Raw genomic sequence first — 72,089 nt, forward strand, 5'->3', positions numbered from 1 at the left:
ATAGTTCCTCCCCAAAGAACCGAGGGACCACATGGTGAGGGCCCCTCAATCGTTCAAGGTCAAATAAGAATCTCCTTTGTGGTTCATCAGTCAGAGAAGTAGGGACAACCTCATTCTACCGACTTCATGGGGCTGTTACATGGCCATCAAGGTCGCCTCGAACAGCTAGAACAAGAACTGGAACGACAGCGCGAAGCGGAGAGAAACCCAAGGAAAGAAGTCGAGAGACGAAATGAGTTTGAAGAAAAGCTCTTAAGGATAGAATCCAATCTCCGAAATAAGGGTTCTCGTACCGATCGAGAGGATACCCCATTAGGGGGAGAAGATCCGTTCATTGAAGATATTATGAGGGCTAGGGCTCCCAGAAACTTTAAAAGCCCTGATATGGATCTGTATGACAGAACGACTGACTCGAAGCACCACCTCAACAATTTCAAAAGTCGGATGTACTTGGCCGACGCCTTGGATGCTACCCGCTGCAAAGCCTTCCCAACGACCTTGACAAAGGTAGCGATGAAGTGGTTCGATAGCCTCCCCCCCAGATCGGTCACCAGCTTTGACGACCTCTCACGCAAGTTCCTCACACGTTTTTCAATCCAGAAGGACAAAGTCAAGCATGCGCCCAGTCTACTCGGAGTAAAACAGGAAGTAGGCGAATCCCTGAGAGACTATATGGCAAGATTCAACAAGACGTGCTTGGAAATTCAAGACTTGCCTACTGAAGCTGTGATAATGGGTTTCGTTAATGGACTTCGAGAAGGACCCTTCTCCCAGTCCATTTCAAAGAGACACCCGACTTTCTTGAGTGACGTACAAGAGCGAGCTGAGAAGTACATCAATATGGAAGAAAATGCCAGGTTACGAGAACCCAGTTGGCGGCTAGGGCACCCCCACCAGTCAAAAGAAAAGGAAAGGGAGCCCAAGAAAAAGGAAGAAGTCGGGTCCGAGCGGCCCAGAAGATACCACTCCTACACTCCTCTATGAGTTTCTCTAGTCGACGTCTACAGGAAAATTTGTCATACTGAAAAGCTTCCTCCCCCACGACCTATTAAGAACAAAAAGGAGGGAAGCCATAATGAATACTGTGAATATCACAAATTGTATAGACACTCCACTAATAATTGCTACGACTTGAAAAATGTGATAGAAAAGCTGGCCAAGAAAGGTCGGCTAGATAGATATCTCATGGAAAGGTCGGACAATCATGGGAAAAGAAAAAGAGATGAAAGTCACGGACGAAGAAGTTTGATAAATTGGGATTGGACGAGAAGGAACTAAGGTAGCGTTTGGTAGAGAGACAAAGACTGAAAGATTGAGACTGAGAGACAGAGACTAAGAGACAGAGACTGAAATAAATTTCAGTATTCTATTTAGTACAAAGTGAGAGACAGAAATTGAAACAAAAATAAAACTCTAATTTAATTTGCACAAAGGATAGAATTGGAATTAATTAATTGAAATGAGGGTATTTTAGGTATAAAATATTATTAAAATTTCAGTCTCCGTTTCTAAAAATTTCAGTTCCCTGTGTCCCTACTTTTTGGAGGTACTGAAAACTGAAATTTTAGAGACAGAGACAGAAATTTTAGTACCAGTCTCTGAGCCAACAAACATGATACTGTGTCTCAGTCTCCTAGTCTCTATCTCAGTACCTCAAAACAAACGCTACCTAAGGGCTTACCCTAATACTCTCTTCGGACTAGGGGACACTCCCATTAAGCCACTAGGCTTCATTCCCCTGCACACAACTTTTGGAAAGGGCATGAAATCTAAGACTTTAAGAATCGACTTCATTGTCGTCGATGTAGCCTCTGCCTACATTGCCCTGATAGGCAGAACAACCCTAAATCGGCTTGGAGTAATGGTTTCTACCCCTCATCTTTTCATGAAGTTCCCAACACCAGAAGGGATTGCTACCATCAGAGGAGACCAGAAGCTGGTGAAAAAGTGTTACAATGAAAGCCTGAACCTAAGAGGTAAAGGCAAAGAAGTCAATACCATAGAGCTTGGAGGAATACGAGTTAAGGAAGAACTACGACCACAACCCGGAAGAAAGACCAAAGAAATACAGATCAGGCAAGAGATCGGGAAAAAGACCAACATAGGAGCTAATTTAGAAGAGGATCTGAAGTAGAAACTGGTACAACTCCTACAAGAAAATTCCGATCTCTTCGCCTAGAAAGCTACTGACATGCCTGGGATAGATCCCGAACTCATGTTACATAGGTTGGCTGTTCACCCGGGATCCTGACCTGTTCAACAAAGAAGACGAAAGCTAGGACCTGAACGGGCTCAAGTGGTCGAAGAGCAAGTACAAGCCCTGTTAGAGGCAGGCTTTATTAGAGAAGTCAAGTATCCGGCCTAGCTGGCAAACGTGGTGTTGGTTAAGAAACAAAATGGCAAATGGAGGATATCTGTTGACTACACCGACCTTAATAAGGCGTGTCCAAAAAACCCATATCCTCTACCCAATATTGATACCCTAGTAGATTCCAGCTCAGGATATCAATGCTTATCATTCATGGATGCCTACAGGGGATATAACCAAATCCTGATGTACAAGTTGGACCAAGAGAAGACATCATTGATCACGCCCATAGCGAATTATTGCTACATGGTCATGCCATTTGGATTTAAAAATGCAGGGGCCACATATCAAAGGCTAATGAATAAGGTGTTCGCACCTCACCTGGGAGAATTAATGGGGGTATATGTAGATGACATGTTGTTGAAGACCAAGGATGGCGCCAACCTCCTGAACGATCTCTTGCAAGTCTTCAACACCATAAGATTGCATGGGATGAGATTAAATCCTGATAAGTGCACCTTTGCAGTGGAGGCTGAAAAATTTCTAGGATTCATGCTAACACAAAGGGGGATTGAAGATAACCCCGATAAGTGTAGGTCGATCCTGGAGATGAAAATCTCAACCTGTTTAAAGGCAGTCCAGCAGTTGAACGGCTGACTTGCAGCTCTATTCAGGTTTTTGGCAGGATCAGCGTTAAGATCCCTACCATTTTTTTCTCTACTAAGAAAAAGATGTCAGTTCAAATGGACTTCTGAATGTGAAGAAGCTTTTCAAGAGTTCAAAAGGTATCTGAGCCAACCTCCCATTCTTACCCGGCCAAAAGCAGGGGAAGAACTCGTGTTATACTTAGCTGTCGCCGAGAAAGCTGTAGCGTCAGTACTAATACGGGAAGATGAGGTCGGTGATAAACCACTATTTTATGGTTTATCTTGTGCTCAATTGAGTGGTTTCATCAAGTCTTTGCACACTTATTCATACGAATTGCATGGTTTAACAATTCCTTCCTAGTTTTGTTTTATGGTTGAAAACTTGCTTCTTAAGCCTTTAATTTGGGTATTTTAATCCTTCTTTATACCATTCGATGTCGTGATCTGTGTGTTCAGTGTTTTCAGGCCTTATAGGGCAGGAATGGCTTAGAGAATGGAGAGGAAGCTTGCAAAAATGGAAGGAGCACAAGAAATAAAGGAGATAACTAGCGAGCATCGACGTGCACGCATAGATCACGCGTGCGCGTGATTTGAAGATCTACACAGCGACGCGCGCGCGTACCTGATGCCTGCGCGTGGATTGGAGTTTTGCACGACGACGCGTGCACATGCCTTACGCGCATGCGTGAAATGTGAAGATGACCAGCAACGCGTACGCGTGACATGCGCGATCTGCAGAAATTACAGAAAACGCTGGGGGCGATTTTGGGCCGAGTTTGGACCCAGTTTCCAGCCCAGAAATACAGACTAGAGCCAGGGAACATGCAGAGACTCAACAGACATTCTCATTAGCATAGTTTTTAGGTTTTTAGATTGGAATCTTAGAGAGAAATTACTCTTTCTCTAGGTTTTCTACACATTCATAATTTTTAGTTTTATGCTTTTGCTTGGGATATTGAGAAGAGTCATTACCTCCGTTGAAGTTATTATTCTAGTTTGTTTTCTTATTCCCTTACTCTTCCAGATCCTTAATCTTTGTTCAGAGTTACAATTGGATTGTTTTTAGAATTTATTAATGCAAAGGATTACTTTTACTTTTAATTAAATTTTAGTTATTGTCTATCATGTCTTCCTTTTATTCCCTTTTTAATTATGTGCAAGTAATTTTCATGTCAATGGAGTAGACTTCCAACTTGACTGGAGGGTTGATTAAATGGAGACCCTAGAGTTGAAATGCTCAAGTGATTAGTTAAATTGGAAGTTGTTGGCTAATTCTCTATTTACTAATGCTAGACCTTCCCAAGGGAGAGGACTAGGATTTGCGAATAAGAGTTAGCTCAATCACTTGACTTTCCTTTATTTAGTAAGGGTTAACTAAGTAAAAATAACAACCTCTTTATACTACACTTGAGAGAATTCTAACAAGGAAAGAACTTCCAATTAATCATTCTCTCAGTCAAGGCTTTTTATTTCGAATACATAAATATCTTTTAATTTTTACTGTGTTAATTTCCAATTATTTATTTCCTGTTATTCAACTCTCAAAAATTCTCAGAAAACTCGTGATTAATAAGATAGCACCCTTTTGTCAACTCGTTGGGAGACGACCTGGGATTCATACTCCCAGTATTTTTATTCTAATTTTGTGACAACCTTTCTAAATTGATAAGCGAATTTTGCTGGTTAAGAACTATACTTACAACGCTGTTCTATTATTATAAATTCTTAATCGGCCAATTTCCGCCCACATCAGTCGGACAGCGTCCCGTCTATTTTAAAGTATCAAAAACTTGAAAAGTTCACATATTCCTTAATATTCGCATCTAGAAGGCTTCAGCCTTATTTTCAATCTCACACTATAAGAGTTTGGACGAACCAACCCATGGAGCAAATCCTTCAAAAAATGGATGTTGCGGGCAGAATGGTTCAATGGGCTATAGAGTATCCGAGTTCGACTTGAGATACGAAACTCGGACAGCCATCAAAGCCCAATGCCTCACCGATTTCGTGGCCGAGTACGTAGGAGATCAAGAGGAGACCTCCACAACCTGGGAGTTGTATGTGGATGGCTCCTCCAATAAAGTCAGAAGTGGTGCAGGCATAATATTGATTAATCAGGAAGGAACTCAAATAGAGGTTTCCTTGAAATTTGAATTTATAGCCTCCAACAATCAGGCAGAATATGAAGCTCTGATTGCCAGACTAAAGCTAGCCAAAGAAGTTGGAGCAACCAAAGTAGTAGTCTTTAGTGACTCTCAAGTTGTGACTTCTCAAATTAATGGAGAATAACAGGCCAAAGACCCAAATATGAAAAGGTACTTAGAAAAAACTATGGAGTATCTTAGGTGATTCCCCGAAACCGAGGTCAGACATATAACTTGGGAACTTAACAACAAAGCAGACGCCCTCTCCAAGTTAGCAAGTACCAAACCCGAAGGAAACAATAGAAGCCTGATTCAAGAAACTCTCTAAGAACCATCAGTTATGAAGATAGATACTAAGTTAGACGTCTTAGAAGTTTCCGGATCAAACCTCGGATGGATGACTCCTCTGGTTGAATACCTAAAATTTGACACCTTACTCGAGGAACAAAAAGAGGCCAAGAAGATCCGGAGGGAAGCACAGAACTACACGCTGGTAAGAAATGTCCTTTACAGAAGGGGGATATTTACACCATTGTTGAAGTACGTCCCGACCTCTAAGACGGAAGAAGTCCTAGATGAAGTACATAGCGGCATCTATGGAAACCATCTCAGAGCAAGATCTTTAGCTAGAAAGGTTATCCGGGCTGGATTCTTCTGGCCGACCTTGCAAAAAGACACTGCCGACTTCATGAGGAAGTGTCAACCATGCCAGATGCATGCAAATTTCCATGTTGCTCTCCCCGAAGAACTCATCAGTATAACTTCTCCATGGCCTTTTGCAAAATGGGGACTGGACCTACTCGGACTTTTTCCTCAAGCGCCTGGACAAGTAAAATACCGTATAGTGGGGATAGATTATTTCATAAAATGGATTGAAGCAGAGCCTTTAGCAACCATTACAGCACAGAGAAGTTGGAAGTTTCTTTACAAAAATATCATTACTAGGTTTGGAGTTCCCAACTCTATTACCACGGATAATGGTACTCAATTTACCGACTCTACATTCAGGAACTTAGTAGCCAGTACGAAAATAAAATACCAATTCACTTTGGTAGAGCATCCCCAAGCAAATGGGCAAGCCGAGGCAGCTAACAAAGTTATACTGGAAAGGTTTAAAAAAAGACTTCAAGAAGCAAAGGGAGGTTGGGCCGAAGAGCTTCCTCAAGTATTGTGGGCCTACCAAACTACACCTCATTCCACTACCGGCGAGACACCCTTCCGACTTGCTTATGGCATAGAAGCCATGATCCCTGTGGAAGTCATCGAGCAAAGTTCTAGGGTGAGATTTTACGATGAAGTCGGTAACGTTCAAGCCCACAAAGAAGAACTCGAGTTGCTCCTAGAAGTTCGAGAACAAGCCCAGATAAGAGAAGCAACGTTGAAGCAAAGGATGACGAATAGATACAACAAAAGGGTCATTCGAAGAAGCTTTGCCTTAGACGACTTAGTCCTCATTCGAAATGACATCGGAGTAAATAAGTCAGGCAAAGGAAAGCTCGCTACAAAATGCAAAGGACCTTACAAGATAGTTGAGGTCTTGAGGAAAGGCTATTATAAAGTGTCAGATCTAGGAGGATCCGAACTTTCAAGGTCATAGCACGCCTGCAATATGAAGAGATATTACAGCTAGAAGCAAACCTCGCTCCCTGATGTACTCTTTTTCCCAACTTCATGGTTTTTTCCCAAAGAGAGTTTTCCTGGAGGGAGTTTTAATGAGGCATCAAAGCGAGGGCTAGGGGCAGAAAATCCATTCCCTTAGTAGCAAAGGCACCCTTACAAAGCCACATTTCATTAGTAATAATATCTCTCTTTATATTATTTTCTTATCTTTCTCTTTAAGAATTTTCATTTACCATTACTACGACACGCACCAACTTAAGCTAAAAAAAACGTAAAAATCTGTTGACCAACCTATATGGTCGGCAAGATAAAGCGATGAGGTACAAGTCAGTGTAAAGAGGTTATAAAAGATGGTCATGAGAGCCCAGAAATAAGAGCTAACGACTTATAGTCCAAGCAGATCAAAATGCATCGCAAGAATAACCTAAGTTACGGTAACGATTCAATAAGTAAAGCAAAATTGAACATATAAGATTAAGCTAATGGAAAACAAAGAGATACGAAAGTCCCTTAAAGGAACCAATGGTAAGGGTTTTTCATAGAGACTTTGCCAAGACAAAAGATTACTTAACAAAAAGTTTTCTTCTAGTTTCACCATACAGTAACAAAATTATCTAACTTAGATAATAAAAAGTCCATTCGATGAAAAGCTCTCTCAGAAAGCTTTAGGAAACCAAAATCCAAAACAGCCAGGGTTTTCAACAAAAAGTTTGTAAACTAATAAGCTTTGAAAACAAAAGTTTCATAAAGTAAGTGAGAAAGAAACAAACATCACATGCATAATAAAATGACTACTTTGTTAAAGGTCCAATCCAAAAAGGACCAAAAACAAAAATTGTTGTTTATAATCCTATTAAAAGGATCAAATGTCATAATCCATCCACAAAATAAATATAAGAGTACATAAAAAGTGTTCACAAAAGGACCCACAAGTCGGGCCACATAAACATCAAATCACTTAGGACCAAGAAGTGGATTCAGGTCAGCAGCAGGAACAGAGGTCGGCTCAGCTGCAAAAGTCAGAGGGGTCAGAGGGATCTCTTCGGCATCAGGAGCTGGAATCACCTTGGGAGCAGCAGAAGAAAACGACATATCAACCTCACGAGGAGGGGAGTCAATTATATGCTGCCCCTCCGTCTTCAACTCGGAGTTTGTCGCAGGACGAGGAGGAGAAACTATCTCTCCATTAACAGCAACCTTGTCAGGGTGAAGAGGTGACATGTTCAAGTTAGGAGCAAGGACCCCGACTTGTTCCTTCAGAACCCTGAACACCTCCTCAGTACCCTCAACAATGGAGTCCTCCAAATCCTGATAACCCGCCCGAAGTTGTTCCACCTCTGTTTTCAAGTCAAGGTTCACCGAAAAAACCCTAACATAGTTCTACTCAGCCTTCTCCCTCAAGCCCTCAAACATTGCACAAGAAGCCAATAAGCACTTCTCTTTTTCCTGGGCATGGGAGAGTTCTTCCTTCAGCTGAGCATTCTCCTCCTGTAACCTCTTCTCCTCTTCTTGATATAAAGTAATTCGCTCTTCAAGCTGCTCCACTGAAGACTGGGTAGCACTCAGAGGGATTTTTTCCAATATATCAAGAAGGGAGGTACAGACCCCAGCAGTCCGAATTCCTCCTTAGATTAAAATTTGTAAATGATTGTGGATAGCAGCATCATCCATAGCAATTTGGCTATAGGGAAGAATGTGCTTCCTAGTAAATTTCACTCCGTCAAAACCGATGTCCCCGACATTGGAGGTACCGGCTTCCGAGATCTTGCGCTTCTTCTTCTCAGGCTCTGAGGAGGAAAGGACTGGGGGGATGGGGGCAGGAGGAGGAGGAGTATAAATAGGGTTTACCAAAATGGGCTGAGAAGAAGTCTCCAAAACTGAGCTTTGACAATGAGGGGGAGTGGTGGAAGCTCTGACTTCTTGCGCAGTAGCTCGGGCACGAGCATTTCTCTGAGCTTCCTACACCCTCTGGTTGGCTACTTTCGACCCGCTTTTCATTTTTTTTTTCTGAAAAAAAAGAAGAAATAAAAGTGATTAGTACATAAGTCAGGAGCAAGAAAATTTGCCTACAAAATCAAACACAAAAACTACCTAGTTCGGTCCTGACGAAGCTCGAAGATCCAAGAAGAAATTTTTTTGTGTCTAGGTTTGGAGCCTGCCCCCAAGCCTCTCGAAAAAACTCAACCACAGCCTCCTCAACCTCTTCCAAATTTACTAGGCCATACTTCTCTATAGGAGCTGTTTCTACCCAGTACAAAGGAAATCGGGGCTCATTGTTTTCACTCAAAAAGAAAGAATGATGGCCTTCAACGACTTGAACTTTGAAAAAGAAATTTTTGAAATCATGAAAAGACTCGTCAAAAATAGAAAAGACTTTTCGGCCTTGTATAGCTCGGAAGGAAACCCATTGTTGTTTATTATTCAAAGCACTAAAGGGCTTTGTCAAATGAAAAAGATAGAAGAAGATCTTTAAAGAAATCGGGAAATCCAGCTCTCGGCTGACAAGTTGGTAGATCTTGATGAAACCTGTAAAACCTGGTTAATTAATGAGTAATTAACCCACAAATTAAAATTTATTCTAGAAAATAAAAAATGTGATTTTTATGGTTTAATATGATAGAAAAAATTAAAACGAGAATTTCAACACTAATTTTAAAGAATTTGGCCTAAGATTGAGTCGAACGGGCCAAACCGGACAAACCGGACCCGTATTGGGCCCAAGGCCCAGCCCAATAACACATAAGTGAAGGCAACAACCTTCCTTGCTGCCAAATGAAACATAGAACACGCTGAAAAGGGGAGGGAGCTTGAAAACCCTTGCCCTCATTCAATTCAAACTTCAATCTTTGATAACTTTTGATCCGGAGCTCCGATCGTCGCACCATTTGCGACCATGCGACCGCGGCGTCGAGCTCTACAAAGCCACAAGGTGGTGTAAGAGGTAAGCCATATTTTCCTTCCCATTTTTTCAGCCCTTAATTTCGAAAATTTTGGGTAAAAAGTATTGAGATTTTGAGTTTTTGATGTTATAAGATCCAATTAGTTTTAGAGGATCTTGCCTCTTTGATCCTTGGGTAAGGTAAGAGATCTCAACCCTAGTGAAATTTTGAATTAAGGCATTTGGGTATTGAGTTGTTATATTTGGATGTGATAATTGTAGTTTAGGTAGTGTGTATTTGTATGTTAAAGCTTAATTGAGGTCTTGGAAAGCTTGGAATGGGCTTTTGGTATTGAAAATCTGTTCTTGGAAGTGTCGAAGCCTTGAGAGCTTGTGAAAAGGTGAAATTTGAAGTATTCCGGGTTGAGCAGGGGAATCGGCCAAGGTATGGTTTCAGTTTCCTGTATCTAAAATGTAATGTAATGTGAAAACTTAGGCTAGGGACCCTGTTTCCAGCAAGTATGATTTTTGTGTTTTTAAAACCCAATTTCAAGCTTTTAAGCCCCATTTTCATCCTTTAAGTCCTAAATCATTATAAATTGCCTAATAATTAGAAGAAGCTAGGGAAGGGGGTAACTTGTGAATAAAGAAAAGGGTAAATTATGAGGAATTATGATTAATGATGATTGTATGAGTTGTTGAGGATGATGGTGAAAGTGTTGTGAATGATATGAGCCGAATGCTGTATGTGATAATAAGTTATGGCTGGTTATGAATTATGATTATAAGCCGGATGGCTGAGATAAATATTGATTTATGGTTGAGTATGAATGCATATATGCTGGTTGATTGATATTGTGATTGTTGCACTTCCACCTATCTGAGATACGAGTTTCCCTGGGTGAAAGTAGTGGCTAGCCACCACGTACTCTAGGTTGAGACTCGATACTCTGCTGACCCTATGTTGTAAGTGTGGCCGGACACTGTGAAAGTTTTGGATGAGCTCACCCCCGTGGATAAACACCAGTGAGGGTGTTGTATGTGATTATGATTATGTTTGTGAAAAACTCGAGTTGAGAATGCGCAACAGAGGGACAGTCCAACGGTTAGCTACCAGGACTTGTCGGGTTGGCTTTATAACCGACAGATGAGACTCATCAACCACTAGGAGAGGCATGCATCATATGCATCTATATGTTTGTTTGGTGTGATTTGTTCGGAATGCCTAATTGACTGCATAAATACTTGCTACTTGTTTAACTACTGTATTTGCTTCCTGTTTGTGATTTCCTTGCTTGATATAATTGTGTTTGTAATATAAAATTACCAGTGGCGGTTGGGAGGTTCAGAGGAGTTGGAAAGGGGATTTTTAGTTAGAATGAAGACCCTTAGTTAGTTGCCTATTTTCATTTCTCATGGTTTAGTTATGTTTATAAGCTTTAAATTATATGTTGGAAGTTCTAGGATTGCCTTAGGCTTTTCCAGGACATTATATGTTAGATATGTGGGCACTGTTATCATGCTGAGAACCTCTGGTTCTCACCCATGCGGATTTTGTGGTTTTCAAATGCAGGACGTGAGGCTCCTCGCTGAGGCATGCTGGAGACTTCTATTGTAGCGAAGATCCTTAGCTCTCGGGACTTTATTTTAGTTTTACGTACTTACTTAGATACTTATTATCTCTATTGTATATTTATATATATATACTGTATTGACTCCTCTTAGAGGTTATTTTGGAGAAACAGGTTCTGTAACTTGTCTTTTGGATTTTTTTTTTTGGGTTCTCCTACTTTATATATGTATGTATACTTCTATGCTCGGACCGGTTATCTTCGCAAACCGAGTCTTGAGCTTTGATATCTGTATTGTTGGCACTCTTTTGTACATATACTCATGTTAACTTATCCTTTACCCCGCTTTGCTTACGTTATCACACTCGTGAGTGTTGTGCTTTTCTGTTTAACGATTTTGATTTACCCCTTTTACTTCAAAGGCTCCTAGTTATAAACATTTTCACACTACTATATATACTAAATTTTATTTTTCTAGAGGTTGTGTAATACCTCACCACCACTGTTTTATGACTTAAGCATAAGACTCTGTGTAGTAGGGTGTTACAAAACCCCAGGAATCGGGATGGAGCTGGGTAGGAGCTACCCTACAATGAGACAACACCTCCATCTCAAAGTTGGAGAACGGGAAGGTAACCCCTTGACGGGTAAATAGACAGTCATACATAAAGATAAAATGAGGGTCGGAATCAGCAACCCTCCCACAGCAAACCTGGTCCTCAGAGTTTGGGGCCACTAATACATATTTGGGTTCATCAGCATCAAGGCTACATATCCTATGGTGTTTCCTAAGTTCGGTTATGAAAACATCATCCACTATTGGGTGTTCAAATAAGACAGAAGAATCTACCCATCTCAATAAGGCCTCGGGAACACGAGAAGACATTTTCGGAAGTCGGAGATGTATATAAAAGTGACAAAACCTACATTGCACAAAGCAAAAAGAAACCATAAAAAACAAGTTTTGAAACAAGACAGTCCTTCTTCAAGCAAAAACAGTTAACCACATCAGAGGAAATAATCTTTTGCAAAAAGAAAAATAAAAAAATTTCCTACTACAAGATAACGAAGGGGCCATAGAACCTACTTAAAAACTCTCCCTCGATCATACAGTACAAATAGTGAAATCCAATAAAGAGTAAAGAAAAACTAACCTTTCTTGGAGGAGAAAACTGGCAGCAAGAATGAGAGAGGCGCCGAAAAGTATTGAAAATTCTAGGAACAAAACAGCTAGCACTAGAGCACGAAGATCTATCGAATAGGGAAGAAAGTACGAGGCAAAAATTCGAAAAGAAGGAAGAGAAAGAGGCAAAAGGTATTTATAATATACTAGGGGCATAATGGTAAAACGATGCAATCATTAAAAGAACGCGCCGTTACCAATGTAACTGCCCCCCACGTGTAAATGCAAAAGCCAAACGGACGCGACGGTTGATAAGACACAACGATTGATAATCTAAACTCACGTCGGGTCTAAAACCAAAATCACGTTGGGTCTAAAACCAAAATCACGTCAGTTTTCCGACTTAAGGGAAGACGACGACTTGAATATCGCCAAATTCAGACAATACTCGAATCCAACTCGTAACCAAGAGATTGGACTTGAGTAGGGGCACTATTCATACCTTGGCCCAATGCAACGGCTAGGCCCAATTAAATCAAAAAGGCCCAATCCAAAGGGTTGGCCTTCACCGTTCACCCGACCTCCCCAAAGATGTCGGACTCGTCATGAGCTGGCAGATAATACTTATTCAAATAAGTAACTGCCTCCTTAAATCTCTCACCCACTTCTAGAAGAGAGATCTTAACAACCCTAAGATAAAGGGACGGTTATCCACCATCAGAAGTGGAACTACTTCAAACAGTGGTTATTGGTTCATCACTTATAAATACACTGAAACACTCAGGTAAACCTAAGTTCCAATTCTCTAAAAACATGCTTGCCCCCTTGCTGACTTAGGCATCGAAGTATCTTTGCAGGTACCACCCCCCATTCTTTCAAATACACAACTCGGACGCCGGCTCTCAGACGTAAGGCAAGTCGGAGACCACCTTCTTCCAATATTTGGACCATCCATTCGAGTCTAATCATCCGGTTCTAGGTAAACCCCGGAACAGTTTACAAACTTTTTAATCCTTTTTATTATATATAATTTATAAAAAATATTGTTTAACTATTTTTAAGATTTGAATCTAAAATCTCTTAATTAAGTTATAAATCACTTGACATCTCGATGAATTTTATTTTTATTATTCTTTTAGATATTTAATAAATATAAAAGTAGAGTCATAAAATATTAATGACTATTGATACACCAGTTATTACGTAATAAGTTTAGAGTAAACAATAAATGTGTTTTTAACTTTTTATTTCTAAGACAAATAATTATTGGCTAATTAAAAATATAAAAACGTTCTTCACTTTTTAAAGCGCGAGACATCTTAGTCCTTTGGAGGACTGACTTATCCTTATATATTTTGGACGAAAGGAATTAAATGTCTCGTATTTTAGAAAGTCATGAATGTTTTGTATTTTTAATTAGTCAAAGACTATGTGCCTTTTAATTAAAAAGTTAGGACATATTTATCTTTTTCTCATAAGTTTATTTGGTGCACTTTTAACATATGAAATAACCATACATTTAAACAATCAACACTACAAGAAACACCGGAAATTGCAGCAATTTTATTTGCTATTTGCGGCGATTTAAAACTGCCACAAAACCCAATTCCAACGGTTCACAATTCAACACGGTTTGTAGCGCAGGGATTATATTTTGCGGCAGTTTTCAACAACCACTGGTATAACTACAATATAGAACTGACAGGATTAACCTCATATTTTTCAATAGACACAAACCGCCGCAATCCAAACCGGCTAATTTTTTCAAATATTTTGCGGCAGTTACCAAACGTTGAAAATTCTACCACGCAATTTTTAAACTTATTGTCTGCAATTATGCTAATTCCAGTATAAAATGCCGCAAATGGTTATATCATGCAGCCCAAATTGCCACTGTTTTTTTAATATTCTAGAGATTTTTTCCTTTTTTTATTCTTTTAATATTACAAATCTTATTATTTTTCATCTAAAAATCTAAATTAACGGCAAAAACAACTGAAGATATAACTACGAAACAACTTAATAATTTTATAAAAGTATCAATAAAGTGTATCTTTTGTTAAGAGTTGCATAGTCAACCTTAAAAAAATATATAATTCAAATAAAATAACATTCTATCCTAATATCTATTGTTTGCTCTGTCCTTCCAAGGAATTCATCCCTGCAGCGATGTCTGGTGGCAGCTCCTCACCATGTCGTTCAATTAGATATCTCAAAGTACTCTCCATTGCCTACTTTTTTTTTTCTTTGCTGCTACTTCATCCTCCACCGCCTTCCTTTTCAATTTCTTGGTTGACACCTCTACTTGTAATTCAAGCAATACCCTTTGGGTTTGAACTCCGTTATGCAAATTCAGGCCGAAGAGTTGACTAAGAGTCGGTCCAATACCCACGTCACACATTCTACCCAAGTGCTCTTTTTCGAGACTTGAGCAAGTGAATCATTTTGAGACAACACTCTAGTGGACTCATCCTATTGCTTAATCTCCACAATTCTTTCCTACAGACATAAATAAGCAAACATAAATAACTACGAGCTAGAGCATAATTGAATAGACTTTCAACACAATTTTATAATTAAAACCAACGGAAAACAACATAAAGAATTTTAGTGGCATTAATTTTGTAGAGAAATTTTAGTGGGTTTTTGAAGAACGAAACTCTCGCGCGATCTAGAATTTTCTAAAAATAAATTTCCGTTGTAATTTTAGCTTCTAGACCAACAAGAATTCCTTCCTTACAAAAGTTTTGTTTGTCACTTAAGCAAATCCAATAAAATTGATAACCGAGTATTTAAACCTCGGGTCATCTTCTCAAGGAATTGCAGGGAAGTATGACTTATTATTAGCTATGAAAAAGGTAGAATTTTTGGGTTTTTGAAATAAGGAGCAAGTAATTTAAATGACAAGAAAAATAAATTAATAATAATGAAATCTCTTGGCAAGGTATAAGAATTAGAATTTCTATCCCAGTTATCCTTATTAGATGTGATGAGAATTGGGTTTTAATCCCACTTAGTTAAGTCAAGTGGACTAATTAATTTAATCCTCAAGTCCTAGTCAATCCCTGTGGGAAGACTAGCTTCAGAGCGATCCAAATCAATCAGTAATCTGCCAATTTCAATCACTGCTGAGTTTGACAACTCAAGTGTTACTAATCACTTAACCAAAGCCAAAAGGAAAAATTCTAAATTATTTATATCATAAATAAAAGAAACAAATCATAGATCTGAAAATACCTCAAATTATATTAAATAGAATATTCAAATCTAACATGGAAAAGTTCATAAATTAAATTGAAAAAATAAATAAACCTGGAACTCAGAAGAAATTGTAAGTTGAAATAATAAGAAATCCTAATTCCTTTAAGAGGAATCCTAATCCTAAAACCTAAGAGAGAGGAGAGAACCTCTCTCTCTAAAAACTACATCTAAATCCTAAAAATTGTGTATTATGAATGTATGTTGTATATCATGAATGGATGCATTCCCCCACTTTATAGCCTCTAATCTGTGTTTTTTAGGCTGAAAACTGGGTCAAAAACAGCCCAGAAATCGCCCTCAGCGATTTCTGGTACGTACAGGTCGCGGCAAAGTGACGCAGAGGCGTCGTCCATGCGTTTGCGCGGATTGCACTTTTGCCAGGTCACGCGTCCGCGTGATCCACGTGTTCGCGTTGCCTGGCTTCGGGGCAGCTATGGCAAATTATATATCGTTGCGAATCGCAACTGGAACCGCGTCATTTGAACCTCTGTAGCTCAAGTTATGGTTGATTTAGTACCAGGAGGTCTGACTGGACAGCTTTAGCAGTTCCTTCAGTTTCTTGTATTCCTTCCACTTTTACATGTTTTCTTTCCATCCTCTAAGTCATTCCTGCCCTGTAATCTCTGAAATCACTTAACACACATATCAAGGCATCGAATGGTAATAAGAGAAGATTAAACATATTAAAATTAAGACCAAAGAAGCATGTTTTCAATCATAGCACAAAATCAGGAAGGAAAATGTAAAACCATGCAAATAGTATGAATAAGTGTATGAAAGATTGATAAAATCCACTCAATTGAGCACAAGATAAACCATAAAATAGTAGTTTATCAACCTCCCCACACTTAAACATTAGCATGTCCTCATGCTAAGCTCAAGAGAAGCTATAAAGGAGTGAAGAGGAATATTTAGTATACCAATGCAAACATCATGAGGTCTTTTCAGGGTTGTAATGGGGCTGAGGTAAAGGTAAGGATATATATATATATATAAGGCTAAGTGAGCTAACAAAGTGAATCCTTGATTAGTCTAAGATCTCACCTAACATATACATACTTTATATAATTTAAAATGCTTTACCTAGCTACCCAAATTTTTTCACTTTTGTATTACATGCTCATGTATCAAACTTATTTTTGAATTTTGTCCCATGTGCATTGATTCTTTTTATTTTGCATTTGGGGTAATATTATTTTTCTTCTTCTTTTTTTTTTGTATCCCCTTATTTAATTACTTAATATTTTTTTTTCAATGCACATGGTAATTTAATTATTTTGATTTCACATGAGCATGCTTCCCAAATTTTCAAATAACTTATTCAATTTAATTCCCCTTTTTTTTCTATCATCCCATGTTCCCATAAAATTCCCCATACTTAAATTATACACAATATCTATCTTAAGCTAACCAAGATTTAACTTGGAATTTTTATTTTGTTTTTCTGCTTAAGGCTAGTAATGTAGTTATGAAATAGACGGGGGTTAAAAGGCTCAAGGGGGCTAACAAAGATGGCATAAAAGGTAGGTTTATTTGGGATAAGTGAGCAAAAATACAAATAATGGCCTCAATCATATGCAAGCATGTAAATATACTAAATAATGGACATATAGACTGGAACAAAATCTAGATTGCAGTTATAGAGAAGGAAACACACAAGAATAAAAATTTATGGTTAAATAATGTAACCATGTAAATAAGCTCAAAATCTCACAGGTTGTGTGTCTTTTGGCTCAAAAACCATGTTCCAAATACAACTTCAAACAAATTTAACACATAGAAAATTTTAATTTTTTTATTTAAATTAGTGATTTTTTTTTTCAAAAATAGGGTCCTAGAAAGAAACTTATTATTTTTCAACCAAGTAGTATTTAAATGCAGACAATCAACTACACATACAATCTATTATGCAATGCAACAATGAACTAATGAAGAAAATAAGACATTGGTGTTGAGAAGAGAATAACTAACCCATGGAGATCGGTATCGACCTCCCCACACTTAAAGGTTGCACCGTCCTCGGTGCATGCTAAGATGTACAAGTGGATGAGCTGCTCCAACTGATGCCTTTCTCTATAGATTGTGCAGATTGACTTGCCTGTCTCCCCATATAGAAGTTCTTCCTTTTCCCTTCCTCGGTGGCCATCCTAAAAGAAGAGGAAAAGGGAGAAAAGTAACCCAGAAATAAAAGATAAGAAAAATAAATAAAATATGGGTTTGTAATGTCAAATAATAAAGGTCTCAATTACATGGTAGCTACAACATGCAGTGAGAAAACAGTAGAAGCATACGGCATATCAATAGTGCAAGAATTGCAACAATGGGGAAGAGGGTGTGGGTAATGCAAAATAGTGTAAGTGCATATCAATGCAAAAGGAATATCAGTATTATAAAATTAGCATTGACTTATGAATAATAATACCCAATTAGAATAAAACAAGTTATGAAGCACCAGAATAATTCAAAAAGATGTAACAGTTGAATGAGAAAATTTTAACACCAATGAAAAAATAATAATTTTAGAAAAGAAAATAAAAATATACCCAAAATTAAAATGCAATGGATGAAAGTATGCAAATAAATTAAGTAAAATAGAATGAAGGTGAAAAAGAATGAGAAGTGAAAGAGATAAAGTAAGAAAGAAAGAAGAAAGAAGGAAAGATAGAAGAAATTAGGATTAAAAAAGAAAAGATAAGATGATTGGCGCGAGTGCAGCCTCGCGTTCGCGCAACTCTCTGTTCGAAACTCTTTTTGCCAAATTTGTTTGGGTGACGCGGTCGCGTGGTTGACGCGATCGCGTGGATGGCCATTTTTGGAAAACGACGCGGCCGCGTAGGGAACGCGTTTGCATGGGGAGGGTGGGGCTTGGGCTTCCAGCACGAGTCCAGCCCCATTCCAGCCCAACATACTGCCATACACCTCTTTACGTCAATTTTACAGAGCCACGCGTTCGCGTGGGTGACGCGGACGCGTGGGGAAGCTATTTTCAAATGACGCGGCCGTGTCGGCGATGCGGTCGCGTGGGCATATTTGTGCCTAAGGCACGCCTCCAGCCACGCTCTTGCGTGACTCTCTATTCACTTTTCTTTTCTTCCTAATGCACTTGTGACGCGGACGCGTCAGCGACGCTTCCGCGTCGCGTGCAAATTTTTTTCTTTTTTTTAATGCAAAATGAAGAATGCAGTATGCAGATGTTATGAATAATTCCAGGTTCAATGAAATAAAATAAAATTCAAAAGCAAACAAAACTAAATAAAATTATGGTTGAAAAAAGGAACGATCATACCATGGTGGGTTGTCTCCCACCTAGCACTTTTAGTTAAAGTCCTTAAGTTGGACATTTGGTGAGCTCCTTGTCATGGTGGCTTGTGCTTGAACTCATCCAGGAATCTCCACCAATGTTTGTAATTCCAATAGCCTCCGAGATCCCAAACTAGGCACAGAAAGCCTTCAAGCAAGGTAAAGCAAGTGACAAGTCCCCAAGAGTGTTGATTTCTAGACTGAATTCCGGGGTCCCAGACCTTGCCTTTGCACCCGTCTTCTTATTGATCATCATGATTCCATCCGGGTGGCACACAATTAAAATTCTCACTAAGACATCCAAACAGCTTCCTAGACCCATTCAATTGAGATCTGCACCAACCATTGTACTTCAATTTGGAGCATGCAATCATATTGAACCTTGCATGACAATTCCTACCACTAACCATCTCCCTCTTGCTCTTATAGCCACAAAGAGCTCTAAGTTGACCATCTGTCTCAAGCAAAGCATATTCAAGTGAGCTAATTAAGCTTAGAGATGAGAGATTTATCCACTTGAATAAAGGGATGGATGGTGATGGCTTTGGGAGAGAGGTCTCCAACAGCTTTGGCAAGGTGATTTCCAGCTCCATTCCCTTGGGCTCTTCTTTGACAACTTCCACCTCTTTGCAAGCTTCTTCAATATCAACCTCTTCCTCTTGGTAGCTTTCTTCCAATTTAATCTCTTCTTCATTGCTCACCAAGGGCATGGGAGGTTTTCCTTCTTCTTTTTTAATCTTCATGTCAAGTCCCATGGGAGAGGATTCAATTGTAGATAAGAATTCGTCAATGATTGAATCCATCTCTTGATCAACCTCTTCAAAGTCTTCAACCACGATATGCATTGGAGGTTGTACACCCTCCTCAACATCAATTTCAAACTCCTTAGAAGGGGGCTCTATGACTTGAGTTTCCCATTGAGGTTTCGCATCTCCCAAGTCTTCAACTACTTCTTCCTCTTCAACGATCACGACTTCCTCCAATTGCTCCAATACCAAGTCATGCTGCTCACTGTCCACCGGAGTTTCTAGTGTCTCCTTCATGCTGCGTTCTTCAGTAGATTCTCCACATGAAACCGTGGGGGTTCCTTGAGTGCTCAGATGTTGGGAAGCTAATTGATTTACTACCTCGGTTAAGGCAGTCACTAATTTCAGTACATCCCTATTCATCTTCGCTTGCCCTTGAAGAAGATCACGAAGGATGTCATCCATTGGAGATTGGGGTGGATATCAGGGTTTATTATTTTGGAAAAAGGGTTCATAATAAGAAAGTGGTTCTTCTTGATAAGGATATGGATATGGTGAATATTGAGGTGGTGGTTCTGGGTGTGGTTTATATGGTGGTTGGTGTGGTGGATATAGGTTAGGGTCATATGGTGGTGTTTGGTGGTAAGGGGCTTGTGAGTATGGTGGTCCAGAGTTGTGTTGAGGAGATGGTTCATAAGCATATGGCGGGACTTGTTGGTAACTACAAAGGGGTCCACCATAGTCATCATTTTGGTATGCATCACAGAATGGTTGTTGGTTATAGTGCATTGGAGGGGGTTGTTGCCAAGAGGGTTGATCAAATCCTTGTGGCTCCTCCCATCTTTGATTCTTTCAACCTTGATGCCTATTTTCATTATAGTTTCCATTCCTTACAACAACATTGGAACCAAACTTAAAGCGATGGGGGTGAAAACTCATAATAGCAAATAAAAATTAAAAACGAAAATAAAAACAAATTTAAATTAAAAGGTTATTGAAATTTAAATTTTGAATTTGAAAATTAAATTTTGAAATTTGAATTTTTAAATTTTGAATTTGAATTTTTGAATTTTTAAAATTTGAAATTTGAAATTTAAATATTGAAATTTGAAATTTGATTTTGAAATAAGATAAGGTTTTGAAAAAGATATGATTTTTGAAAAAGATTTGAATTTTGAAATTTAAAACTAAGATAAAATAAGATAAAAATTTTAAAATAGAAATCTGAAATTTTTTTATGCAAATTTCAAAAATTCAATTAAAATAAAGAGAAAAGATATTTTTGAATTAAATGAGGAAAGAGAAAAACAATAAAATGACACCAAACTTAAAATTTTTAGATCAAAACAAAGAGAACAACTAAGAACAACTTGAAGGTTAAGATGAACACGAAGAACAAATTTTTGAAAAATTTTTAATAACTAAATAAAAACCAATAACCTCTTAATTTATGAAAAAGCAAAAATAAAAACAAATAAACAAGTAAAAAGCAAATATTTATAATAATCAATAATAAGGCACACGTTTGCGATTCCCCGGCAATGGCGCCATTTTGAAGAACGAAACTTTCACGCGATCTAGAATTTTCTAAAAATAAATTTCTGTTGTAAGTATAGCTTCTAGACCAACAAGAATTCCTTCCTTACAAAAGTTTTGTTTGTCACTTAAGCAAACCCAATAAAATTGATAACCAAGTATTTAAACCTCGGGTCGTCTTCTCAAGGAATTGCAGGGAAGTATGACTTATTATTAGCTATGAAAAAGGTAGAATTTTTGGGTTTTTGAAATCACTTAACACACATATCAAGGCATCGAATGATAATAAGAGAAGATTAAACATATCAAAATTAAGACCAAAGAAGCATGTTTTCAATCATAGCACAAAATCAGGAAAGAAAATGTAAAACCATGCAAATAGTATGAATAAGTGTATGAAAGATTGATAAAATCCACTCAATTGAGCACAAGATAAACCATAAAATAGTGGTTTATCAGTTTTACCTCATTAATTTGGAGCTTTTTTCATCAAAGAAAGTGGCATTAAGTTGATGCTATCCCCAAGGTCACATAGAGCTCTTTTAACAGTAACTTCTCCAATGATACAACGAATCAAAAAGCTCCCAGGATCTTTCAATTTTTGGGGTAGATTTTCTGAATTATTGCAGTACAATCCTTTGTAAACACCATTGTCTCAACCCCCTTCCAGTTCGTTTTCTTTGCTAATAACTCCTTCATGAATTTGGCATAAAGAGACATTTGCTCTAAAGCCTTTGTAAAAGGAATGTTGATTTGTAGCTTGTGAAAAACCTTCTGGAACTTTGAAAATTGATTGTCCTTGGCTTCCTTTTGCAATCTTTGAGGATATGGGATCTTGGACTTTTATTATGGCACTAGAAAATTTTCTTTGGGTTTCTCCTTTGAAGATTGAATTGGTGGTACTTAAGGGGTTGTGGTCATATAATCTTTCTGAGAATTGGCTTTCTCTTGGGCTTCCTCCTCTTGTTTGTCAATGGCATCCTCCTTGACTTTTTTCCCCAATACCTTTCCACTTCTCAAGGTAATAGCCTTGTATTTTTCTCTTGGGTTTTGGAATTGTGTCGCTGAGAAGGCTAGTGCTTGGTTTCTCCACAAATTGCTTTGCAAGTTGACCCACTTGCATCTCTAGGTTTCTGATGGAGGCTTTTTGGTTCTTAAAATTATATGGTTTCTTTCATAAAATTGGAGGTATTTTCCAAAAAATTGTTGCTTCTTTGGATGAATGGGACGTATGTTGGGTGAGTGTTTCTAAGGCATTTTCCAGGGAATTTATTCTTGGTGGATTTTGTGGTGGTTGTGTGGGTGGTGTCTGGGGTTGGTGAGGATAGTTAAAGGTATTAAAATCGTTGGTTTTTTTATTTTGGTTGTGGTTCCCCCAAACAAAGTTAGGGTAATTCTTCCATCTCTAGTTATAAGCTTTGGAATAAGGGTCATTAGGTGGTGGCTTTGGAAAAATTTCCATGTAGTTAACTTGCTCCTTCTGGAACAACCCACTTTCTTCATCTTTGTGAACTCCTCCACATAAGTTACAACTCACTTATGAACTCACTGTTGAGACTTGCATGTGCGCCATTTACTTTGTGAGTAGGGCAATTTGTTGGGACATCATCTTATTTTGTGCTAAAAGAGTATCCAAAGTATCCAACTCCATCACACCTTTCTTCATTGTTTTCTCAGAGGAGTATAAATACTAATTGTTAGCCACAATCTCAATCAAATCTAGTGCCTCTTCAATGGTCTTCATATGCATGGATCCTCCAGCTGAAGAATCTAATAGGGTACTAGAAGCAGGTGTGAGTCCATTATAGAATATTTGTAATTGCACACAGTCGGCAAACATATTTTGGGTGCACTTTCTCAACATCTCTTTGTACCTCTCTCAAGCTTCATAATGAGATTCTCCATATTTCTTATTCACCATATCATCCCATGTTGCAATGCTGATTAGCGGATATTTTATACGCTTTTTGGGGTTAATTTCATATAGATTTTAGTATGTTTTAGTTGGTTTTTAGTTTATTTTCATTAGTTTCTAGGCAAAATTCATATTTTTGGACTTTACTATGAGTTTGTGTATTTTTCTGTAATTTCAGGTATTTACTGGCTGAAATTAAGGGAGCTGAGCAAAAATCTGATTCAGGCTGAAAAAGGACTGCTGATGCTGTTGGATTCTAACCTCCCTGCACTCAAAATAGATTTTCTGGAGCTACAAGACTCCAAATGGCATGCTTCCAATTGCGTTGGAAAGTAGACATCTAGGGCTTTCCAGAAATATATAATAGTCCATACTTTTCTCAAGGATAGACGACGTAAACTGGCGTTCAACGCTAGCTCTCTGCCCAATTCTGGCGTCCAGCGCCAGAAACAAGTTGCAAGTTGGAGTTCAACGCCAGAAAAGGATCCAAAGCTGGTGTTGAACGCCCAAAACAGCCCCAGGCACGTGAGAAGCTTTAGTCTCAGCCCCAGCACATACCAAGTGGGCCCCAGAAGTAGATTTCTGCACTATCTGTTATAGTTTACTCATTTTCTGTAAACCTAGGCTACTAGTTTAGTATTTAAACAACTTTTAGAGATTCATTTTGGATCTCATGACATTTTAGATCTGAATTTTGTACTCTTTGACGGCATGAGTCTCTAAACTCCATTGTTGGGGGTGAGGAGCTCTGCTGTGTCTCGATGAATTAATGCAAGTATTTCTGTTTTCCATTCAAACATGCGTGTTCCTATCTAAGATATCCATTCGCGCCTAACTATGGAGAAGGTGATGATCAGTGACACTCATCACCTTCCTCAATCCATGAACGTGTGTCTGACAATCACTTCCGTTCTACATCAGATTGAATGAATATCTCTTAGATTCTCTAATCAGAATCTCCGTGGTATAAGCTAGATTGATGGCGGCATTCATGAGAATCCGGAAAGTCTAAACCTTGTCTGTGGTATTCCGAGTAGGATTCTGGGATTGGATGGCTGTGACGAACTTCAAACTCGCGAGTGCTGGGCGTAGTGACAGACGCAAAAGGATAGTAAATCCTATTCCGGTACGCTTGAGAACCTGCAGATGATTAGCCGTGCGGTGACAGCGCACTTGGACCCTTTTCACTGGAAGGATGGATGGTAGCCATTGACAACGGTGATCCACCAACACACAGCTTGCCATAGGAGGAACGTGCATGCGTGAACAAGAAGGCAGAGGAAAGCAGAGATTCAGAAGACAAAGCATCTCCAAAACTCCAACGCATTCTCCATTATTACATACCAAGTATTTATTTTATGCTCCCTTGTTCATTTGCAAGTCAACTGATAATTATAATTGACCTCCTAACTGAGATTTACAAGATAACCATAGCTTGCTTCAAACCAACAATCTCTGTGGGATTCGACCCTTACTCACGTAAGGTATTACTTGGACAACCCAGTGCACTTGCTGGTTAGTTGTGCGAAATTACATTGTGAAGTAATTTTTGTGCACCAAGTTTTTGGCGCCATTGCCGGGGATTGTTCGTGTTTGAACAACTGACGGTTTATTTTGTTTCTTAGATTAGGAAAATTTTTCTTTTTGGTTTAGAGTCTCTTATTAATGTTCTTGGTTAAAAATATCCTTCTTCAAAACAAGTGTTACATTTACTGTCCAATTGGCTAGAGCGTTGGTCTAAGTCCGTGGCAGTTTGATATACTTTTTTTTAAAATCTTTTTCAAAAATAATAATTTCTCTATTAAATTTTGTGCCAAACTTTAAGTTTGGTGTTTTCTTATTGATTTCCCTTTGATTTTCGAAAATTTTAGTTTGGTTTTCTAAAAATTTTAAGTTTGGTGTTCTTTCTTCATGTTCTTGTGTTCTTGTGAGTCTTCAAAGTGTTCTTGAGTTTTCCTTGTGTCTTGATCTTAAAATTTTAAGTTTGGTGTTCCTTGGTGTTTTCCCTCCAAAATTTTCGAAAACAAGGAGCATTGGATCTAAAAATTTTAAATCTTGTGCTATTTTATTGTTTTTCTCTTTCCTCACTAAATTCAAAAATATCTTTTATCTCTAATTTTTAAAACAAATTTTCGAAAATTATTTAAAAAAAAATTTCAGATTTTTTTTTCAAAATTTAAAAATCTTTTCCAAATCATATCTTTTTCAAAACTTCCTTACCACTTTCTCTCCCCTCATTTTTTCGAAAATCTTCACCTATTTTTATTTATTTTATTTTATTTTATTTTATTTTCGAAATAAATAAATAAATAAATAAATAAAAATAAAAATTTTTATTTTACACCATCTCCCTTTCTCCATCATGGATCTAAGTGGAAATGAACAGTCCAGGAGGACTCTGGGGTCATATGCTAACCCCTCTACTGCTTCGTATGGGAGTAGTATCTGCATACCCTCCATTGGAGTCAGTAGCTTCGAGTTGAATCCTCAGCTCATTATCATGGTGTAGCAAAGTTGTCAGTATTCTGGTCTTCCACAGGAAGAACCTACAGAGTTTCTGGCACAATTTTTACAAATTGCTGACACAGTACATGATAAGGAAATAGATCAGGATGTCTACAGACTATTACTGTTTCCATTTGCTGTAAAAGATCAAGCTAAGAGGTGGTTAAATAACCAACCTAAGGCCAGCATAAGGACATGGAAACAGCTGACAGAAAAATTCCTGAATCAATACTTTCCCCCAAAACGGATGACACAGCTAAGGCTAGACATTCAAGGCTTTAAAAAAGGAGATAAGGAATCCCTTTATGATGCCTGGGAGAGATACAGAGAGATGCTACGAAAATGCCCCTCTGAAATGTTTTCAGAGTGGGTTTAGTTAGACATCTTCTATTATGGGCTTGCAGAAGGAGCTCAGATGTCTCTAGATTACTCAGCTGGTGGATCTATCCACATGAGAAAGACAATTGAAGAGGCTCAAGAGCTCATTGATACAGTTGCCAGGAATCAGCATCTGTACCTAAGCAGTGACCCTTCCATGAAAGAAGAGGTTAAAACAGTAACTGCTGAACTCAGCCCTGTAAAACAAGCTGCTGAATTCAATCAGCAATTGGACTTTCTAACAAAGAAGTTAGCCGAATTCAAGGATAAACTACAAGAAACAAGGATGGCTAATATAAATATGGAAGAACAATTGAAGCAAATAAAGCAGCAGCTATCAAGACAAATAATAGAAGAATGCCAAGCAGTTCAATTGAGAAGTGGGAAAACATTAAATACCCCACCTCAAAGCAGCAAAGAGCCAAGAAATGAGCAAATCACCCAAAATTTACCTGAGGACAGTAAGAGCCCAGGGAAAAGTAATTCTGGCATTAAAACGCCAGCAATCTGGTGGAAGGCTGGCGCTGAACGCCCAGACCATGCCCAAGACTGGCGTTCAACGCCGGTAACAAGCAAGAACTGGCGTTCAACGCCAGAAACAAGCAAGGATCTGGTGTTGAACGCCCAAAATGGGCACAGTTCTGGCGTTCAGACGCCAGAAACAGACAAGGAGTTGGCGTCTAACGTCACTCCAGCTTCTAACTCTGGCACTCAACTGCCAGTAAGGGATCAGACACACACAAGTGCTGATGACAACCCCTCTAAAAGGGCTTCTTCAACCACTTCTGTAGGCAATAAACCTACAGCAACTAAGGTTGAGGAATATAAAGCCAAGATACCTTATCCTCAAAAACTCCGGAAAGAGGAACAGGATAAGCAATTTGCTCGCTTTGCAGATTATCTCAGGACTCTTGAAATAAAGATTCCATTTGCAGAGGCACTTGAGCAAATACCTTCTTATGCCAAGTTCATGAAAGAGATCTTGAGTCATAAAAAGGATTGGAGAGAAACAAAAAGAGTTTTCCTCACTGAAGAATGCAGTGCAGTCATTCTAAAAAGCTTTCCTGAAAAGCTTAAAGACCCTGGGAGTTTTCTGATACCATGCACATTAGAAGGTAATTGCACCAAGACAGCTTTGTGCGATCTTGGGGCAAGCATTAACCTAATACCTGCATCCACCATCAGAAAGCTTGGCTTAACTGAAGAAGTTAAACCAACCCGGATATGTCTCCAACTTGCTGATGGCTCCATTAAATACCCATCAGGCGTGATTGAAGACATGATTGTCAGAGTTGGGCCGTTCGCCTTTCCCACTGACTTTGTAGTGCTGGAAATGGAGGAGCACAAGAGTGCTACTCTCATTCTAGGAAGACCCTTCCTAGCAACTGGACGAACCCTCATTGATGTCCAACAAGGGGAAATAACCCTGAGAGTCAATGATGATGAGTTTAAGTTGAATGCTGTCAAAGCCATGCAGCATCCAGACACATCAAAAGACTGCATGAAAGTTGATCCTATTGACTCTTTGGTAGAAGAGATCAACATGGCTGAGAGTCTCGAATCAGAGTTGGAAGACATCTTTAAAGATGTTCAGCCTGATTTGGAGGATTCAGAGGAGATAAAAGAGCCTCTGAAATTTCCTCTGGAAGAGGAAAAACCTCCTAAATCCGAGCTCAAACCATTACCACCATCCCTGAAATATGTATTTCTGGGAGAAGATAACACTTTTCCAGTGATCATAAGCTCTGCTTTAAATCCACAGGAAGAGGAAGCACTTATTCAAGTGCTAAGGACACACAAGACAGCTCTTGGGTTGTCCATAGGTGACCTTAAGGGCATAAGCCCAGCTAGATGCATGCACAAAATCTTATTGGAGGATAATGCTAAACCAGTGGTTCAACCACAGAGACGGCTAAATCCAGCCATGAAGGAAGTGGTGCAGAAAGAGGTCACCAAATTACTAGAGGCTGGGATTATTTATCCTATTTCTGATAGCCCCTGGGTGAGCCCTGTCTAAGTCGTCCCAAAAAAGGGAGGCATGACAGTGATTCATAATGAAAAAAATGAACTGGTTCCTACAAGAACAGTTATAGGGTGGCGCATGTGTATTGACTACAGAAGGCTCAATACAGCCACCATAAAGGATCATTTTCCTTTACCATTCATAGACCAGATGCTAGAAAGACTGGCAGGTCATGATTATTACTGCTTTCTGGATGGCTACTCAGGCTATAACCAGATTGCAGTAGATCCCCAGGATCAAGAGAAAACAGCATTCACATGTCCATCTGGAGTGTTTGCTTATAGAAGGATGCCATTTGGGCTGTGTAATGCGCCTGCAACCTTCCAGAGATGCATGCTCTCTATTTTCTCTGATATGGTGGAAAAATTTCTGGAAGTCTTCATGGATGACTTCTCAGTATATGGAGACTCATTCAGCTCCTGTCTTGATCACCTGAAACTTGTTCTGAAGAGATGCCAAGAGACCAACCTAGTTTTAAACTGGGAAAAATGTCACTTCATGGTGACTGAAGGGATTGTCCTTGGGCATAAAATCTCAAACAAGGGGATAGAGGTAGATCAAGCAAAAATAGAGGTAATTGAAAAATTACCACCACCTGCCAATGTTAAGGCAATCAGAAGCTTTCTGGGGCATGCAGGATTCTATAGGAGATTTATAAAGGATTTTTCAAAAATCGCAAAACCTCTAAGCAATCTGCTAGCTGCTGACACGCCATTTGTGTTTGACACAGAGTGTTTGCAGGCGTTTAAAACGCTGAAAGCTAAGCTGGTCACAGCACCAGTTATTTCTGCACCAGACTGGACATTACCATTTGAGCTAATGTGTGATGCCAGTGATCACGCCATTGGTGCAGTATTGGGACAGAGGCATGACAAGCTTCTGCACGTCATTTATTATGCTAGTCGCATTTTAAATGATGCCCAGAAAAATTACACAACCACAGAAAAAGAGTTACTTGCAGTGGTTTATGCCATTGACAAGTTCAGATCATACTTAGTAGGATCAAAAGTGATTGTGTATACTGACCATGCTACTCTTAAATATCTACTCACAAAGCAGGATTCAAAACCCAGGCTCATCAGATGGGTGTTGCTTCTGCAAGAGTTTGATATAGAAATAAGAGACAGAAAAGGGACAGAGAACCAAGTGGCTGATCATCTGTCCCGGATAGAGCCAGTAGAAGGGACGTCCCTCCCCTCTCTTGAGATCTCTGAGACTTTCCCGGATGAGCATTTATTTGCCATTCAGGAAACACCATGGTTTGCCGATATTGCAAACTATAAAGCTGCAAGGTTCATACCCAAAGAGTACAACAGGCAACAAAAGAAAAAATTAATCACTGATGCAAAGTACTACTTGTGGGATGAACCCTATCTCTTTAAGAGATGTGCAGACAGAATAATCCGTAGGTGTGTTCCAAGAGAAGAAGCACATAGGATCCTATGGCATTGCCATGGATCTCAATACGGAGGCCATTTCGGAGGTGAGCGAACAGCCACCAAGGTCCTCCAATGTGGCTTCTATTGGCCCACACTCTATAAAGATTCCCGAGAGTTTGTACGTAACTGTGACAGTTGCCAAAGAGCTGGTAATCTGCCTCATGGTTACGCCATGCCTCAACAAGGAATCTTGGAGATTGAGTTGTTTGACGTATGGGGAATTGACTTCATGGGACCTTTCCCACCATCATTCTCAAATACTTATATTCTGGTGGCAGTTGACTATGTATCAAAATGGGTTGAAGCCATTGCCACACCCACCAATGATACTAAAACAGTGCTGAAGTTCCTCCAGAAATATATCTTCAGCAGGTTTGGGGTCCCTAGAGTACTAATCAGTGATGGGGGCACTCACTTCTGCAACAAACAGCTTTACTCTGCCATGGTCCGGTATGGGATTCGCCACAAGGTGGCGACTCCATATCATCCACAGACTAATGGACAAGCTGAAGTCTCTAACAGAAAGCTAAAAAGAATCCTAGAATGGACTGTAAATACCCGTAGAAAGGATTGGGCAAGAAGCTTGGATGATGCTCTGTGGGCATACAGAACAGCATTCAAGACTCTTATAGGGACCTCTCCATACCAACTGGTCTATGGTAAGGCATGTCACCTGCCCGTGGAACTGGAACATAAAGCCTACTGGGCAACCAGATTCCTGAACTTTGATGCCAGATTAGCTGGAGAAAAAAGATTGCTCCAGCTAAATGAGCTAGAGGAATTCAGATTCACTGCTTTCGAAAATGCCAAGCTTTATAAAGAAAAATAAAAAAAGTGGCATGACAGAAAGCTGTCATCTAGAATCTTTGAACCAGGACAAAAGGTCTTGTTGTTCAACTCTAGGCTCAGGCTATTCCCCGGGAAACTGAAGTCCCGGTGGAGGGGACCATATGTGATTACAAGTGTATCACTATATGGTTATGTGGAGCTTCAAGATAGTGATTCTGATAAGAAGTTCATTGTCAATGGACAGAGAATCAAGCACTATCTTGAAGGCAATATTAAGCAAGAATGCTCAAGGCTGAAGCTAGACTAAAAGCTCAGCAAGGTCCAGCTAAAGACAATAAAGAAGCGCTTGCTGGGAGGCAACCCAGCCATGGGGCATCAATCCTCTAAGCAATTTGCCCTATTTTTATTTTTATTTGTTTATATAAAGTTCACTAATCCTAAGGTAAAAGAGTCAATTGTATAAGTTCACAGGGTTACAGAAGGATTCTGCACACAAAACAGAGAAAAAGAGCTCACTGGCAAGAAAACGCCAGTAAAAGTCTGTTTTGGGCGTTCAACGCCCAACAGAAGCATCCACTGGGCGTTGAACGCCAGTAAGGATAGCCATCTGGGCGTTAAACGCCAGAAAGAAGCTCTTTCTGGGCGTTTAACGCCAGATTTACAGCATTCTAGGCGTTCAGAAAAATGCCCAGTAACAAAGGACTTCCTGGCATTCAACGCCAGAAAGAAGCAGCAGCTGGTCGTTGAACGCCCAGGAGAGGCAGCATTTGGGCGCTGAACGCCCAAAACAAGCAGCGTTTGGGCGTTCAAACGCCAGGATGGTAGGGAGGAGGTAAATTCATTTTTTCTTCATATTTTTCATTTTAATCTTAATTTTCATGCTTCAATTCATGATTTCTTGCATAAACATGTTAAGAACCCTGATTTCTAAAATCCCTAATTTCTAAAAACCCTACCTTAAAAACATCAAATGTATCTTAATCCATAAGCACAAACCCTCTTTTTCAATTCAATTCAACTCTTTTTCAAATTTTCAAAACAAATCTATCTTTTCAACTATTATCTTTTTCAAATCTCCACATTATCTTTTTCAAAATCTAGATTTATCTTTTTCAAAAAAATTTTTTTCATATCTTTTCAATTTTAAACTATATCCTCTCTTATCATATCTTCTATCTTATCTTTTCCAAATCAATCTTTTTTATCATATCTTTTCTAAATTTTCGAACCCACCCCCTCCCTTTATATATGGGTTCGGCCTCCACCCCCCCTCCATCAACAATTGCACCTAGCTCCCCTTCTATCCCTCTCCTTTCTTTTCTTTTGCTTGAGGACAAGCAAACCTCTAAGTTTGGTGTGTTTATCCGTGATCACTAAGATCATGGCTCCTAAGGGAAAACAACCCACTTCAAGAGGCAAGAAAGAGAGCGTTCCAAAACCACTTTGGAATCAAGGAAAGTTCTTATCTAAAGAACATTCAGACCATTATTACAAAATAATGGGTCTAAGATCAGTGATCCCGGAAGTTAGATTCGATCTGAAAGAAGACGAATATCCGAAGATCCAGGAGCAAATTCGAATCAGGAACTGGGAGGTCCTAGCTAATCCTGAGACGAAAGTGGGAAGGAATATGGTCCAGGAGTTCTATGCTAACATGTGGCAGACAGATAAGCAAAAACTATCTGGAAATGCTTTCTATGAATATCGGACCGTGGTCAGAGGAAAGATTATTCATACCATCCCTGACAAGATCAGGGAGATCTTAAAGCTACCTCAGCTGAAAGATGATCCAGACTCTTTCAACAGGAGAATGATGAGAACAGACAAGGGCCTGGATAAGATTCTAGAGGATATATGTATTCCTGGAGCCAGGTGGACCACCAGCACGAAGGGTGTCCCAAATCAACTCAAAAGAGAAGATCTCAAACCAGTCGCCAGAGGATGGCTGGACTTCATTGGGCATTCTCTGCTGCCCACCAGCAACCGTTCTGAAGTCACTGTTAAAAGAGCAGTGATGATCCATTACATCATGATGGGAAAAGAAGTGGAAGTTCATCAACTGATTTCAACTGAATTCTACAAAATTACTAACAAAAATTCTAAAGAGGCCAGGTTGGCTTATCCAAGCTTGATTTCTCTACTCTGCAAGGACACTGGGGCAAGGATGGGAATAACTGAGTATATCTCAATTGAGAAACCAATCACTAAAGCATCAATGGAAAAACAACAAGCGCAGGATGACCCCATCAAGAAGAAAACACAGGAATTTCTCCCAGAAATCCCTTAATCTGAATATTGGGAGTATCTTGAAACATCAGTTACCAAGATACAAGAAGCTATGGAACAAATAATAAAGGAACAGAAGGAACACAGTCAAATTCTTTGCTATTTGATTAAAGAACAGGAAGAGCAAGGGCGTGACTTGAGGGAATTGAAGCGCCAGAAGTTATCTCTTGAAGGACCAAGCACCCCACAGATCCGAGGAACATCCACTTCCCAGAACAAAGGTTGTTAAATTCCAATTTCTGCTTTAACTCTGTGATAGTTGTCGTTATAAGAGTTTACCTTAGGAGTCATATAGTAGTAATTAGTGTCTATTTTGATTTTAGCTCCAATTAAGTTATAGTCTATTTTTCTCATCATCAGCAAACATGAATAAAATAGTAGATCTTTTGAATAAGAGGCAATAAAATTCGAGTTTTTTTTAAGGAAAATTCTAATTAGTAACATGTGGAGGCAATGCTTTCTGTCTTCTGAATGAATGCTTGAACAGTGCATATGTCTTTTGAATTTGTTGTTTAAGACTGTTAAATATGTTGGCTCTTGAAAGAATGATGAACATGAGATATGTTATTGATAATCTGAAAAATCATAAAAATGATTCTTGAAGCAAGAAAAAGCAGCAAAAAACAAAGCTTGCAGAAAAAAAAAAGAGAAGAGAAAGCAAGCAGAAAAAGCCAATAGCCCTTAAAACCAAAAGGCAAGGGTAATAAAAAGGATCCCAAGGCTTTGAGCATCAGTGGATAGAAGGGCCTAAAGGAATAAAATCCTGGCCTAAGCGGCTAAACCAAGCTGTCCCTAGCCATGTGCTTGTGGCGTGAAGGTGTCAAGTGAAAACTTGAGACTGAGCGGTTAAAGTCGAGGTCCAAAGCAAGAAGAAGAGTGTGCTTAAGAACCCTGGACACCTCTAATTGGGGACTTTAGCAAAGTTGAGTCACAATCTGAAAAGGTTCACCCAATTATGTGTCTGTGGCATTTATATATCCGGTGGTAATACTGGAAAACAAAGTGCTTAGGGCCACGGCCAAGACTCATAAAGTAGCTGTGTTCAAGAATCATCATACTGAAATAGGAGAATCAATAACACTATCTGAATTCTAAGTTCCTATAGATGCCAATCACTCTGAGCTTCAATGGATAAAGTGAGATGCCAAAACTGTTCGGAAGCAAAAAGCTACTAGTCCCGCTCATCTAATTAGAATCTGAGCTTCACTCAAAAACTCTGAGATATTATTGCTTCTCAACCTATTAGTCTTCTATTTTATTTGTCTAGTTGCTTGAGGACAAGCAACAGTTCAAGTTTGGTGTTGTGATGAGCGGATATTTTATACGCTTTTTGGGGTTAATTTCATATAGATTTTAGTATGTTTTAGTTGGTTTTTAGTTTATTTTCATTAGTTTCTAGGCAAAATTCATATTTCTGGACTTTACTATGAGTTTGTATGTTTTTCTGTAATTTCAGGTATTTTCTGGCTGAAATTGAGGGAGCTGAGCAAAAATCTGATTCAGGCTGAAAAAGGACTGCTGATGCTGTTGGATTCTAACCTCCCTGCACTCAAAATGGATTTTCTGGAGCTACAAGACTCCAAATGGCGTGCTTCCAATTGCGTTGGAAAGTAGACATCCAGGGCTTTCCAGAAATATATAATAGTCTATACTTTGCTCAAGGATAGATGACGTAAACTGGCGTTCAACGCCAGCTCTCTGCCCAATTCTGGCGTTCAGCGCCAGAAACAAGTTGCAAGTTAGAGTTCAACGCCAGAAAAGGATCCAAAGCTGGTGTTGAACGCCCAAAACAGCCCCAGGCACGTGAGAAGCTTTAGTCTCAGCCCCAGCACACACCAAGTGGGCCCCAGAAGTAGATTTCTGCACTATCTGTTATAGTTTACTCATTTTCTGTAAACCTAGGCTACTAGTTTAGTATTTAAACAACTTTTAGAGATTCATTTTGGATCTCATGACATTTTAGATCTGAATTTTGTACTCTTTGACGGCATGAGTCTCTAAACTCCATTGTTGGGGGTGAGGAGCTCTGCTGTGTCTCGATGAATTAATGCAAGTATTTCTGTTTTCCATTCAAACATGCGTGTTCTTATCTAAGATATCCATTCGCGCCTAACTATGGAGAAGGTGATAATCAGTGACACTCATCACCTTCCTCAATCCATGAACGTGTGTCTGACAATCACTTCCGTTCTACATCAGATTGAATGAATATCTCTTAGATTCTCTAATCAGAATCTCCGTGGTATAAGCTAGATTGATGGCGGCATTCATGAGAATCCGGAAAGTCTAAACCTTGTCTGTGGTATTCCGAGTAGGATTCTAGGATTGGATGGCTGTGACGAACTTCAAACTCGCAAGTGCTGGGCGTAGTGACAGACGCAAAAGGATAGTAAATCCTATTCCGGTACGCCTGAGAACCTGCAGATGATTAGCCGTGTGGTGACAGTGCACTTGGACCCTTTTCCCTGGAAGGATGGATGGTAGCCATTGACAATTGTGATCCACCAACACACAGCTTGCCATAGGAGGAACGTGCATGCGTGAACAAGAAGGCAGAGAAAAGCAGAGATTCAGAAGACAAAGCATCTCCAAAACTCCAACGCATTCTCCATTATTACATACCAAGTATTTATTTTTTGCTCCCTTGTTCATTTGCAAGTCAACTGATAATTATAATTGACCTCCTAACTGAGATTTACAAGATAACCATAGCTTGCTTCAAACCAACAATCTCTGTGGGATTCGACCCTTACTCACGTAAGGTATTACTTGGACGACCCAGTGCACTTGCTGGTTAGTTGTGCGAAATTACATTGTGAAGTAATTTTCGTGCACCAAATGCTCTCCTTAGGCTGAGTCTCAAGCAACTTCTTGGCTCGGCCCCTCACAAAAAAGGGAACAACATTAAGTGATATGTTTCAGCAAATACACCATTGGACTTGACGGTGTCACATATTTGTAGAAAGCTAGAGATGAATATATTGGGGATTCTTGAGGGCTTCTACTAAATGACAATTTTTTTGAACCAGAGTTATGAGTTAAGACTTCAATTCGAAATTGTTTGCCTCCAAAGTAGGCCTCACTATGCTACTACCACAACTATTGCTTGTGGGAGTGACATAGTCTCTAAGAGTCCCTCTGACATTAGCATCATCATTATTGTTGGCTGCCATGCTTTCTGACTCAATTTCTTCTTCACTGACTTCTTCAAACTAGTGGTCTCTACCTTGCTTTCTTTGTCACTAGAGAGTCCTTTTAATTTTCACATCATAAAGAAGAGGCTCCTTATCTTTATTTCTTTGCATAAACACACAGAAAACAAAGAAAGTTGGAATTTCCTACGTCAAAGTGAAGGGAATTCTAGTAAGACAAAAAGAAAATAGACAAACAGAAAGATAAAAGTCTAATATAGGTAATCAACTAATTGTTAGTTGTTAATCACAACTAGTCCCCGACAATGGCACCAAAAACTTGATTGCAGAATTTACAAAACCACAAATGATCGGCAAGTGCACCGAGTCATACCAAGTAATACCATGGGAGTGGGTTATCATTCCCACGAGGATTAACAGATTAAGCACGCAATAGTCAATTGATTATTCTAGTCAGACAATCAAGATTGAGGGTTTTAGAAAGCTTTAACATAAAATAGTGAAATAAATAAAGGTAAACAGTAAGTATTAAGAAAATAATATGATTAAAAGAGTTAAGGTTTCAAAGATATTGAGACTTCCAGACAGATACTTTTCATTTTTCACCTTGATCATGCAAAGATACATCCATGACAAATCATTAGTAATCAAATCCTAATCCCTTGGTAATTTAATTTCTCTTTAACCTGATTAATCGCTAATTCCTTAGTCAATTACTTAAAAAAAAGAGTTAAAGCACGTTCACTAATTTAGAAGCCACACAATTCACAAGAATTATTCCTAGTTAATTCGATGTCACATATCAAGTCTAGTTTTCAAACTTAAGAATTGAGAGAAGAAGTTTTCAAGCTTAATTCAATTAATTAACTTTTTCAAAAAATTAAAAGAATTCAAGCCAGAGAAGAATTATTTTCCAACACATTCAAACCCTTTGGATGAAGAATGAAAACTTTTTTTCTTAAGAAAATATCAATTCATTGATCAAAGGTAGAAAAGCTAGAATATTAATCCATAGGAATCACCAGAGCTCCTAACTTTAACCAAGGAGATTAGTTACTCATGCTTTCAGTGAAAACCTAAAATTATCAAGTGTAAAAAGTGCCGAAGAAGAGAGCTCGTGAGTGACTTCTCTCCTTATATACTAATCCTAAACAAATTCAAAATTAAAAACTTAAACCGAATCAACATAAAATAAAATCAAATCTAACAAATTAATATTTTTCTCTTCCCAGTTAGACTTTAAATCTTTTCCCTCATGATCCTCAATCAATACTAGAACTCATGGGCTTGAGTTGAGTCTTGAGCTAATTACTTAAGTGTTGTAAAATTGGAAGACTTAGTGGATGAATGAAAGCCCCTGGGAAATGACCTAAAACTTTACGTTACACGTGAATCCCTTCACGTTGCACGTGAAGCCAATTCTTGGCCAAAATACTCTCTGTCTTGATTACATTGGACATGGAGAATCCCACATCGAATGTGGGTTTATTTTTTCTTCAATTTTAACTTCTGTTTGCTCCATCACGTTGTACATCCAAAAACTCATGATGCACGCTATTGTTGTCGTGCGTACGCATGCCAAATGCATATGCGTGATGTCTCTTTTTCACACTGGTTGTGTGTACGCGCATGAGATGCGTATGTACAACACCCCCACGTGCATTGGCTGTGTTTTCATGTCCCACGACTGTACCTCATACTTAAGTTTTTGCTCTCATTTTGCTCCAGGCATGCTATAATGCGAATTTTATAACCACAACCTAACCAGCAAGTGCATCGAGTCGTACCAAGGAATACCTCAGGTGAGTGAGGGTCAATCCCACGAGGATTGATGGACTAGCAATGATGGTTGATTAATTTCCTTAGTTAGACAAGCAAAAAATAGTGTTTTGAGAGTTCAAATGCATTAAACAGTAAATTCAGAATACCAGAAGATAGGCAGTAAATAAGTTGAGAATAATATATGAAGAAAAAGTTAAGGCTTCAGAGTTATCTATTTTCCGGATTGACTTTTCTTACTAACTATTTTAATCATGCAAGATTTAATTCATGGCAAACTATATGTGACTAACCCTAATTCCTTAGACCTTTTTAGTCTCCTTTAACTCTCATCAATCACTAATTCCTTGGTCAATTAATTTCAATTAGAGGGTGAAGTTTAATTCTAGTTATTTTGCCACAAAAATCCTAATTATCCAAATATAAGAGGATTATATGTCACATATCCCATTAAGTCCAAATAATTAGAATTTAGGAGAAATTGTTTTCAAGCTGTTGTTCAAGTAAAGAGCTTTTCCAAGTTATACAAGAACTCAATTAGAAAGAGGGTCATACTTTCGTTCCACCCAAATTCATAAGATAACAAACGAAAACAATTCTTGAATTATAAATCAGTACATGAATTAAACTAGAAAGACAATAGAATCAATCCATATAATAGACAGAGCTCCTAACCTTAATAGTGGAGGTTTAGTTGCTCATGATTCAAAGTGGAAACTAGGATTCTCTTAAACTGTAAATTGGAATGAGGTGGAATAATCCCCGAGAAGAGAAGTTTCTTTTCCCTTTTATATCTAATCCTAATTAATTTAAAAATTCTATCTTCTAAACTAAAATAATATCTTTTCCTATTTTAAAATAAAATATAAATTTAATCAAAACTTATTAAACTATGCGTGCAGCCTTTGGAATAAGATTGGGGACCACTGGTATTATCAGGATCCACGTTGAACTTGAAAATTTCCAAGTTCAGTGTGGAGGAGTGATGAGCGGATAATTTATACGCTTTTTGGCATTGTTTTTAGTATGTTTTTAGTATATTTTAATTAGTTTTTATTATATTTTTATTAGTTTTTAAATAAAACTCACTCTTCTGGACTTTACTATGAGTTTGTGTGTTTTTCTATAATTTTAGGTATTTTCTGGCTGAAATTGAGGGACCTGAGCAAAAATCTGATTCAGAGGCTAAAAAAAGACTGCAGATGCTGTTGGATTCTGACCTCCCTGCACTCAAAGTGAATTTTCTAAAGCTACAGAAGCCCAATTGGTGCGCTCTCAATTGCGTTGGAAAGTAGACATCCTGAGCTTTCCAGCAATATATAATAGTTCATACTTTGCCCGAGATTTGATGGCCCAAACAGGCGTTCCAAGTCAGCTCAAGAATTCTGGCGTTTAACTCCAAAACTGGCACAAAAGTTGGAGTTAAACGCCCAAACTGGCACAAAAGCTGGCGTTTAACTCCAAGAAAAGTCTCTACACATGAAAGCTTCAATGCTCAGCCCAAGCACACACCAAGTGGGGCCGGAAGAAGATTTCTGCATTAATTACTGATTTCTGTAAACCCTAAGCTACTAGTTTTCTATAAATAGGACCTTTTGCTATTGTATTTTCAATCGGGGGGGGGGGGAATTATCTTTTGATCCCTTGATCACATTTTGGAGGCTGGCCTCTCGGCCATGCCTAGACCTTGTTCTTATGTATTTTCAACGGTGGAGTTTCTACACACCATAGATTAAGGTGTGGAGCTCTGCTGTTCTTCATGAATTAATGCAATTACTGCTGTTTTTCTATCCAACTCAAGTCTATTTCTTCTCCAAGATATTCATTCGCACCCAAGAACATGATGAATGTGATGATTATGTGACGCTCATCACCATTCTCACTTATGAACGCATGATTGACAACCACTTCCGTTCTACATGAACAAGCTTAAATGCGTATCTCTTGGGTTTCTAATCTAAGATTGGAACCTTCGTGGTATAGGCTAGAATTATTGGCAGCCATTCCTGATATCCGGAAAGTCTAAAACTTGTCTGTGGTATTCCGAGTAGGATCTGGGAAGGGATGACTGTGACGAGCTTCAAACTCGCGATTGTGGGGCGTGTGACAGACGCAAAAGGATCAATGGATCCTATTCCGACATGATCGAGAACCGACAGCTGATTAGCCGATGTTGTGACAGAGCATTAGGACCATTTTCACTGAGAGGACAGGATGTAGCCATTGACAACGGTGATGCCCAACATAAAGCTTGCCATGGAAAGGAGTATGAATGATTGGAAGAAGGCAATAGGAAAGCAGAGGTTCAGGAGGAACAATGCATCTTCATATGCTTATCTGAAATTCCAACCAAAGAATTACATAAGTACCTCTATCTTTATTTTATGTTTTATTCATCTTTTAATTATCAATTCTCCATCACCATCTAAATTCGCCTGACTAAGATTTACAAGGTGACCATAGCATGCTTCAAGCCGACAGTCTCCGTGGGATCGACCCTTACTCACGTAAGGTATTACTTGGACGACCCAGTGCACTTGCTGGTTAGTTGTGCGAAATTGTGACAAAGTGTGATTCACGTTTGAGAGCTCCAAGTCTTTGGCGCCATTGTTGATGATCACAATTTCGTGCACCAAGTTTTTGGCGCCGTTGCCGGGGATTGTTCGAGTTTGGACAACTGACGGTTCATCTTGTTGCTTAGATTAGGTATCTTTTCTTCAGAATTTTTAAGAATGAATTCTAGAGTTTCAAGGTGATGTTCCTACCATCACAAAAGCTGATTGATTCTCATCAATTTAGCTATTGAATGTAATGTCCTGCTGAAGCTTGGCCAAACATGTCTAATCCTTTTTAGACTGAAGCTTTAGACTAAAATTGCATGATTCCTGGAATTCTTATTAAAAGTTTTGATTCTCTTTATTTTCTTTTCTATATAATTTTCGAAAAAAAAATACAAAAAAATTTTAAAATCATAAAACCAAAAATATTTTATGTTTCTTGTTTGAGTCTATTGTCTAATTTTAAGTTTGGTGTCAATTGCATGTCTTTATCCTTCTAATTTTCGAAAATTTATACATATTGTTCTTCATTGATCTTCAAGTTGTTCTTGATGATTTCATTGCTCTGATCTTCAAATTCTCTTGTTTTGTATGTTTTGTTGTTTCTTACATGCATTTTTACATTGTTATAGTCCTTAGTATACAAACTTTTAAGCTTGGTGTCTTACATGCATTGTTTATTTGATCTTAGTTGCATTTTTATTGATTCCCATCATCAAAAATTCAAAAATATTTTTTAAAACTATGTCTTTTCAAGTCAATAATACAGAGAATTGAAGATTCAGAACATTTAGCAGAGGAATCAAACAGAAAAAGCTGGGCGTTCAAAACGCCCAGTGAAGAAGGAAAACTGGCGTTTAAACGCCAGCCAGGGAACCTGGCTGGGCGTTTAACGCCCAAAAAGGTAGAGATTTGGGCGTTAAACGCCAGGATGACACTAGAGGGAAGAATTTGTTTTTAATTCACATTTTTTCAAGTTTTCATAATTTTTCAAAATCAAATTTTTTTCAAATCATATCTTTTCAATCATATCTCTTTCAAAATCAATTTCTTTCCATTTTATATTTATTTTTACTATTTTCAAAAAATCCTTGCTTCAATTCAAGATTTACTTCAAAAATTTTCAAGTTGTTACTTGCCTATTAAGAAAGGATCAAATTTTAAATTTTAGAATCATATCTTTTAATTTCTTGTTAGTCAAGTAATCAACTTTAGTTTTAAAACTTTCTCTTTTGAATTTGATTTTCAATCATATCTTCTCAATCATATCTTTTCAATCACACCCTTTTTCAAAATTAATTTTCAATCATATCTTTTTAATTTCTGATTTCAAAATCTTTTTCAAAAATCACTTGATTTCTTTCTCAATCTTAGTTTTCGAAAACCAATTACCAAATTTTCAAAATCTCTTACTTTAATTTCGAAAATTTCTTCCCCTCTTCTCACATCCTTCTATTTAAGGGACTAAGACTCCTCATCAAGGTGCAATTCGAACTCTGTCCCTCTTGATAAGTTCGAATTCCCTCTTTTCCACCTCCTCCTTCTATTCTTCTTTTCTTCTGACACCTCAAGGAATCTCTATACTATGACATAGAGGATTCCATACTTTCTTGTTCTCTTCTCTTTCATATGATCAGGAGCAAAGATAAAAGCATTCTTGTTGAAGCTGATCCTGAACCTGAAAGGACCTTGAAGAGAAAGCTAAGAGAAACCAAAACACAACTCTCTCTAGAGGGCCTAACAGAGCTCTTCAAGGAAGAAGAAACCATGGCAGCTGAAAACAACAATGCCAACAATGCAAGGAAGGTGCTTGGTGACTTTACTGCACCTACTCTCGACTTCTATGGGAGAAGTATCTCAATCCCTGACATTGGAGCAAACAACTTTGAGCTTAAGCCTCAATTAGTTTCTCTAATGCAACAGAATTGCAAGTTTCATGGACTTCCATTGGAAGATCCTCATCAGTTCTTAGCTGAGTTCTTGCAAATTTGTGACACTGTCAAGACCAATGGGGTTGACCCTGAAGTCTACAGACTTATGCTCTTTCCTTTTGCTGTAAGAGACAGAGCTAGAACATGGTTGGATTCACAACCTAAGGAAAGCCTGAACTCTTGGGAAAAGCTAATCAATGCCTTCTTGGCAAAGTTCTTTCCACCTCAAAAATTGAGTAAGCTTAGAGTGGAAGTCCAAACCTTTAGACAGAAGGATGGTGAGTCCCTCTATGAAGCTTGGGAGAGATACAAGCAATTGATCAGAAGGTGCCCTTCTGACATGCTTTCAGAATAGAGCATCATAGGAATCTTCTATGATGGTCTGTCTGAACTATCCAAGATGTCATTGGATAGCTCTGCTGGAGGATCTCTTCATCTGAAGAAGACGCCTGCAGAAGCTCAAGAACTCATTGAAATGGTTGCAAATAACCAATTCATGTACACCTCTGAAAGGAATCCTGTGAATAATGGGTCAACTCAGAAGAAAGGAATTCTTGAGATTGATACTCTGAATGCCATATTGGCTCAGAATAAAATATTGACTCAGCAAGTCAATATGATTTCTCAGAGTCTATCTGAAATGCAAGCAGCAACAGGCAGTACTAAGGAAGCTTCCTCTGAAGAAGAAGCTTATAATCCTGAGAACCCAGCAATGGAAGAGGTGAATTACATGGGAGAACCCTATGGAAACACCTATAATCCTTCATGGAGAAATCATCCAAATCTCTCATGGAAGGATCAACAGAGACCTCAACAAGGTTTCAACAACAACAATGGTGGAAGAAACAGGTTTAGCAATGGCAAGCCTTTTCCATCATCTTCTCAGCAACAGACAGAGAATTCTAAGCAGAGCCCCTCTGACTTAACAACCATTGTCTCTGATCTAATCAAAACCACTCAAAGTTTCATGACTGAAACAAGGTCTTCCATTAGAAATTTGGAGGCACAATTGGGTCAGCTGAGTAAGAAAATTACTGAACTCCCTCCTAGCACTCTCCCTAGCAATACAGAAGAGAATCCAAAAAGAGAGTGCAAGGCCATAACCACATCTCACATGGCCAAACATAGAGAGGAGGAAGAGGCAGTGATTCCCACTGAGGAAGACCTCAATGGACGTCCACTGACATCCATGGAGTTCCCTAAGGAGGAACCATGGGAATCTGAGGCTCACACTGAGACCATAGAGATTCCATTAAATTTACTTTTGCCATTCATGAGCTCTGATGAGTATTCTTCCTCTGAAGAGGATGAAGATGTCACTGAAGAGCAAGTTGCTATGTACCTTGGAGCAATCATGAAGCTAAATGCCAAGTTATTTGGTAATGAGACTTGGGAGAATGAACCTCCATTGCTCATCAAAGAACTGGATGACTTGACTAGGCAGAGATTACCTCAAAAGAGACAGGACCCTGGAAAGTTCTCAATCCCTTGTACCATAGGCACCATGACCTTTGAGAAGGCTCTGTGTGACCTAGGGTCAAGCATAAACCTTATGCCTCTCTCTGTAATGGAGAAGCTAGGGATCATTGAGGTACAAACTGCAAGAATCTCACTAGAGATGGCAGACAATTCAAAGAAATAGGCTTATGGACTTGTAGAGGATGTCTTGGTAAAGGTTGAAGACCATTACATCCCTGCTGATTTCATAATCCTAGAAACTGGGAAGTGTATGGATGAATCCATCATCCTTGGCAGACCCTTCCTAGCCACAGCAAAGGCTGTGATTGATGTTGACAGAGGAGAATTGATCATTCAAGTGAATGAAGACTCCTTTGTGTTTAAAGCTCAAGGATATCCCTCTGTAACCATGGAGAGGAAGCATGAAGAGCTTCTCTCAATACAGAGTCAAACAGAGCCCCCACAGTCAGACTCTAAGTTTGGTGTTGGGAGGCCACAACCAAACTCTAAGTTTGGTGTTGAACCCCCACATTCAAACTCTAAGTTTGGTGTTGGGAGGTTCCAACATTGCTCTGAACATCTGTGAGGCTCCATGAGAGCCCACTGTCAAGCTATTGACATTAAAGAAGCGCTTGTTGAGAGGCAACCCAATCGTTACTATTCTATGATAATTTTCTATTTTCTATTGTTATTTTATGTTTTCTGTAGGTTGATGATCATGTGAAGTCACAAAAACAATTGAAAAAGCAAAAACAAAGTGAAAAACAGAATGAAAAATAGAACACCCTGAAGGAGACAGTTACTGGCGTTTAAATGCCAGTAAAGGTAGCAGAATGGGCGTTAAACGCCCAGTCTGGCACCATTTTGGGCATTTAACGCCAGAAAAGGGCACCAGACTGGTGTTTAACGCCAGGAATGGGCAAGAAGCTGGCGTTAAATGCCAGAAATGGGCAGCAGCCTGGCGTTTAACGCCAGGATTGGCAGAAAGGGGGCGTTTTGCACGCCACTTGGTGCAGGGATGAGATATCCTTGACACCTCAGGATCTGTGGACCCCACAGGATCTCCACCTACCCCACCACTCTCTCTTTTCTTCACCCATTCACCAATCACCTCAATACCTCTTCCCCAAAACCCCTCACCCATCAAATCCTACCATTCTCTTCACCACTCACATCCATCCTTCATAAAACCCCACCTACCTCACCATCCAAATTCAAACCACTTTCCCTCCCAAACCCACCCATAATGGCCGAACCATACACACCCCTCTCACTCCTATATAAACCCATCTTCACTCCTTCATTTTCACACAACCTAAACACCACTTCTCCCCCTTGGCCGAAACATAAAGCCCACTCCATCTCCTCTATTTCTTCTTCTTCTACTCTCTTCTTTCTTCTTTTGCTCGAGGATGAGAAACCTTCTAAGTTTGGTATGGTAAAAGCTAAAGCTTTTTGTTTTTCCATAACCATTTATGGCACCAAAGGCCGGAGAAACCTCTAGAAAGAGGAAAGGGAAGTCAAAAGCTTCCACCTCCGAGTCATGGGAGATGGAGAGATTCCTCTCAAGGGTGCATCAAGACCACTTCTATGAAGTTGTGGCCAAGAAGAAAGTAATCCCCGAGGTCCCTTTCAAACTCAAAAAGAATGAGTATCCGGAGATCCGACATGAGATCTGAAGAAGAGGTTGGGAAGTTCTCACCAACCCCATTCAACAAGTCGGGATCTTAATGGTTCAAGAGTTCTATGCCAATGCATGGATCACCAAGAACCATGATCAAAGTGTGAACCCGGACCCTAAGAATTGGCTTACAATGGTCCGAGGGAAATACTTGGATTTTAGTCCGAAAAATGTAAGGTTGGCATTCAACTTGCCTATGATGCAAGGAGATGCACACCCCTACACTAGAAGGGTCAACTTTGATCAAAGGTTGGACCAAGTCCTCATGGACATCTGTGAAGAGGGCGCCCAATGGAAGAGAGATTCAAGAGGGAAGCCGGTTCAACTAAGAAGGCATGACCTCATGCCCGTGGCTAGGGGATGGTTGGAGTTCATCCAACGCTCAATCATTCCCACTAGCAACCGGTCCGAAGCTACTATAGACCGGGCTATCATGATACATAGCATCATGATTGGAGAGGAAGTGGAAGTTCATGAGGTTATATCCCAAGAGAACCTCATTAAGAGCATGAGGAAATTCCTCATCATGAAATCCCTGAGATACCTCAAGGGATGCATCTTCCTCCACAAAACTATTGGGAGCAAATCAACACCTCCCTAGGAGAATTAAGTTCCAATATGGGACAACTAAGGGTGGAGCACCAAGAGCATTCCATCCTCCTCCATGAAATTAGAGAAGACCAAAGAACCATGAGAGAGGAGCAACAAAGGCAAGGAAGAGACATTGAGGAGCTCAAGCACTCCATAAGATTTTCAAGAGGAAGAACAAGCCGCCATCACTAAGGTGGACCCGTTCTTTAACTTCCTTGATCTTTATTTTCCTGTTTTTTCGAAAATTATGCTTTATGTTTATCTATGTTTGTGTCTTTATTACATGATCATTAGTGTCTATGCCTTAAAGCTATGAAAATGAATCCATCACCTTTCTTAAATAAAAAATGTTTTTAATTGAAAAAGAAAAAGAAGTGCATGAATTTCAAATTTTAAAACAGTTTAATTATCTTGATGTGGTGGCAATACTATTGTTTTTCTGAATAAATGCTTGAACAGTGCATATTTTTGAATTTGATTGTTTATGAATGTTAAAATTGTTGGCTCTTGAAAGAATGAAAGGAAAAGGAGAAATGTTATCTGATGATCTAAAAAATCATAAAATTGATTCTTGAAGCAAGAAAAAGCAATGAAAAGCTTGCAAAGAAAAAAAATCAAGCAGAAAAAGCCAATACCCCTTTAAACCAAAAGGCAAGGGTGATAAAAAAGATCCAAGGCTTTGAGCATCAGTGGAAAGGAGGGCCCACAGGAATAAAATCCTGGCCTAAGCGGCTAAACCAAGCTGTCCCTAACCATGTGCTTGTGGCGTGAAGGTGTCAAGTGAAAACTTGAGACTGAGCGGTTAAAGTCATGGTCCAAAGCAAAAAGAGTGTGCTTAAGAGCTCTGGACACCTCTAATTGGGGACTCTAGCAAAGCTGAGTCACAATCTGAAAAGGTTCACCCAATTATGTGTCTGTGGCATTTATGTATCCGGTGGTAATACTGGAAAACAAAGTGCTTAGGGTCACGGCCAAGACTCATAAAAGTAGCTGTGTTCAAGAATCAACATACTTAACTAGGAGAATCAATAACACTATCTGGATTCTAAGTTCCTATAGATGCCAATCATTCTGAACTTCAAAGGATAAAGTGAGATGCCAAAACTGTTCAGAGGCAAAAAGCTAAAGGCCTCGCTCATCTAATTAATACTGATCTTCATAGATATTTTTGGAATTCATTGTATATTCTCTTCTTTTTATCCTATTTGATTTTCAGTTGCTTGGGGACAAGCAACAATTTAAGTTTGGTGTTGTGATGAGTGGATAATTTATACGCTTTTTGGCATTGTTTTTAGTATGTTTTTAGTATATTTTAATTAGTTTTTATTATATTTTTATTAGTTTTTAAATAAAAATCACTCTTCTGGACTTTACTATGAGTTTGTGTATTTTTTTTGTAATTTCAGGTATTTTCTGGCTGAAATTGAAGGACCTGAGCAAAAATCTGATTCAGAAGCTGAAAAAGGACTGCAGATGCTGTTGGATTCTGACCTCTTTGCACTCAAAGTGGATTTTCTGGAGCTACAAAAGCCCAATTGGCGTGCTCTTAATTGCGTTGGAAAGTAGACATCCTGGGCTTTCCAGTAATATATAATAGTTTATACTTTGCCCGAGATTTGATGGCCCAAACAGGCATTCCAAATCAGCTCAAGAATTCTGGCGTTTAACTCCAAAACTGGCACAAAAGTTGGAGTTAAACGCCCAAACTGGCACAAAAGCTGGTGTTTAACTCCAAGAAAAGTCTCTACACATGAAAGCTTCAATGCTCAGCCCAAGCACACACCAAGTGGGCCCGGAAGAAGATTTGTGCATTAATTACTGATTTCTGTAAACCCTAGGCTACTAGTTTTCTATAAATAGGACCTTTTGCTATTGTATTTTCAATCGGGGGGGAATTATCTTTTGATCCCTTGATCACGTTTTGGAGGCTGGCCTCTCGGCCATGCCTAGACCTTGTTCTTATGTATTTTCAACGGTGGAGTTTCTACACACCATAGATTAAGGTGTGGAGCTCTGCTGTTCTTCATGAATTAATGCAATTACTACTGTTTTTCTATCCAACTCAAGTCTATTTCTTCTCCAAGATATTCATTCGCACCCAAGAACATGATGAATGTGATGATTATGTGATTCTCATTACCATTCTCACTTATGAACGCGTGATTGACAACCACTTCCGTTCTACATGAACAAGCTTGAATGCGTATCTCTTGGGTTTCTAATCTAAGATTGGAACCTTCGTGGTATAGGCTAGAATTATTGGCGGCCATTCCTGAGATCCGGAAAGTCTAAACCTTGTTTGTGGTATTCCGAGTAGGATCTGGGAAGGGATGACTGTGACGAGCTTCAAACTCGCAATTGTGGGGCGTGTGACAGACGCAAAAGGATCAATGGATCCTATTCCGACATGATCGAGAACCGACAGCTGATTAGTCGATGTTGTGACAGAGCATCAGGACCATTTTCACTGAGAGGACGGGATGTAACCATTGACAATGGTGATGCCCAACATAAAGCTTGCCATGGAAAGGAGTATGAATGATTGGAAGAAGGCAATAGGAAAGCAGAGGTTCAGGAGGAACAAAGCATCTTCATACGCTTATCTGAAATTCCAACCAAAGAATTACATAAGTACCTCTATCTTTATTTTATGTTTTATTCATCTTTTAATTATCAATTCTCCATCACCATCTGAATTTGCCTGACTGAGATTTACAAGGTGACCATAGCTTGCTTCAAGCCGACAGTCTCCGTGGGATCGACCCTTACTCACGTAAGGTATTACTTGGACGACCCAGTGCACTTGCTGGTTAGTTGTGCGGAATTGTGACAAAGTGTGATTCACGTTTGGGAGCTCCAAGTCTTTGGCGCCATTGTTGATGATCACAATTTCATGCACCAAGGAGGAAGTGGCGTTTTTAGCGTGCTCCTTTGAATCCACGCTGAACTTGGCTTTTTCTAAGTTCAGCATGGAGAAGGCAGCGTGTGCTTCCCTGGGAGTTCTCAAATCTACGCTGAACTTGGCAGGAACCAAGTTCAACGTGGAGGTTGTAGAGGTTTCTGGAGACGAAATGTGCACTATTATATATCGTTGGAAAGCCCTGGAAGTTAGCTTTCCAATTCCGCTGAAATCACATCAATTGGACCTCTGTAGCTCAAGTTATTTCTGTTTGAGTGCAAGGAGGTCAGGATTGACAGCATCATTCGCTTTCTTCCTTTTTTGCTACAGAACTCCGTCAAATCCCTCCGAATGCTACCTAAAATAAATAGAATTGTGGACAACTTAAAGTAGCATCCATAGTGGCCAAAATATATTTAAATTTTGATTAAACTTAGCAATTCAAGTACAAATTCACAAGGAAAAGATAGATAAGATGTTCATGCATCATGCTACAGCTGGGATCCCATGTCCCGTGTTGAACTGGAGTCATGCGTACGCTGGAGATGCATACGCATAGTAGGGTAGATTTCATTACTTGTGTGATGCGTACGCATGACACCCTTTTGTTTTCCCAACGTGCCACACCTAGGGTGCTACGTGCCACAGGCAATCCTCTTTGTTTCTAGGGAGCTCTCTGATTGGTTCAGAGAGCTCTCTGTTTGCTCCCTTTTCATGTGGTTCTTGTTCCTGATAATTCCTAGCCTCTTTTTCCTCTTTGTTCTTTGTTAATTTTCTTCCAAATTCTTCTGTAATAAATGAATTCAACTAACTCAAAGTAATGCTCATTTAACCATGAAATTATTACTTGTCTAACAAGAATTTTTAGCTAATTGAATGAAATTATAAAAGAAAAATAACTAAGGATGTGAATGCATCAGATACTTAGCATTTTTTGTAGTGATAAAAAAATGAGAGAGCCTAATTCCAAGATTTTACTACCATATAATCCTCCATCATCCCAACTCCCTTAAAGGCTAATCGAAAATTGAATGAACTACAGAGTCTACAAGAGAAATTACGAGAGGGTAAACTCTCTTCAGACTATACATTCTAGGATGGTTTTCTTCTCTGCCATGGAAAAATTTGGGTACCATAATTTGACAACCTAATAATATTCCTCCTTCATCAATTACATACCATGATGACATCCGATCATAGCAGAATATTAAATATGTACAAGGAGTTAGGTTAAGCATGTGATCTAATTCATTGATCACTGCTCGGATTGCCATTACACCAAATACATCATTGCAAAGCCTCAAAGTTTGTTACAATCCCTTTTGGTACCGACGAGACCATGGGATGACAACATCATGAACTTCATCCCCAAAGTGTTGCCCTTTGCTGGATTTATTACACTTATGGTCGTAGTCGATAGGTTTAATAAAACAACTCGAATTCCCCCCCCCCCTAAAAACTGATTTCATAGCTAAAGTGGTAGCTCAAAAATTTATCCATGCGGTGGTACAATTTTATGGGTTCCCTGCTATGATTGTCTCGGATCATGACTAGTTGCTTTTGAGTCGATTTTGGAAGCAATTGCTTTAGAAATTGTTGCACTAAGCTCCTTTTTAGTACATCATATATACCACCCACAAATAGATGGCCGCCAAACTGAGACAATTAATCAAACCCTTGAGCAATATTTACATGTGTTTTCTCACTATTATCCCACCGAATAGTCTGTGTATCTTTCTTGGGCTGAATACTACTACAACACCTCTTTTCACTCTACCATTGAGATGTACTCTCATGAAGCTTTGTATGATGTTGCTACCCGTCCCACTCATGGATATATAAGTCATACCTCCTCTATTTAAAACATTGATGACATATGCTGCGTGCGAAGGAAGTGCTTGATATGGAGCTTCAATATCGACCAAAGGCAAGCTAAGAACGCATGAAATGTCGAGTTGTACACAGGTTGAGAAAATTTTTAATGTTGGGGATTGGGTCCTTCTGAAACTCTAACCATATGGACAAGGTTCTGTGATTGCCTGTGAAAATTTGAAGCTGGGAAAGCGATTCTATGGAGCCTTCAAGGTACTACAGAAAAATTGGGGGTTTTTATTGCTTATAAGCTAGATATCCTTGAAGGCAATGCAATCCACCCTGGTTTTTATGTTTCCTTGTTAAGGGAACACAAGGGTGAACCATCGAGTGAAGGGTGCATTCACAACCTTTCAAAGTTGCTTCCATTTGAACCAATTTCTACTACCATCATTGACAGTTAAATTCTGCAGGCTAAGGAGGGAACAAAGAACTGCAAGTGCTGGTGGAGTGGCAAGGAACGTAGCTCAATGAGACAAGGTCACTTGGGTGGTGAGTTGGTTAAACTTATAAAGATATTTCCAAATGAAAACCTTAAGGACAAGGTCACTATTATAGAGGGAGTGATTGATATGAATCGAATAATAAATAATATAAATACTGTCCCTATGCAAGGGATTAAGAGTGATGAAGAATCAAATGGTTCGAGTGCTCCCAATTCTAGAACAAAAGAGCAAGCGTGTGAGGAAAAAAGTTATGCATTATTGTAATTAGGAGTTATTCCCTTACTCAAAAGGGGAAGTTTACTTACTGCTGCATTTCAATTCCAGTTTATACTCATATTTATTCTTTTACTACCGCATTCCAATTTTAGTTTATATCATATACCTTGTTCCTTCATTTTCTTAATTCATATTTGAATTCCAAATTCTCTAGTAGCATTTTTTTATGCTCTTTTATTTGTTCACTTTGTTATTCAAATCAGATTATTGTAGTAGAGACTATCAAGAGATTAATTTGATGTATTATTAAATACATATATAATTAGTTTATTAGGTAACAATATATATGAAAAAGTAATTCATTTTTTGATTTTTGAAAAATATTGATTTTCACGTTTAATTAGTATTTATTGATAGTTCAAGAAATATAAGTATTCAAAGAAAAACATATTTTGTTGGAGAGAAATGTTAATAGCTAACACCTTATTTTTATATTATTAGAATTTAAAATTAAGAGTTTATAATTTAGTATTTAAGGTGTTAATCAAGTATTAACAAAAAATAATAAATTTTGTTGATCATATAATATTGCTCTATATTAAATTCTTGAAAAGAGAGTGGTGACTATTCATTCTAAATTTCTAATAGTAAATATGATCATTCTCCTAATTCCCAAAAAAGTAAATATTTAAATGTATTTTTAGTTTGAAAGGAAAAAAAAATACTTTGTTTATTTAGTAATTAAAAAAACAATTATACTATATAAACACAAAGAATAATTTACATAAATAAAAAGATAAGGTATATTTTTTGTCTATAATATTTTAAAAATACTTTAAAAATATTTCTAACATTTAATTTAACTCAATTTTACTCAATATTTGAAATAAATTTAAATTCTATTCCTATCAATAATTTTTTTACAATCAACAAGTCAAAAATTCTTTTCTAGTTTTACCCTATTTTTATCTTCATGATCATTATCATTATCACCATCATTATCGTTATCATCATTATAAACCCTTCACCCACGACCTTCATCTTCATCAATACCATTCATCTTATCCCATCTCAAGCCTTCATAGTTTTACCCCTAACCCATTATTGCCAACCACTCTATAGTCATCTTTGCCACTATAACAAACTATCCCAGTGCCATCCCGCAACTGCAAGCTAAGCCATTACAGCTACTAGTCCCATCCCAACCCACCACATCTCAACCCCCGAATCCCTCATTGGTTGATTTTTTTTACATGGAGAAAAGGAAAAAGAGAAATTAACAGAAGCAACATGAAAGAAAAATGTGCAAACATAGAAATGGTTTAAGCACTTCTTAGTCTATTCTGATCAAAGATGAAGAAACGATTAAGCTCTATATGTAGTTCCAGTCAATCCACATAATTCACATTATCCTATGATTCTTTTCTCATAAGCCAATCAGCTTGTTCACGGATTGCTTTAGTTCACTATATAGAACAACATAAAACAAAGTACCTTTCGATCCATCCACTATTGCTGACTTTGGCTGGCTTCGACTTGTATTTCTTCTCTGCGATAGAGTGGAGAGAAGCGTACTCAGCAAGTTCGGTTGGAACCTCGAGCCAGACCAAGCGCATAAGATCAATTCAATGAAAAGGAAGAGGGAGTGTGGCTTCGGGTTCAATTTGCTCCGATCGGTTTGATTGATGAAGAAGCGTAAGTGACAACAACGGCAACAACATTATGTGCAGTGTTTATTATTAAAAATAATTAAAGAGTAAATAGAAATAAGAAACAAAAATTGTTCTCAATCTCTGCTATGATGTTTGCTTTTCTGCAATGTAGTTCTTCTATATGGTGATTTGAGGGTTAGGTGTTGTGCGGTGACAGTGTGATAAAGCCTAATTTCTCTAGTTAAAATTGGATAAAAAGTCATGGGTTTTGTCAACTATCCTACATGATTTCAACTTGATTGGGTGTTTTTGTGGATTCTTCTTCTGAATGCTTTAAACTTGTGAATTATGATCTTTGGATTTAATTCATCCAAGTATAAGTTGCTATTTTATTCCACTTGATTCCTTGATGAATTTTTCTTAATTAGTGATTCAAGAACTTAAAGGGTTAAGAGCATAAGTAGAATAAAAGGATGAGGAAAAGCATGGAGCAAGGAAGAAGATTCAACTCATCCAAGGCACAAATCCAACTTGGTATTCATCCAAGAAAAATTATGCACGCGACCCACTACGCTGGATGCGGAAGTTTGCGGCGGTTAAATAGCAACGTTGAAAAAATATCGCTGCTAAATGACAACATTGCGGCAGTTGTGCATCAGTTTGGAGATGCGCAGCAAAATCAACGAAATTAGTGGCAGTTGAGCGTCAAACCGCTGTTAAACCAAACATCTTTACCAATTGAAACCCACCCTTACGTGTTTTCTCTAAAGTGTTTTCTCTTTTTTTAGTCACTCTTGCATTGCAAGCTCATCTGTCGTAGCATCATTGTGCCCTTCTTGATCTTTTATCACCCTTCTTTCATCCACCTACGGACAACCTTGCCATCGTGCCCCAGTTCATATCTACCTCTCTATTCTCTTGCACCCTCTGCCCTCCTTTCCTCTCTCTTTCCCTCCCTCGCTGCCACCAATCCATCATCATCTTGTGTGCTGCAGACCACAATTTGCATAGTCATGATCCTCCACCATCGTGGTCTTCCATGCAGTCACAGCCGCAGTCACCCTCCACGGAATTTGTAGTCGCCATCATTCTCCACGCAGTTCCTACCCGCTGACGGTACTATCCTTGACTCCGTTTCTGTTCTCATAATCTTAGATATAACATTAACTCATTATCTTGTATATTTTGGTATTTTTATGGAATATGCACACAAACTGTTTGCTAGTTTTCCTCAGTGAATAGAGGAGGAGCTCAGCTTTTTATTTTCATGAATTTTAATAAGCAATTATGTGACTCTTCATCCTTCAAAGTTATAGTTCAATTGTTCTATTTTATTTTAAAATTAGTGTATGTTGAATGGTACCATTGATGGTATGGTTATAAGTTTATCAAAAGATTATGCTTAATGTGATCTTTTTTCCTGACTCTGTTAATATTGAAGTGACATGCATCCCTGTGTTTTTGGTCCACTGTGTTTTTGTAATATTTTATTCTTGTTCATAGGTGTTGTAATTGATGCCAGGGCATCTTGGCTAGTTTTACTAGCCATTTTTTGTATGCTTTAGGGTGGTTTCATGCATTTTTCTAGGAAATGAGCAAGTATTTGGATGAAAATGCATTCACACCATGATTCAAGCAAACATTGTGAATTTTGAATGATTTCATGAGAATTATGCATGAATTGAATGATAAAATAGATGATGCATGATCCCATGATTAAGAGCAAGACTTTGATGCACTTTGTTTGATTGATTTCAGGTAACAAGAAGCAGAGAAGAGCCACGTTAGTGGCTACGTTAGTACCGCTAACTTGGCCACTAACGTGGAAGGAAGGAAAGTTGGAACGTTAGTGAGAACATTAATGGCATCAACTTTGAAGAAGGAGCAGCGTTAGTGGCAAAAGTGAGTGCCAATAACGCTAGCGAAGGTGCAAGAAGACCCACGTTAGTCTCCACGTTAGTTACATTAACGTGAAAACTAACGTGGAAGGAAAGGGAGATGCCAAAGTTAGTGGAAAAGGTGATCTCCACTAACGTTGGCGAAGCAAAAAGACCCACGTTAGCTTCCACATTAACTACATTAACGTGGTAGTTAACGTGGGCAAAAGTCTCACCCAGCAGCCTGACCATGCCTTCTTCAAACAAGAATAACTTGAGCCACAAAGCTCCAATTGAGGTGATTCTAGTTGCGTTAGAAAGCTGACATTCAGAGATTTCCAACGATATATAATACTCTATAGTGGGCATGAAATTGGAGCACAAACCAGAGGCATCTTTTAAGCCCCAAAAACACCAACTGGGTAGCAAGTGTGACGTTAGCCACACTTACTTCAGCACAAACGCCACACTTGTAGCGTTAGTGTGGCTAACGTTAGCACTGACATTAGCACCTGGATCTCAACTTGATTCTCTTTCAAGGACCACCCAACCTCAAGGAAGCAAGCCCACAAGTGTCAACCAATCAAGGCCACAAGAAGCATCTATAATAGGAATTTTCATTTAATTGTAAATTGCTTTTAATTTCATTTTGTAATTTAGGAGAGCCTATATAAGGGCCTTAGCTTTTACATTCAACGGACATTCTGGAATAGGGGGTTGAAGAGGGGTCTTCGGACTCCCCCCCCCTCACACACTTTTCCTTTTCTTTCTTTTCTTTGTACTTTTCATTTATGAATTTTGAAGTTCAGTTTTTGTTTTAATCTTCATCTTTACTTTTCTGCACTGTCTTTCTTTTCTATTTTTGTAGAACAATGATCAACTAACTCTTTTCATTAGGTTAGGGAGCTCTGTTGTAATTTGACGGATCAATATTAGTTTTCATTATTCTTCTTCTATCTTTTCTCTTGATTTTACTAGAAAGCTTTCAATCTTCATCCAATTGGATAGTTATTTTGGAAAAGAAGCTATTCATACTTGGATCTCTTCTGAACCATGGAAGAGGAATGAAGAGATCATGCTAGAAATGCTTTCTTATGTTGGACCAAATTGGGGTTGGAAGGATATGGTGACTATAATTCTACCAACACTTGATTTGGGAATGCATGTGGTATAATCAGTGACCATACTTCATCTCTTCTCATGAGCAATTGACCAAGGAATTGGCTATTGATCAAGATTTGAGAGATTGAATTACCAATAAATTGGAATTCGATCACTTAAGATTGCTAAGGAGATCAATGAATGTATTGATTGAGGAAGAGATGAGAATGAACTTGATCCGGAGGATTGCAATATCTCTTGATCCCAATGTTCATTTTATTTTTAGTTCTTACATTTACTTTTCTTGCCATTTTACTTTTCTGCACTTTATTGCATTCTTTACTTTTCTGTCAATTTATAGTTCCCTGTTGCTCATCATCCAAATATGAACCGTCTAACTAGGATAATCAATTAACCATTGATTGCTTAATCCGTTAATCTATGTGGGATTCGACCTCACTCTATTGTGAGTTATTACTTGACGACAATTCGGTATACTTGCCGAAGGAAAATTGTTGAGAGACAAGTTTCCGTGCTATCAGTAATGAATATATAGTGAAACCCTGATGAAATTAACATGAATAATATTTATTGTAACTCGTGGTTGACAAAGTTTTTACACTTATGCTAAAAGGTAGCATTAATCATAAGTTCTTTTACCCACCAAAGTTTTATAAAGTTAATTGTTAATTCTTCATTGCATCTTCTTCATTTATGATATATTAGTATTTCAAAAAGGTAAGTTTCAAAGTATTCATGATTCACATATCTCATATAATAAGAATATTGCTCTTGATTGCTTGATCAGAGGGATTTGTCCATGGACTACCTTTTTGCTATCATTATTAGGTGCCATATGTAACACCCTACCACACAGAGCCTTATGCTTAAGTCATAAAATAGAGGTAGTGAGGTATTACGACCTCTAAAAGTAAAATTTATATATATAATAATAATGAAGAAGATTTTTAACTAGGAGCCTTTGAAGAAAAAAGGGATAAAGCAAAATCGTTAAATTGAAAATGTGCAACACTCACAAAGCGATAACGTAAACGAAGCAGATAAAGTAAGCTGATACGGATATATGTACAATAGAGTGCCAAAATACAGATAGCAAAGCTCAGGTCTTGGTTCGCGAAGGTAACCAGTCTGAGCACATAGTTATACATATATAGATATATAGGAAAACCCAAAAGAAAAACCCAAAATACAGAACATGTTCCTCCGAAATAACCTCTAAGAGGAGTTAATACAGAATATATATAAACAGTGGAGAATATAAATGTCTAACTAAGAATAGATAACTAAAATAAAGTCCCGAGAGATAAGAATCTTCGCTAATTCAGAAGCTTCCAGCATGCCTCAGCGAGGAGCCTCACGTCCTGCATCTGAAACCCACAAATCCGCATGGGTGAGAACCGGAGGTGTCCGCATATCTAACATATAATGTTCTGGGAAAGCCGAAGGCAATCCTAGAACTTCCAACAGATAATTAAAGCTTAAAATATAACTAAACCATGAAATTAAAATAGGCAACTAGCTAAGGGTCTTCAGACTATCTAATCCTCCCCAATCCAACTCCTCCGAACCTCCCAACCACCAACAGAACCAAATGCCACAAACACAATTATTACAAAACAAGGAAATCACAAATAAGATTCAAATATCACAGATAATCAAGTATCAATTAGTTATGCAATCACTTAGGCAATCCAAAACAAAAGACACCAAACAAACATATAGATGCATATTGTAACGACCCAATTTTCAATATGTCTAGATCATATCGGAAACTGAGCGCTACCAATTTGTCTTCCTAATTATTATCTATAATTTATCATATGAGCCTGTTTCACTGTTAAAAACTTAGTAAGGTAATGAAAAAGGATTTAGAAACTTGCAGAAATGTTAGAAAGGAAAAGAGTAAAAAGCTATATAGCTGTGTGTTTGACCTCATAGAATAAGTAGAGAGTTGTTATTCCTGTAAGCCGAAGTTCACCTACAGTAAATATCAATTGTGTATCTCAGGGTGTTGCTCCTGTAAGCCGAAGTTCACCTACAGAGAGTTGTGATTCCTGTAAGCCGAAGTTCACTTACAGGGGTGCCATTTCTATAAGTCGAAGTTCACTTACAGAGGTGCCATTTCTGTAGGATGAAATTCACCTACAGAAAGTTGTTGTGTTGTGGTTAGACTATTCATGTAAGCTGAAGTTCACTTACAGAAGTGCTATTTTTGTAGGCCGAAGTTCACCTACAGAGATAAAGCCATATCTAGGACTAGCTCCTAGGTAATGTCGGATGAGACCAGCCAATGTCTACACCCCGTTTGTACTTGAACTTTAACTTAAATCCTGTGTACGAGACCACTGTTATGTGGTTACTTCATGAGGTACCAGAGAGACGTCCTGTGGAAAAGTCTGATCGTGCAGAGGAGTAGCAGATGATGTTCTACCTTTGATGACGATCCATCTGACTTGAGTTTTGAAGACTTAGAACGTATTTTCCCTCGCTTTAGAAGTTTAGAGGGACTAAGTGAGTATAGAGTCTAGGCTAGCCTAGGTGCCAGCTTAGGGACCTCTTGAACAGGTCAGGACCTGGGATGTTGTATGTATATATATGTATATAGTTATTATCTAGCTATATCTAGGGGTATTCTAACTAAAAGTCTATACCTAAATAAAGGCTGGATCACTGAATGTTATTAACTGCTTGCGATGTATTTATGTGTGGTTGTTTATAACTGTTTTATCTGTTATCAGTTGTGGAATGATTATGAATGATTCCGTCTATTAATCCAAACGTTTTCAAAGAAAAAAATACCTTGCAAATTAACTACGTTTTTAACAGCGAAACAGGCTCATATGATAAATTATAGATAATAATTAGGAAGACAAATTGGTAGCGCTCAGTTTCCGATATGATCTAGACATATTAAAAATTGGGTCGTTACACATATAATGCATGCCTGTCCTAGTGGCTAATGAGTCTCATCTGTCGGTTATAAAGCCAACCCGACAAGTCCTGGTAGCTAACCATTGGACTGTCCCTCTGTCGCGCATCCCCAACTCGAGTTATCCACAATCATAATTATCAATATATATATATATACAACACCCACACTGGTGTTTATCCACGGGGGCGAGCTCATCCGAAACTTTCACAGTGTCTGGCCACACTTATGACATAGGGTCAGAAGAGTATCGAGTCTCAACCTAGAGCACGTGGTGGCTAGCCACTGCTTTCACCCAGGGAAACTCGTATCTCAGATAGTTGTTTCACATTCATTCATAACCATGTCATAATCATTCATTATGGCCATACCATTATTTATTCATCATTTAATTGCACTTTTATGCATAACTCATCATAATCCGGAGCAAGTGGGGTAAAACCACAACCCTTGCGTCTATCCGGGGAGCCTCTATACTAACCAACCCTTGCATCTACCCAGGAAGTACATTCTCATATGCCCAGGAGGAACCAAGGAGGGGATCCTAACCTCCCACTATCTCGCTGGGGGCGATTTTACAATACCAAGAGGAACAAGGAAGGGGATCCTCACCTTCCATCATCTCTCTGGAGTCGCACTTCCGAGAAAGAAGACTCAAGATAAAACAATCATCCAAATTTATATATTCATTATCAGCCATAAATCAATATTTATCATAGCCATCCGACTCATAATATAATCCATAACCAGCCATAAATCATTATCAAATACAGCCCTTCGGCTTACGGCATACACCGCACTTCCACCATCACCCTCAACCACTCATATAATCATCATTCACTCTCCCCTTACTTCATCCTCAAGCTACCACCCTTCCTAGCTTATTCTCATTACTAGGCATACTATAAGGATTTAGGACTAAAAGAATGAAAATGGAGGCTTAGAGATTTTAAAATCTGGCTTAAAAACACAAAACTCATAGTTGCTGAAAAACAGGACTATGCGTACGCATGTAAAGGGTACGCATACGCATAGGTCTCTTATGGCCCAATATGCATACACATGCATCTGTCCGCGTACGCATACGTACCGGACAGAATTGAATGCATGCATACACCACATGTATGCGTACGCGAAAAATGAAAATTTAGGGCACTATGCGTACGCATTTACATGTATGCATACGCCTAGAAGCCGAACAGAATCCCCCTGTGCGTAGGGAGGGTATGCATACGCATACAGCCAGTTTTCACCAAAATTTTCACTAAGTCTAAAATTCTGCAGAATTTGAGTTTTGATCCCAAACTTCCGACGCGCATAACTTTTTTGTTTTAAATCATTTTTCATCCGTTCTTCGAACGACACAAACATCTCGGACCCAATTTTATTTCTAAACATTTGACACAAATCAGAGGTCCGGAGACCAAGTTATGCTCCACCAAAGTTGGGCCAAAATCACAATTTTCACCAAAACCCAACAAGCCTAAATTTTCAAACATACACTTCTTAACCACTTTAAACCCAACCAAAACCTTACCAATTAGTATCAACCATATTCTAACTCCCTTATTCAAGCTACAACACATCAATTATCTATTTTCATCAATCTTCACTCAATAATCCAAATTCATCAATTCACAATATACATTATCAATTACCAGCCTTCCACTTTAATCAAACTTCAAAACTAAGACTTCCAATTCCACAATGTTCAACATTCAAGACCAATTATCCATATGAAGCACAAGTTCAACTTCAATTCAACCTTTACAAGTATCAATCATCACCACCATACACAATTCATATGCATCATTCATCAAGAACATCAATTGCACCTCCAAAACCAATAATCACATAATCAATACCATCTATTTCAACCAATTAACAATTATCACAAATTCAATTCCTATCCTAGGGTCACTAGCCTAAGTTTTCACATTATATTACATTTTAGATACAGGAAACCGAAGCCATACCTTGGCCGATTCCTCGCTCAATCTGGAACACTTCCAATTGCACTTTTCCTCAACTTTCAATGCCTCAACACCACACCAACCAATTTTTTCCACAAGCCCACTCCACACTTTCCAAGACCTCAATCAAGCTCCAATGTACACACATACATTGCCTAATACACATAATATACACCCACACATACAACTCAATCACTAGATCACAAAATTTCATGCTAATTGGATCCTATAACATTGGTGCACGAAATTGTGATCACACTTTTCACAACTCTGCACAACTAACCAGCAAGTACACTGGGTCATCCAAGTAATACCTTACGTGAGTAAGGGTCAATCCCACGGAGATTATCGGCTTGAAGCAAGCTATGGTCATCTTGTAAATCTTAGTCAGGCGGATTCAAATGGTTATAAGTATTGATAATTAAAAGATAAATAAAACATAAAATAAAATAAAGTTACTTATGTAATTTATTGGTGGAAATTTCAGATAAGTGTTTGGAGATGGTTTGTTGCTTCTGAACTTCTGCTTTCATATTGTCTTCTTCCAATCATGCGTGCTCCCTTCCATGGCAAGCTGTATGATCCTCTCGGATGAAAAATACCAGGTACGATCTCTGTACGGCTAATCAACTGTCGAATTTCTCGTCTCGGATGAAAAATACCAAGTACAGCTATCGCACGGCTAATCATCTGTCGGTTCTCACTAGCGTCGGAATAGGATCTCTCTATCCTTTTGCACACTGTCACTGCGCCCAACATTCGCAAGTTTGAAGCTCTTCACAGTCATCCCTTCCCAGATCCTACTCAGAATACCACAGACAAGGTTTAGACTTTCTGGATCTCAGGAATGCTGCCAATGGTTCTAGCATATACCACGAAGGTTCTGATCTTAGATTCGGATGCTCTATTGTCAGGAGAGACGATGCGAATCGCGGATTAGAGACCCAAGAGAATATACTCCGGCTGTCGTCCAATGACTACGTTGAATATCATGTAGACCGCTTGTAGTTGTCAGGCACGCGGATCTTGGCTAAGTGAGTAATGAAGATAATGGGTGATTGTCATGGGTCACCCCCTTTATTCTGACTTAACTGAATTAAGTACGAGAGTATATCTTGGAGAAGAAGTAGGCATGAATTGAAAGAAAAATAATAGTACTTGCATTAATTCATGAAGAACAGCAGAGCTCCACACCTTAATCTATGAGGTGTAGAAACTCCACCGTAGAAAATACATAAGAGAAAAAAGGTCTAGGCTTGGCCGAATGGCCAGCCTCCCAATTGTGAAAAATGGCATAAGCTCCCAAGTATAATAGTAAAAAGTGCTATTTATACTAAACTAGTTACTAGGGATTATAGAAAATAAGTAACTAAGTGCAGATAGTGCAGAAATCCACTTCCGGGGCCCAGTTGGTGTGTGCTTGGGCTGAGCATTGAGCTTTACACGTGCATAGGCCATTCTTGGAGTTAAACGCCAGCTTGGGTGCCAGTTTGGGCGTTTAGCTCCAGTTTTGGTGCCAGTTCTGGCGTTTTACTCTAGAAAAGGGTCTCAGATGGGCATTTGAATGCCAGTTTGAGCCATCAAATCTCGAGCAAAATATGGACTATTATACATTTCTGGAAAGCCCAAGATGTCTACTTTCCAACACAATTGAGAGCGCGCCAATTGGGCTTCAGTAGCTCCAGAAAATCCACTTTGAGTGCAGGAGGGTCAGAATCCAACAGCATCTGCAGTCCTTTCTCAGCCTCTGAATCAAATTTTTGCTCAGGTCCCTCAATTTCAGTCAGAAAATACCTAAAATTACAGAAAAATATACAAACTCATAGTAAATTCCAGAAATGTGATTTTTGCACGAAAATAATAAAAATATAATAAAAAATAACTAAAACATACTAAAAACTATGTAAAAATAATACCAAAAAGGGTATAAATTATCCGCTCATCACAACACCAAACTTAAATTGTTGCTTGTCCCCAAGCAACTAAAAAAAATAGGATAAAAAGAAGAGAAAATACAATAAATTCCAAAATTATCAATGAGGATTAGTTTTAATTAGATGAGTGGGGCTAGTGGCTTCTTGCTTCTGAACAGTTTTGACATCTCACTTTATCCTTTGAAGTTCAGAATAATTAGCATCCATAAGAACTCAGAATTCAGATAGTGTTATTGATTCTCCTAGTTCAGTATGTTGATTCTTGAACACAGCTACTTCATGAGTCTTGGCTGTGACCCTAAGCATTTTGTTTTCTAGGGTGAATATCGTTCTCTGTTTATATGTATATACTGTGAGACCAGCCAATGTCTACACCCCGTTTGTACTTGAACTTTAACTTAAATCCTGTGTACGAGACCACTGTTATGTGGTTACTTCATGAGGTACCAGAGAGACGTCCTGTGGAAAAGTCTGATCGTGCAGAGGAGTAGCAGATGATGTTCTACCTTTGATGACGATCCATCTGACTTGAGTTTTGAAGACTTAGAACGTATTTTCCCTCGCTTTAGAAGTTTAGAGGGACTAAGTGAGTATAGAGTCTAGGCTAGCCTAGGTGCCAGCTTAGGGACCTCTTGAACAGGTCAGGACCTGGGATGTTGTATGTATATATATGTATATAGTTATTATCTAGCTATATCTAGGGGTGTTCTAACTAAAAGTCTATACCTAAATAAAGGCTGGATCACTGAATGTTATTAACTGCTTGCGATGTATTTATGTGTGCTTGTTTATAACTGTTTTATCTGTTATCAGTTGTGGAATGATTATGAATGATTCCGTCTATTAATCCAAACGTTTTCAAAGAAAAAAATACCTTGCAAATTAACTACATTTTTAACAGCGAAACAGGCTCATATGATAAATTATAGATAATAATTAGGAAGACAAATTGGTAGCGCTCAGTTTCCGATATGATCTAGACATATTAAAAATTGGGTCGTTACACATATAATGCATGCCTGTCCTAGTGGCTAAAGAGTCTCATCTGTCGGTTATAAAGCCAACCCGACAAGTCCTGGTAGCTAACCATTGGACTGTCCCTCTGTCGCGCATCCCCAACTCGAGTTATCCACAATCATAATTATCAATATATATATATATACAACACCCACACTGGTGTTTATCCACGGGGGCGAGCTCATCCGAAACTTTCACAGTGTCTGGCCACACTTACGACATAGGGTCAGAAGAGTATCGAGTCTCAACCTAGAGCACGTGGTGGCTAGCCACTGCTTTCACCCAGGGAAACTCGTATCTCAGATAGTTGTTTCACATTCATTCATAACCATGTCATAATCATTCATTATGGCCATACCATTATTTATTCATCATTTAATTGCACTTTTATGCATAACTCATCATAATCCGGAGCAAGTGGGGGTAAAACCACAACCCTTGCGTCTATCCGGGGAGCCTCTATACTAACCAACCCTTGCATCTACCCAGGAAGTACATTCTCATATGCCCAGGAGGAACCAAGGAGGGGATCCTAACCTCCCACTATCTCGCTGGGGGCGATTTTACAATACCAAGAGGAACAAGGAAGGGGATCCTCACCTTCCATCATCTCTCTGGAGTCGCACTTCCGAGAAAGAAGACTCAAGATAAAACAATCATCCAAATTTATATATTCATTATCAGCCATAAATCAATATTTATCATAGCCATCCGACTCATAATATAATCCATAACCAGCCATAAATCATTATCAAATACAGCCCTTCGGCTTACGGCATACACCGCACTTCCACCATCACCCTCAACCACTCATATAATCATCATTAATCATAACTCATCATTCACTCTCCCCTTACTTCATCCTCAAGCTACCACCCTTCCTAGCTTATTCTCATTACTAGGCATACTATAAGGATTTAGGACTAAAAGAATGAAAATGGAGGCTTAGAGATTTTAAAATCTGGCTTAAAAACACAAAACTCATAGTTGCTGAAAAACAGGACTATGCGTACGCATGTAAAGGGTACGCATACGCATAGGTCTCTTATGGCCCAATATGCATACACATGCATCTGTCCGCGTACGCATACGTACCGGACAGAATTGAATGCATGCATACACCACATGTATGCGTACGCGAAAAATGAAAATTTAGGGCACTATGCGTACGCATTTACATGTATGCATACGCCTAGAAGCCGAACAGAATCCCCCTGTGCGTAGGGAGGGTATGCATACGCATACAGCCAGTTTTCACCAAAATTTTCACTAAGTCTAAAATTCTGCAGAATTTGAGTTTTGATCCCAAACTTCCGACGCGCATAACTTTTTTGTTTTAAATCATTTTTCATCCGTTCTTCGAACGACACAAACATCTCGGACCCAATTTTATTTCTAAACATTTGACACAAATCGGAGGTCCGGAGACCAAGTTATGCTCCACCAAAGTTGGGCCAAAATCACAATTTTCACCAAAACCCAACAAGCCTAAATTTTCAAACATACACTTCTTAACCACTTTAAACCCAACCAAAACCTTACCAATTAGTATCAACCATATTCTAACTCCCTTATTCAAGCTACAACACATCAATTATCTATTTTCATCAATATTCACTCAATAATCCAAATTCATCAATTCACAATATACATTATCAATTACCAGCCTTCCACTTTAATCAAACTTCAAAACTAAGACTTCCAATTCCACAATGTTCAACATTCAAGACCAATTATCCATATCAAGCACAAGTTCAACTTCAACTCAACCTTTACAAGTATCAATCATCACCACCATACACAATTCATATGCATCATTCATCAAGAACATCAATTGCACCTCCAAAACCAATAATCACATAATCAATACCATCTATTTCAACCAATTAACAATTATCACAAATTCAATTCCTATCCTAGGGTCACTAGCCTAAGTTTTCACATTATATTACATTTTAGATACAGAAAACCGAAGCCATACCTTGGCCGATTCCTCGCTCAATCTGGAACACTTCCAATTGCACTTTTCCTCAACTTTCAATGCCTCAACACCACACCAACCAATTTTTTCCACAAGCCCACTCCACACTTTCCAAGACCTCAATCAAGCTCCAATGTACACACATACATTGCCTAATACACATAATATACACCCATACATACAACTCAATCACTAGATCACAAAATTTCATGCTAATTGGATCCTATAACATTGGTGCACGAAATTGTGATCACACTTTTCACAACTCCGCACAACTAACCAGCAAGTGCACTGGGTCATCCAAGTAATACCTTACGTGAGTAAGGGTCAATCCCACGGAGATTATCGGCTTGAAGCAAGCTATGGTCATCTTGTAAATCTTAGTCAGGCGGATTCAAATGGTTATGAGTATTGATAATTAAAAGATAAATAAAACATAAAATAAAATAAAGTTACTTATGTAATTCATTGGTGGAAATTTTAGATAAGTGTTTGGAGATGGTTTGTTGCTTCTGAACTTCTGCTTTCATATTGTCTTCTTCCAATCATGCGTGCTCCCTTCCATGGCAAGCTGTATGATCCTCTCGGATGAAAAATACCAGGTACGATCTCTGTACGGCTAATCAACTGTCGAATTTCTCGTCTCGGATGAAAAATACCAAGTACAGCTATCGCACGGCTAATCATCTATCGGTTCTCACTAGCGTCGGAATAGGATCTCTCTATCCTTTTGCACACTGTCACTGCGCCCAACATTCGCAAGTTTGAAGCTCTTCACAGTCATCCCTTCCCAGATCCTACTCAGAATACCACAGACAAGGTTTAGACTTTCTGGATCTCAGGAATGCTGCCAATGGTTCTAGCATATACCACGAAGGTTCTGATCTTAGATTCGGATGCTCTATTGTCAGGAGAGACGATGCGAATCGCGGATTAGAGACCCAAGAGAATATACTCCGGCTGTCGTCCAATGACTACGTTGAATATCATGTAGACCGCTTGTAGTTGTCAGGCACGCGGATCTTGGCTAAGTGAGTAATGAAGATAATGGGTGATTGTCATGGGTCACCCCCTTTATTCTGACTTAACTGAATTAAGTACGAGAGTATATCTTGGAGAAGAAGTAGGCATGAATTGAAAGAAAAATAATAGTACTTGCATTAATTCATGAAGAACAGCAGAGCTCCACACCTTAATCTATGAGGTGTAGAAACTCCACCGTAGAAAATACATAAGAGAAAAAAGGTCTAGGCATGGCCGAATGGCCAGCCTCCCAATTGTGAAAAATGGCATAAGCTCTCAAGTATAATAGTAAAAAGTGCTATTTATACTAAACTAGTTACTAGGGATTATAGAAAATAAGTAACTAAGTGCAGATAGTGCAGAAATCCACTTCCGGGGCCCAGTTGGTGTGTGCTTGGGCTGAGCATTGAGCTTTACACGTGCATAGGCCATTCTTGGAGTTAAACGCCAGCTTGGGTGCCAGTTTGGGCGTTTAGCTCCAGTTCTGGTGCCAGTTCTGGCGTTTTACTCTAGAAAAGGGTCTCAGATGGGCATTTGAATGCCAGTTTGAGCCATCAAATCTCGAGCAAAATATGGACTATTATACATTTCTGGAAAGCCCAAGATGTCTACTTTCCAACGCAATTGAGAGCGCGCCAATTGGGCTTCAGTAGCTCCAGAAAATCCACTTTGAGTGCAGGAGGGTCAGAATCCAACAGCATCTGCAGTCCTTTCTCAGCCTCTGAATCAAATTTTTGCTCAGGTCCCTCAATTTCAGCCAGAAAATATCTAAAATTATAGAAAAATATACAAACTCATAGTAAATTCTAGAAATGTGATTTTTGCACGAAAATAATAAAAATATAATAAAAAATAACTAAAACATACTAAAAACTATGTAAAAATAATGCCAAAAAGGGTATAAATTATCCGCTCATCACAACACCAAACTTAAATTGTTGCTTGTCCCCAAGCAACTAAAAAAAATAGGATAAAAAGAAGAGAAAATACAATAAATTCCAAAATTATCAATGAGGATTAGTTTTAATTAGATGAGTGGGGCTAGTGGCTTCTTGCTTCTGAACAGTTTTGACATCTCACTTTATCCTTTGAAGTTCAGAATAATTAGCATCCATAGGAACTCAGAATTCAGATAGTGTTATTGATTCTCCTAGTTCAGTATGTTGATTCTTGAACACAGCTACTTCATGAGTCTTGGCTGTGACCCTAAGCATTTTGTTTTCTAGTATTACCACCGGATACATAAATGCCACAAACACATAACTGGGTGAACCTTTTCAGATTGTGACTCAGCTTTGCTAGAGTCCCCAGTTAGAGGTGCCCAGAGCTCTTAAGCACACTCTTTTTGCTTTGGACCACGACTTTAACCGCTCAGTCTCAAGCTTTTCACTTGACACCTTCACGCCACAAGCACATGGTTAGGGACAGCTTGATTTAGCCGCTTAGGCCAGGATTTTATTCCTTTGGGCCCTCCTATCCATTAATGCTCAAAGTCTTGGATCCTTTTTACCCTTGCCTTTTAGTTTAAAGGGTTACTGGCTTTTTCTGCTTGCTTTTTTTTTCATTCTTTTTTTCTTTATTTTCGCATTTTTTTCGCAAGCTTTGTATTTTTCACTGCTTTTTCTTGCTTCAAGAATCAATTTTATGATTTTTCAGATTATCAATAACATTTCTCTTTTTTCATTATTCTTTCAAGAGCCAACAATTTTAACATTCATAAACTTCACTATCAAAAATATGCATTGTTCAAGCATTCATTCAGAAAACAAAAAGTATTGCCACCACATCAAAATAATTAAACTAATTTCAAGATAGAATTTGAAATTCATGTACTTCTTTTTCTTTTTCAGAAAACATTTTTCATTTAAGAAAGGTGAAGGATTCATAGGACATTCATAGCTTTAAGACATAGACACTAAACACTAATGATCATGTACTAAAGACACAAACATTGATAAAACATAAAGCATAGAAACCGAAAAACAGAAAAATAAGAACAAGGAAATTAAAGAACGGGTCCACCTTAGTGACGGCGGCTAGTTCTTCCTCTTGAAGATCCTATGGAGTGCTTGAGCTCCTCAATATCTCTTCCTTGCCTTTGTTGCTCCTCCCTCATGGCTCTAGTGCTCTTGGTGCTCCATCCTTAGTTGCTCCATGTTGGAACTCAAATCTCCTAAAGAGGTGTTAAGTTGCTCCCAATAGTTGTATGGAGGAAAGTGCATCCCTTGAGGCATCTCAGGGATTTCTTGATGAGGAATTTCCTCATGCTCTTGTTGAGGTCCATGAGTGGGCTCTCTTGTTTGCTCCATCCTCTTTTTAGTGATGGGCTTGTCCTCTTCAATGAGGATGTCTTCCTCTATGACAACTCCAGCTGAATTGCATAGGTGACAGATGAGATGAGGAAAGGCTAACCTTGCCAAAGTAGAGGGCTTGTCAGCCACCTTATATAGTTCTAGAGATATGATCTCATGAACTTCTACTTCCTCTCCAATCATGATACTATGGATCATGATAGCCCGGTCCACAGTAACTTCAGACCGGTTGCTAGTAGGAATAATAGAGCATTGGATGAACTCCAACCATTTCCTAGCCACGGGTTTGAGGTCAGGCCTTCTCAATTGAATCGGCTTGCCTCTTGAGTCTCTCTTCCATTGAGCTCCTTCCACACAGATGTCCATGAGGACTTGGTCTAACCTTTGATCAAAGTTGACTCTTCTAGTGAAAGGATGAGAATCTCCTCTCATTATTGGCAAGTTGAATGACAACCTTACAGTTTCCAGACTGAAATCCAAGTATTTCTCCCAAACCATTGTGAGCCAATTCTTTGGGTTCAGGTTCACACTTTGATCATGGTTCTTAGTGATCCATGCATTAGCATAGAAATCTTGAACCATTAAGATTCTCACTTGTTGGATGGGGTTGGTGAGAGCTTTCCAACCTCTTCTTCGAATTTCACGTCAAATCTCCGGATATTCACTCTTTTTGAGCATGAAGGGGACCTCGGATATTACCTTTTTCTTGGCCACAACTTCATAGAAGTGGTGTTGATAGACTTTTGAGATGAATCTCTCCATCTCCCATGACTCGGAGGTGGAAGCAATTGCCTTTTCTTTTCTCTTTCTAGAGGTTTCTCCGGCCTTAGATGCCATTAATGGTTATGGAAAAACAAAAAGCAGAGCTTTTTCCCACACCAAACTTAAAAGGTTTGCTCGTCCTCGAGCAAAAGAAGAAAGAAAGGAGGAGAAGAAGAGGAAATGAAGAAGATGGAGGTGTGTGTTGGATTCGGCCAAGGGGGTAGGAGTGTGTATGATGTGTAAAATTGAAGGTGGTTAGGAGGGGTATTTATAGGGTAAGAGAGAGAGGGAAGTCGTGTATGAGGGGTTGGGTTTGGGAGGGAAATATTTTGAATTTGAATGGTGAGGTAGTGGGGTTTTATGATGGATGGATGTGACTGGTGAAGAGATTATGGGAAAGAGGGTAGGATTTGATAGTGAATGGTATTTAGGGAAGAGGTATTGATGGGATTGGTCAAGGGTATTTGGGAAAGAGTGTTATGGAGAGGTGTGAAGAGAAGAGAGAGTGAGTTGGGGTAGGTGGGGATCCTGTGGGGTCCACAGATCCTGAGGTGTCAAGAAATTCTGCTCCCTGCACCTTTCTGGCGTTTAAACGCCCTCTGTGTGCCATTTCTGGCGTTTAATGCCAATTCTACTACCTTTTCTGGCATTAAACGCCAGGTTGATGCCCCCTTTCTGGCGTTTAACGCCCATCAGACAATTTTTTCTGGCGTTAAACGCCAGTCTGTCTGTCAATTCTGGCGTTTAACGCCAGCCAAACACTAGACACCCTTTTCTGGTGTTAAACGCCAGTCTGTCTACCAATTGTGGTATTTAACACCCAGAATGCTGCCAGATTGGGCGTTAAATGCCCATTCTGCTATCCTTACTGGCGTTTAAACGCCAGTAAGCCTGTCCTCCAGGGTGTGCTATTTTTTGATGCTGTTTTTTATTTTGCTTTAATTCTGCAGCTGTTTTTGTGACTTCACATTATCATCTATCTAAAGAAAACATAACATGACAATGGAAAACAAATATATAAATATAATTAAATAACATTGGGTTGCCTCCCAATAAGCGCTTCTTTAATGTCAATAGCTTGACAGTGAGCTCTTAGAGAGCTTCATAGAGACTCAGAGCTAAGTGGTGGCCTCCCAACACCAAACTTAAAAGTTGAGTGTGGGGGCTCTGTATGACTCTGTATTGAGAGAAGCTTTCCATGCTTCCTCTCCATGGTTACAGAAGAAGATCCTTGAGCCTTAAACACAAGGTAGTCCTTATTCAATTGAAGGACTAACTCTTCTCTATCCACATCAATCACAGCTCTTGCTGTGGCTAGGAAGGGTCTTCCAAGGATAATGGAGTCATCCTCATCCTTCCCAGTGTCTAGGATTATGAAGTCAGTAGGGAGGTACAGGTCTTCAACCTTCACTAAGACATCATCTACAAGTCCATAAGCCTATTTCCTTGATTTATCTACTAATTCTAGTGAGATTCTTGCAGCTTGTACCTCAAAGATTCCTAGTTTCTCCATTACAGAGAGTGGCATGAGGTTTATACTTGACCCCAGGTCACACAGAGCCTTCTTAAAGGACATGGTGCCTATGGTACAGGGTATTAAGAACTTTTCGGGATCCGGTTTCTTCTGAGGTAATTTCTGTTGAACCAAAGCATTCAGTTCATTGATGAGCAATGGAGGTTCATCCTCCCAAGTCTTATTACCAAATAACTTGGCATTCAGCTTCATGATTGCTCCTAGATATTGAGCAAATTGCTCTTCAATAATATCTTCATCCTCTTCAGAGGAAGAATACTCATCAAAGCTTATGAATGGCAATAGTAAGTTCAGTGGAATCTCTATGGTCTCTGTATGAGCCTCATATTCCTATGGTTCCTCATTAGGGAACTCCTTAGTGGTCAGTGGACATCCATTGAGGTCTTCCTCAGTGGAAATCACTGCCTCTTCCTCCTCTATAAGTTTGGCCACTTTGGGTATATTGATGGTCTTGTACTCTCTCTTTGGATTCTCTTCTGTATTGCTTGGGAGAGTACTTGGAGGGATTTCAGTAACTCTTTTACTCATCTGACCCACTTGTGCCTCCAAATTTCTGATGGAGGACCTTGTTTCAGTCATGAAACTGAGAGTGGTCTTAGATAGATCAGAGACTATGGTTGCTAAGTCAGAGAGGCTCTGCTTAGAATTCTCTGTCTGTTGCTCAGAAGATGGTGGAAAAGGCTTGCTATTGCCAAACCTATTTCTCCCACCATTATTATTATTGAAGCCTTGATTAGGCTTCTGTTGATCCTTCCATAAGAAATTAGGATGATTCCTCCATGAAGGATTGTAAGTGTTTCCATAGGATTCTCCCATGTAATTCACTTCTTCCATTGCAGGATTCTCAGGGTCATAAGCTTCTCCTTCAAATGAGGCTTCTTTAGTACTGCCGAATGCAGCTTGCATTCCGGTCAGATTCTG

At 38.8% G+C, this 72,089-nt stretch overlaps 1 non-coding gene across 1 annotated transcript; it reads right to left on the reverse strand.

Annotated features, from left to right (window-relative positions):
• Positions 1-42,127: 42,127 nt before the first annotated feature.
• Positions 42,128-42,235, reverse strand: LOC148562691 (small nucleolar RNA R71). The gene has a single exon (XR_015886730.1). It is a non-coding gene; the product is annotated as a small nucleolar RNA R71 (small nucleolar RNA).
• Positions 42,236-72,089: the final 29,854 nt, after the last annotated feature.

This window comes from Arachis ipaensis, chromosome B6 (genome assembly GCF_059453495.1).
Source record: "Arachis ipaensis isolate K30076 ecotype BB chromosome B6, ASM5945349v1, whole genome shotgun sequence".
Taxonomy (NCBI): Eukaryota; Viridiplantae; Streptophyta; class Magnoliopsida; order Fabales; family Fabaceae; genus Arachis; species Arachis ipaensis.